This window comes from Phyllostomus discolor, chromosome 4, assembly GCF_004126475.2.
Source record: "Phyllostomus discolor isolate MPI-MPIP mPhyDis1 chromosome 4, mPhyDis1.pri.v3, whole genome shotgun sequence".
Classification (NCBI taxonomy): domain Eukaryota; kingdom Metazoa; phylum Chordata; class Mammalia; order Chiroptera; family Phyllostomidae; genus Phyllostomus; species Phyllostomus discolor.
In genome coordinates this window covers 198,908,085-198,979,631 of record NC_040906.2, presented here as the reverse complement: position 1 = coordinate 198,979,631, position 71,547 = coordinate 198,908,085, and the positions used below count along the sequence as shown (strand labels likewise).

Sequence of the window (71,547 nt, the reverse complement as noted above, 5' to 3'; positions counted from 1 at the left end):
CTCCTGCCATCTCATGCTTCGGGCACAGCCACTTCAGAACATGCATGGAGACAAAACTCTGAATCCCTTCTTACACCCTGCAGTGTTCACACACAGTCACAAAAACTCAAATATAAATACAGCTTGACCTGCTCCAAAGCCGAACTTAAATCCAGGGCCCAGCTTTATTTTTTTTCCAATTTTGATTGCAATATGTTGTAACTGTACGTAGCTAGAATGGTTAGCTGTTCACTAACCCTAGTTAGGTGTGGGCTTGAATGTCAGCCTTTGGTACGTGGGCGGCGGAAGTGAAATGTCTCACTTCCAGAGTTGGCTCCTAGAAACCTCCACTCTGTGAGCTTCCTCCGTCCTTATCTTCTGCTTAGACTCCGGTCCCAGCATGACCTCAGAAGCCACCCACTGAAGGCGGGAGAGCTTCTGTCCATCCGCCTGGGTCCCTGAGTGTCTGCAGGGAGCTGGTAACCCCGTCACTTCCCACACACGCGTCCCGGCCCATTGGACCGCGTACAAGTACATTCCATTCTGTGAAGCCACTGAGCTTTAGGTATATCTCTGTGGCAATAGCTAGAATAACCTCAGTTATACAATGCACCATTTTTAAAACAACAGGGAAAAAAAAAACTGATCCTGCTGAATTTTGTTGGAGAACGCTAAACATTTATGAGTGGAGATATATTATGAATTTATTTTCATTTTTAGAAGCTAAACATAAAACATCTGAGGGGAGTTTTTTTCTGACTGAGTCAGATCTGGGTCCCCGGCACCACACCCCAGCCCCGTGCTGTGGGGCCAGCACAGCTTCCGTCTGTGGGAAAAACTAAGACTCTTCATTCGTGGAGTAAGTTTTTGAGTCTATGGTTCTTCACAGAATAAACCCCCTCCTTTTCTTGCTCTGTGTAACAATAGCTCAGTGAAATTTTACAGGGAAGTAAACACAGGAAACAGATCATCTTGGTGCTGCTCTGGTTAAAGTGGGGGGTTGCAAATGTGGCTCCCACCCCAAACTGTTCCTGGCACCCCTGGAAACACCTTAACAAAATCCTGGGGTGGGGGGGCTCTTAGGAGCACAGCTTGAAAGCTGTAATTTACATGAATTCAATCACATAGATACAGCCACACTAAACATCCTCAGTTTCCCTTGTTTGAATCTTCAACCTATGTAGCCTTAGGTAATGAACTCCATTTTCCTTTAAACTATTTTTTTTACATTTTTCTCCCTTCTATTTTCTCTGTCATCAGTCTAGCTCAGACCCATAGGACACGCCGCTTTGCCTCAGTTTCTCCCCGCTCTCCCAATCCATTCTGCACACATTCTCTTAAGAGTCTATTCTCCATCCTACAACACGAGTGGCCTTTACAGGTTACAAATCCGAGCAGGGCACGCTCTTGAAACCCTCCAATGGCTGCCCATCACAACGGGAATAAAAACTCAAAGTCTTTGAATGGGTGTCGAGACCCCACATGCCCCGGCCAGGCTCCCCACTGCTCTGTCGATGCCTCCTTGTACTTCCTGAGACACAGCCAGCACGTGCCCACCCCGGGGCCCCTTACACCCCCATTTCCCTACAGCTGGCCCTCTCGCGTCCCAGATGGCTGCATGGCTAACCTTGCGTGCTTCATTCGGGTCTGCGATGGAATCTGACCTGCTTATGTGGCTTGCTCTGGCCACTCCGTCTCAGCCAGCCTCTTCTCCTCCCACCCCCTGACCCTCCTCCCCAGGACCCCTCGCTTCCAGACATGAGATCATCCCCACACTGGTTTGTTTCCCCCCACTGGACTGTGAGCTCCTGGAGGGTGGATTTTCACTTTGCTCATGACTATTTCTCCAGCACCAAAAACAGTACCTAGCATGTACTTGCTGCTCAGTAAATAACTGTATCAATGAATAAATTCACAAATTTCCCGAAGAATCTGTAGAACCTGATTATGATTCTTTCTGGCTCAAAAACATTCAGGTTCCAACATTATGAAACCAGAGCTTCTTTTTACAGCCTTATTTCCTGGCTCAGAGTCTCCTGAAATATGGATGCACACAGCAACATGGAAGAATCTCAGAGGCATGCTGAGTGAAAGAAGCCAGTCTCAAAAGATGAGTATTGTACGATTCCATTGCCATGACATTTTGGAAAGGACAAAGCTATGAGGAGAGAGAACAGATCTGTGGTGCCAGGAGTTGCGGGCGGGGGACACCCAAAGAGACAGCACGAGGGAGCTTTGGGGGCCTGATAGCACCATCCCATAGTCTAAATTGTGGCGGTGGTGACACAAATCTATGCGTGTGTCCAAATTCACAGAACTGCATCCCAAAAGAAAAACGTCAAATTTACTATAATTTAAAACTTAAAATGAAAAACCAACATGTGAAAAATGTTAACTCCAAGAGACCCTAAGCCCCAGAAAAATTCAGTGTTTGCTCTTCCCCACACCTTGCTCTGACTTTTCTGCCCTCCCCCTCCGTCTCCAGTAGCCTCTCCTGTCACTTCTCTTGTTTTGTCTCCTTTCTAAAAATTTCTGTTGGATTCTCCCCGTTACAGGTCTTCTGCAACGGAACTGACAAATTGAACTTTAAACCAGACTTTCCCCAGAAACATGACTCCCCCCCTCAGAAAGTGGCTCCCTGCCACCTGTGGCAGTGGTCTCCTTGCCTTCCTCCTTGTACACCTTTGCTCAGGTGGAGTCTTTCTCAGAAGCCCAATATGCAGAAGACTGTTTGGAAGATGCCCCGGGTTCACCTCGCTGAGTGTAAGTGGGGTGCTAGAGCCCCACTAAAGCACCTCCCTGGAGTCCCCGAGAGCTCAGAGAAGCACAGGCTGAGAACCAGGAGCCAACGGGGCGAAGTCTAACCTTTCAGTGATATTTCTGATCTCTGAGAGATCTTACTATTTTTCCTAAAGAATTTATGGGACCACAGAAAGGGCAGAAGACTTGGGGACTTTTGGGTTCAGGCTCCTACCCAGCTACTTACTAGCTGTGTGGACCTTGTGGAACCTCTGTCGCCCCACAGGTCAAGTTACAATAAAAATAACCAATCTCAAACGGTAAGAGTGCCTTCTTTTTTACATCTGCATAGTATTCCATTGCATAATGTATCACAGCTTTTTTTATCCACCTATCTACTCATGTCTCCAGACCTTGGCTATTGTAAATAATACTGCTGTGAACATAGGGGTACAGAACTCGTGTCCCTTGCATCAGCTTGGATGGACCTGGCGATTATTACACTAAGTGTAATAAACCAGGCACAGAAAGACAAATACCATGTAATCTCACTTATATGTGGAATCTAATGAACAAAATAAGCTGATGGACAAAATAGAACCAGAGGCATGGAAACATGGAACAGACTGACAGATCTCAGAGGGAAGGGGTGGGAGGGAACCAGCTGAAAGAAGGTGAAGGGATTAGCCAAAGAACATGTGTGTACAGCCCGTGGACACAGGCAACAGTGTGGTGATGGCCAAGGGAAAGTGGAGCAGGGGACGGGTGGAAGTGGGCAAAGGGGGGGTGAACAGAGACATCTATAATAAAACATAAATAAATAATCTGTCTCATGGTGCTCTTACGGTGACATAGTATATGAATTCCTTTGAAATGTATAAAGTGCCTGCAAAATGTATGATAGAGTATTATTATTATGAAAGGCACTGTAGGTGGTGGCAAAACTCTATGGCTTTGGGCCCTTTCAACCTTGTTCAAATACAGCTTCTGCCACTTGCTGCCAACTGACAAGTTTCTTACTCTCCAAGAGTCTGTTATCTCATGTGTAAAATGGAGCACATGTAACATCATATCCAGACCTGGAAATCTCCAGAGAAACAAGAGGGCTTCCATAAGCCTCTTTTGAAGAGCAATCATCGGGAAAGGGAGTGGCACCAACATGGGGAAGGATGCTCAAACCAGAGGTGGCTGTGCCAGGAACGACAGAAGGGAAAAAATGACTTTCGTCCAGTGGTTGAACAGTGTCAACTTCAGTTTCCACCCTTAGGGTCCTGTCGCTAAGCCAGGTGCCTCAAAGTAACCCAATATTTCTCCGTCTTGTGAAGAATTTCTATCTACAGTGTCCACAGTCGATAATGACAAACTTTTCAATCAGTTCCTTTTTTAAAATTTATTTTTAGACAGAGGGGAAGGGAGGGAGAAAGAGAGGGAGAGAAATATCGATGTGGGAGAAACATCTGTCAGTTGCTTTCTGTATGCACCCTGACCAGGGAGGGACCAGGCCCACAATCTAGGTATTGTGCCCTGACCGGGGATCGAACCTGGGACCTTTCAATTATTGGGACGATGCCCAACCAACTGAGCCACACCAGCCAGGGCTCAATCACTTCTTTTAACTGAAAATAAATTTTACCCTTCGGTTTTATTTATCAACATATTTAATTCTATCTTCATGATTTGTCTTATAGAAACGATGTAAAATTTCCAAAATAGTGAAGCTTGCAAAAGCACTTGGTCATGTATAACAGGTACCATTGACCTGTCCACTGTGGGGGTGGGGGCCATCACCTTACACATCAGAATCACAAAGGAAATCAGTCTTTCAATGGCTTAAACAGAGACTAATAGAGAGTTAAAAACTAGAGTTTTGGGTGAAGAAAAACATGACATAAACTAGAAAGAAGGAAGTAGAATTCTTCACAAAGGTAAAATGCCAGAAGAGTAAATAGGATTGCCTGTCTTAGTTTGTGGTGAAAAACACAATTAGATCATGACATCACAGACTGAGCTAAAAGCAAGCTTACTGCCTGACATAAAAACACTAAGTGGCAGAATAATTGAACACCTAGCTAAAAATCACAGTTAACTAGTAGCAGCTCCTTGCCCAAGTTACCGACTCTTTGAACAAGAACCTACCTCGACAATGGACAGTAGCTGATGGGTTCTCTCTAAGATCACCATTGTTAGGGTTTCAGCAGTTCAACTCACATTCCATTCAGGGACTGATGGAAAAGGAGATAGAAATACAGAATTAAGGCATATATTACAGATTAACATAAAATTGCACCTCATTTAATTTAAAGTGGTTTATGCTATCAAAGACCGGACAAGAAGTAGAATCATATGTATGAACAGATTTTGGACTCTACTAAGATGGATAAATTTTTTTTAAAGATTTTACTTATTTATTTTTAGACAGAGGGGAAGGGAAGGAGAAAGGGAGGGAGAAAAACATCAGTGTGTGGTTACCTCTCATGCACCCCTTACTGGGGACCTGGCCCGCAACCCAGGCATGTGCCCCAATTGGGAATCTAACCGGCAACCCTTTGGTTCACAGGACAGAGTTCAATCCACTGAGCTACACCAGCCAGGGTGGATAAACAATTTTTGGTTGGAAGAATGAGCCAGTTCACTCTCATCAAATCACTTCCATCTGTTCTGAAGAATAATTTCCCTTCAAAATAACTACCCACTGTTTTGCAGCTTGTTGGTGGCATGAAACAGAAGAGGCATCCCTTCATTGCTGGGTTTGCTGATTTTCAACCCTCTCCATCAAAGTTTTTACAAGCCTTCCTGTTTTAGAGCGGTGTTCAGCCTACTGTAAAATCGCACAAATTCACATGTGCCCAATGACGTGAATATGATACAGAAAAACAATCTATTCTCACCCATCCCCATTCTAAATCATTTCAAAACAGAACATTGATATCTAGCTGTGTTTTACTTCTGAGACTTCAAAACATTATTAACTCATAATATAGCTTATGATCCACATCAGCTGATGGCTCACATTTCCACTGATAGTGTATTTACTCATTTTTAGAATTTGATTACATGGTTAGAAATTATGCTAATGACATAATAATGTCAAATAAAAGTCGTAAATTGAGTTTTGGAGTCCAGCAGATAGAAGTTTACATTTGCTCTGTCATCAACTAATTGAGTGGCCTTGTGTTACTTGAAATCACCGAGATTGGTGCTTTTACATGTTTAATGGAATAAAAAAATCGTTTCCAGAATTGTTATGAGGCCATCATACGACATTATGAGTAAAGTACTTAATACAGTGATCCATAAATGGTACCTATTCTTATTAGAGTGCACCAATCTGTGTTTGATATTCACTGATTGCCAATTACCATAAAGACTTGAGAATGTTTGTGAAAGAAATTTTTGTTGAATCTTACTTCTTGCTTTATATTTTAAACAGCTCTTTCTGATTTCTTATTTTTAGGGTCTTTAAAATATTTTTTTAAAAAGACATTACACTTTTTCATTAAAAAAAAAAAAAAAAAAAGCTCCTGCCCTGGCTGGCGTAGCTCAGTGGATTGAGCACGGGCTGCGAACCAAAGCATCACAGGTTCAATTCCCAGTCAGGGCACATGCCTGGGTTGCAGGCCACAGCCCCCAGCAACCGCATATTTATGTTTCTCTCTCTCTCTCTCTTTCTCTCTCCCTTCCCTCTCTAAAAATAAATAAATAAAATCTTAAAATAAAAAAAAGCTCCTAACAATAAGGCGAAGGATGACTCAAGCCACGTGCATGGGTGAACCCCTTTCCTCCTTCTAAGGACCCTGGAAGGCGCCAGGCCGGACAACAGAGGATCACCAGTAACTGGACTGTGAGATGGGGGAGAAAAGTGCAGTATAATGTGTCTCTTCTTTGCTGCAAGAAAATAAAAAATAAAAGTAAACCTAACATACCTTTCGCCAACTCCGTGAAAAGTGAAGAAAGAAAACTGAAAGGAGAAAAATAAGAGCATGTTCTTAATCTGCTTTTGTGCCATGTATTTCTCCAAATAAAGTGTCTAAATTTTTGATATAGTGATAAGCAGTATTCCAAGATAGCTAAAGCAACTGAAATATAATAGGAAAAGATTCATGCTTTCTGCAGGTGACAAAGGTACTGGTACTGCTAGTATTTGAGTTTCATGGCCCATGTTTGAAATTGAAGGAAATACTAAATTTCAGTTTGATATTCATAAAAACAAAGATGAAATTTTTCCCACCCAAGTGTGCAGACCACCTGTGGATTCTATCTGCTGAATGCCCTGGACACCGGAATTCCTGACTTGGAGACGTACTGAGCTCTATTTGTATCTTCTTGAATACAAGATAGAATTGGAATATTAGCTCCTTTAAATTTTTTGCCATCATGGTAAAAATTAATTTTCTGTACTAAAATTTACAAAATAAGGAAACAAATATAGTATTCCTGTCCTTCACACAAAGGCTAAGCAAACAGAAAGACATCCTTTTCATTTTCTTGTAAGTTTCTAGTGTGACTCTTCTACATTGTTAAAATTCTAATTCTTTTTTTTTACTTGTCCACCAAATTTTAGTTTCACTTTCAAATTCACAGATTTTGAGTGTTTTAGCATACTTCTATGATAAAACACTGGAATACTTTGTTGTGGTACAGGACACATAGAATCTCAGCCGAGAGAGGAATGGGGACACACTTTTATTGTCTTTGACCGGACTGTGACCATAGCGGATGCCAGAATCCTAGCCCCAGTGTAACAACTCTGAAGTGGAAACCACAGCAGTGCGTGCGGGCAACAATGAAAATCAGACCCTGCCGGTTTCTCTGGCTGGAGTCTCCGTCCGAAAGAGTCCAGGAGAAAACCTAGCCACTTCACTATGCTGAAGGATCTCCCCCTTGTGCCTAAACTTTGTATTGAACTCAAGCAGGACTGAAAGTCATCATCGGCATGGTGTATGGCGTGAATGTTTTAAGAAAGGAGAAAAGCAACTTCCCTTCTTCCGTAATTACTCAATATTGAGAGTTTGGGGCTATAAGACTAATGTAAACACTATTCTTCTAGGAGGACCAGAGTAATTGGGTGGCTTCAACAATAAACAGTAACTGAAGACCTGCACATCTTAACGGGTACTAAGTTACCTAAAGATGTTTGTTTCAGCTTAATAATAGCAAAAAGTTTGAACACTCTCCACAGCAGAAGAAAATATGGCCTAGCTATACCATCAAATGTTTCTAGCCATTTGCCCTGGCTGGTGTGGCTCAGCCGGTTGGAGCATCATTCCGTAAACTGAAAGGCTGTGGGTTTGATTCCCAGACAGGGCATGTGCCTGGGTTGCAGGTTCCCAACAAGAAGGAGCTGATCCGTGTTTCTCCCCACCCTCTCCCTTCCTTCCCCTCTCTCTAAAATCAAGAAGCATGTCCTCAGGTAAAGAATGTTAAAAAAAAAAAAAAGTTTGTGGCCATTTTTTAAAAATCACATTTTTTAAAGAATTTTTAACAAATAGAAAATTGATCACAATACTGAAGGAATAAAACAGTATTCAAAATGCAGACATTTCTGGAAAAACTCCCGGCTACATATTTCTTTAATTCATTCAACCAGTACTGACTGACTTAACTGAGCAGGCTTTCTTGCACTCGTTTCCTCCTTCAGGCTTCCGTTTAAGGAGCATCACCTCCGAGTCTGAAAATCACCTCAAATGCTGGAACTCATCACCTGTCAGTCATTCACTGGGCACCTGCTCTGTGCTCAACTCAAATGTAGTGGGGGCGGGGAGGGGGGGGGCAAATACAGGAAGATGTGGTCGGTGGCTGCCCCCCAAAAATGTATGACTAATGGGAATTAATACTTTAGCAGTTTCTTCCATAAAAACTGGTTTTCCCTTCTATTTTCTAAAATATCTGAAATTGGGTGAATACATTCAAGAAACCGAAAGGCGGAAAGGGGACCCACCAAAGCAAAGCAGGGAGGCGGAGAGTGATGTGAGTGGCGGTCTCTAACGGGATGGCCCGGCGTGTACTCACCACAGGCGGCAGAACTGCCCTCCCTGCCTGTGGTTTACAAAGCAAGAGATGAGGTTGAAGGAATATTCAGGTGGCCGCCAGAGGATGCCAGAATGCCGCGCTCAGCAGGGCTCGTTTCCCTAGGGACACCGGGATTGGGGATTGAATGTCGTTCGAGCTGACCAGAAATAACTTCTCCCTTTCCAGTAAAACTATGAGAATGTGACTTAGGTCACACAGTTGACAAGAAACCAGGGATTTATGAGTCCCAGACCACTACTGAGTCCCAGGTCATAACTGCTATCCAAGGAGAGGGAAGGAAAAAAAAAAAAACAAAACAAAACCCAAAACCACTTCTCTCTCTCCAGGAGGAAATAATTAGTAAACTAGAAAAAAAATTATAAAAGTAAAATGACAATAAGAAAAACTAACTAAGCAGACAAAAACTTTAGGAGCTGAAAATATACCTCAGGATTAAACAAAATTTTAAAACAGTATGACCCTGCTTTTTTACTAGATATGTGAAAATTATGTCTCTACATGGGGAAATCTTAGAGATACATGTATCAAAATCTTAACAGGGGTATTTGAAGGTGGTAGAATTCTTTTCCTCTGCTTTACTCATTTTCTACAATTTAGAGACATCACATGTTGCTCACTGTGTCCGACTGGACATTAGCACTTCGTCCAGGCCACGAGACAAGCACGCGAAGAAGTGTTCAGTCTCCCCGATCCCGGCATAAAAGGACGGTGTAGAGTTTTGTGGGGGCAGGAGTGCCAGGACAGGGCTCAGTGGGGTTTGGGGCAGCGTGAGCCTTTAGAAAATGGGTGGAAGAGGCAATTTTAATTAATCTAACTCTGAACTGTTCTCAATCCTCTCTAGAATTTTCAGAAAACTATGGTGATACTGCCTTTTGTGAAGGGTATCTCTTTTACAGAAACGTGACCTTGCATTTGAACATGGGCTCTGACTTCATAAAGGTTTGGAAGCATTATCGCATTTTGTTAAACACAAAATACTGGCTGAAATTATGTTAAAAGCTGAATTGTCCCCTACAAATCTTGTTCATCTGCTGTCCTATCAAAAAGTCGCATAAACTACCATCTCCATTTAATTACTTACCTGCCCTTCATCCACATTTCCATCATACCTGAGATATTAAATCTATGTCTTGACAAAACTGTATTGCATGAAGTTTGTGAGCTGCTGCTTTTGGGAGTTACTTATACTTAACCAAGTACGGTATCAGCAGTTGAAACAACTGCAGATGCTGTTTTCGGCAAGTGCCCAAGATCACTCAGCTCTTCAGGGGCCCCCCCGCACCCCCCCTCCCCAACCTGAGCCTGTTTTCCCCATCATGCTACTCCACACCTACGCCAAACACACACGGGCCAAATTTGCTGGGATGGAAACAAGTGGGACAGCAGGAGAGGACTGTAGGCAGGACCCTGTTCGGTCAAGTGAGTGGACTGAGGGGTCCCTCACTTTAGTGGCTCTTAAGGAGGTTAAGAAGCAGTTCAAAAACAAATGTTTTGCAAGAAAAGAATAAAGATAAAACTTCATCAAAACCTAAAACATCTGCCCGGGCTGGTGTGAGTCTGCAGACTGAGCACCAGCCTGCGAACCCAAAGGTCGCAGGTTTGATTCCCAGTCAGGGCACATGCCTGGGTCGCAGGCCAGGTCCCCTGTTGGGGGCCTGAGAGAGACAACTGAAGCATGTATCTCTCGCACACTGATGTTTCTCTACCTTCCTTCCCATCTTTCTAAAAACAAATAAATGAATAATTAAAAAAAAAAAAAACCCTTCTGTGCTGCAAACGATACCATCAAGAAAGTGAGAAGCCACCCTAGCTGGTGTGGCTCTGTGGACTGAACACTAGCCTGTGAACCAAAGGGTGGCCAGTTCAATTCCCAGTCAGGGCACATGCCTTAGTTGCGAGCCGGGTCCCCAGTATGGAGTGTGCAAGACGTAACCACACATTGATGTTTCTCTCCCTCTTTCTCCAAAAATAAATAAAATCTTAAAAATAAAAAAAGTGAAAAGCCAACCTACAGAATGGGAGGAACCATAGCAAAGGGTATCTGATGACACTTGTATACAGAATATATAAAAACTTGTATAACTCAATAATAAAAAGATAATCTAATTTTAAATTGGCAAATAAATTAAAGGCATTTCTCCAAGACACACAAATGGCCAATAAGCACAAAAAATATGCACATCATGAATCATTAGGGTTACGCAAACCCAAACCAGGAGATACTTCACACCCAGTAACATGGCTAAAATAAACACGGACAATAACAAATGCTGACAGGGTGTGGAGAAATAGCTTTCACACATTGCTGATGGGACGTAAAATGTAGCAAACACTTTTGAGAAGTTTGGCAGTTCCTCAAATCATTAAACACAGTTTTGCATTATGATCTAGTGCTTTCTCTCCTAGATATATTCCCAAGAGAGCTAAAACACTAAGGAAAAAAAATCTTGAATGTTCTTAACAGTATTCGTAAGTGGAAAACCACCGAAATGTCCACCCCTGATAAATATAGTGTATCCACGTGGGGCATACCCATGCAATGGAGTATCAGTCAGCATTGAAAAGGTATGAAGTACGGATACACTTCACCTCCTGAACCTTGAGAAGCCCGTGATACAAGACCAAATGTTTTATTACTCATATATGCAAGGTCCTACCGAGCAAATCCTGAAACAGAAAGCAGATCATTGGTTGCCAAGTGCTGAGAGGGGCACAGAGAGTGACTGTTAATGGGTACACAGCTTCTTTGGGGTGGGGGGGGCAAATGTTCTGAAATCAGATTTCAGTACTGGCTGCACAGCCCTGTGAATACAGTCAAATGCTATACACTTTAATTGGATGAATTATATGTGAATCGTATCTCAAAAAAAGTTGGTTTAAAAAAAAATCAACTGGTCCAACGACAGGAGCCTCCCTACCCCCACTCAGCACTTTTTAAGGCCACCTGACGCTCTTCCACCGTGCCATCTCTCCTGCTCGCTGCAGTGTGCCTCTCGCTCTCTCCCCCGTAGACGGGAGTGGAGTGTTTACCCAGACAACCTATGCTCTTAAACACGGTAAAAGGAGTCCAGTGCTTTGGAAAATGTGTTACACTAGAGCTCACATTGTGGCCTAGTCAATACAAATGTAAAACTGTGTTCTAACTTCTGTCAAGTGTCAACAAATAATTCTAGTATGGGCCCTGACTGCAGTGGCTCAGCTGGTCAGGCATCATTCTGCAAAGCAAAAAGGTCACCAGTTCAATTCCCAGTCAGGACACAGGTCTAGGCTGTGGGTTCGGTCCCCAGCTGGGGATTGTGCAAGAGGCCACTGACCAATGTTTCTCTCTCACACTGATGTTTCTCTCCCTCTTTCTTCTTCCCTTCCCCTCTCTTTAAAAATAAATTTAAAAATTTTTTAAAAATAATTCCAAGACACTCAATGTTTAAGTAACTTAATGTTTACAACAGGAACACACATAGACAAGGAAAGGGTAAATTTTAAATGTGCAGGTTTATATAAACATTTTACCAAAAAAACGTTAAACACTTAAAGGCATACACAACAGCTTCATTTAAGTGATTCAACTTAAAAGCTGCTTTGGCACCTTCTGCAACACACTGAGTTGCTCCTTCATATGAACCTCATCTTAAGTCTTCCCTTCCTGACCTGCTCCCCTTGGAAAAGAAAACCAACGTGACTCTCGGTACAATTCGTTTTATTTTTTTAGTGTGAGAAAACATTCCCAGGTTTTTCCAATTTCACCTGCAAAAGCAACTGAGCTGAAAGACACTGTTTTTAAGATCTGACAGTCACCAATAAATGTGTAAGAATATAAAAAATGAATTGACTCCAAATTCAGTACACAAGTTCTTTCCTCTCTAAAGCATTTTTAAAACTGCAGAACAATCTAAAAATCTGTTCCTTTAAAACACTTGTCTGTTAAAAATAATGTATTTGTTGATTATAGGTATCACAAATAGAATATAAAAGGTAACTGCATTTTCCTTCAAATACCAGTTTTCCCATTCTGTTGTGTTGTGTTTCCTACCATCCATGCCAAAGGTCAATCAAAATCTCAATGCAAGCAAATAACACAGGCTATTGAAATAAAATTTAAGGACAAAATAACAATTAACTTATGAGGTAATTTTTACTTTCATGTGTTCAAATATCACAGTTGTAAGAAACGTCTCTCTCCTAACAAAGTGTATTTAAGATGTGTATTCTCAGAGCCCTTGCTTCTAGGGCCCCAAATAAGTTAAATAAAATTCCATGCTTCCCAGGATATCAAATACCATGCACCATTATAATTTAAGAAGTTAACTTGCTCATTTATATTATGCTTTCTGCCCAATTAAAAGTATGCTCCTGAAAACCACTTGAAAATATGCATTTAACCTGAAATAAGTTACTTAGATTCCAACAAAAATGTAAATGTCTGTAACTAGCTTAATCCATCTATCTCCAAAACGACGTAGGGGGCACAACGTCCAAAGGAAAAGGCATCCAGTGCACGGGACTGAGCGCCAAGAAGCCAAGCTCCCCAGGGCTAACGCAAAGCATCCAAGTGGCTGAGATCACACACCGCTTCTCTGCGGCGGAAAACTGCCTGTCAGACCTTTCTGCACAGCTCCGAGTTCCTAAACCCAGTCAGAGCGGACCATCAAACTGAAAAATTCCGTACTTCCCAGTGGTCAGCCAGTGGGGCTCGGAAACTGTGAGCTGCTCCCCTTGCCCAGGAAGCAGACCAACCTGAGTTTCAGCCTTTAACGTGCGGATGCTGCAGAGCGGGGCAGGATGGAAGCCGTTCAGAGCCTGGTGGAACGGAACTGTGAACTCCCACTTTCTGTCCCCCGTCAGCTTCCTGTAATTCAAATCGCCCTTGAATAAAATTAAGTGTGCCTTCTGCAGTTCGGCGTATAAGTCAGGAGCAACCTGAGGCATCGCACAGAACGCATGAGGCAGCGTCCAGAACATGTGATCGTGATAGACCCACCTGCCCGCTTTCACGTAGCCTTCCCAGTCAACCCCACACCCGGACACCCCCTTATGGCCAGACCGTTTCACTTCCTCGATCAGCCAGTTAAAATCATGTATGGTAGTATCAGACACAAACCACGGGATTGTTTTTCCATAAAAGTGGACCTCGGTGGCCAGTTTAGAAGACAACAAGAAATCGGCTAGTATTAAATCTGTAACAAGTTCAAAGCCAGAATTATCCAGAACAATATCCACTCTAGTAATAGGTACATCTTCTCTCGTTTTCTTGCGACTGCTAAGTAATGACCAAAGTCGTTCCGTGTCATTCACTAAAATAAGAGGTTTCAGGCCTTCCAAAGAATTCATGATGTTGACCTTCTGAGAACTGGTCTCCCCGCCTGACAGAGACAGGTCACACTTGTTTCCCCACAGGGAAATCTGGAAAAGAAAAAGGACAAAACATTTACGTTTCTTCTAGGTGACAAACAAACATGTAGGATGTGGGGGTGGGGAAAAGGTTGCTACAAGTATTCATAAATTCATTTCTATAGAACTCAATGTAAAACGTCCATCAAATCTACTTAGTCTAGTAATGCAGAGACTATGTTTACACGGTATTGCATAAAAAGGTAAAACACCGAAACTTTCATTGGCCAATACTTGGTGAACTTTAAAAAACTGGTTTGAATGATTTTAATGATCCATATCATTTCATCAGAATGAAAGCTTTTGCATCTTGCAGATATGAGAACATGATCAGATGCTGTAAAAATAAGCTGCAAAGTTTACTTTTATAATCCACTGCCAAGAGAAAAATAAAAGTGCCTTTCTTCCCCTTAGCACCTTCTCTTTACCCACCCCCTACCCACGGCCCCTGCAAAACTGCTCAATTTCTTTTAGTAAATCCAATCTCTGGGATTTAGTTCTCTAACTTGTAAAATAAAGAAACTGGACACGGCGATGTTTAGTCTAGAGACCCTTCCAACTCCAGTAATTATTCTACTTTAAATTGAAACGATACTCAAGCTTATTTTGTAGGAAATGGCATATAATCCTATTTTTTTAAGCTATAACTAAAATTACATGTTTAGGAGTATAGGTTCTGAAATCAGCCAGTCCTGGATTCTAATCCCAGTGTTTCCAATTAACAACCAGTGGTACATTACATATGATCTCCAAGGCTCAGGTTATGTAACTGAAGAATGGGATAGCAATAGTAGTTACTTTGTAGAGTTACTATGAGAATGGACATGATGGGTGTGAGTAGTGTACCCAATAGCTGGCATGTGGACGTACTCAATAAATATTAGCCAAAGAAGACTCTACTCTTGTGACTCAAAATAAGAGGAAAATGCATATTCCAACCAAGAATATTATTTTTGAGAGTAAATGAACACATGCACATATACATACTTATTTTTATCTTTATAATTTTCCTTTCAGTGTAAGTCCACGCCTGAGGCAGAAACAACCGACGGTGTGGAAGAGGCCTCCCCAGCTGAGGTCAGGGTCCCCGCCGGCCGCCCGCCTGCGTGCTTCCCTCACACCACTCTCCTGTCTGTAATTAGTTCCCGTCTGTGCCCTTACTTGGCTGACTACAGGCCCTCCAGACTACGAGTTCTGTGACAGCAGGGACTGGTCTGTCTTCCTCACCATCACATGCCTGGCATCGAGAAGTGCAGGACAGCGTGGACACCAAGATGTTCGTGTGGACAGAGGTAGAGTTCTACGGCTTTTTTTAAAGACGGATCCGTATTCCCGCAAACTGGAACCCCGAGCTCCGTGCAGGAAGTCGGCCTGCTGGGCAGGCGACACGAGCGCTGATGGGGAGCGACTCTGGCCTCCCCTCCTGGGCACAGGGTGGCCGGAGCAGGTGACGGAAAACAGACTGGTGCTCCTCCTCACGATGTAACTCACGGACAAAGAACGTATTCAAAGACCACGAAAGAATGGGCCACTATGGGTGAAGAGCAACACGCTGCTTTTCTTTTTTTTTTAATTCTAAGCTAAGCACAGAGAACAGTTCCGAGGGGAAAGGATTACTAGGTTTGTTAGCAATGCCCCAACCAACACCCTTTCTTCCAAACTCAGAATAAGCCTCCCTCTTCATCACTCAGCTTCCGCTGCTCGCCCTGCACGTGCCACCAGGACTTCGGCACGTCCCGCAGCCTGTCCCGCAGCCTGTCAGCGCGTTCTGAAGCCTCCCCTTCCGAAGGGGACCCCGAGCCTTGTGACATGTAACACTTCTTATGCTACGGTCCCGGCCCTGTCACCCCTCCTGCGGGTCACTTTAGTAACTCGGCTTCTACCCTGAGCCGCTTCAGTCTGTTCTCGGAAGCAGCCCTTGAAACAAGCCATTTAATGTTACTCCTCTGATCCAAACTCTCCAGTAGCTCTCCCCTTCACATTAGGAATCCAACCCAAGTCTTTCCCTTGGCTTACTCGGCGTTCTGAGGCCCTTCCAGCCCCTCCCCTCTGACCGCTCTCATTTCCTACAGGGTCCCCTCCAGCTCTCACACACCGGCAGGCTCCCCACTCCAGCCCTCAGGGGGAGTGCTCCCCCCCCCCACACGCCCCCGGGGGCCTTCTCCTTCACCTGTTTCAGGTCTTTCCCCGAGTCACCGTCCGAGCACGCCCCTCCCTGGCAGCCCTCTTTACTCCTGCCCCTTCCCCTGCTTTATTGCTCTTTATGACATTTTCTAACATCCTTTTCTGGAAACGTTTCTCACTTTTCCTAGGAAGTGAGGGCTGGGGTATTACTGTGTAGAACTAGACATTTTCAAACAGTGCTGCTCCTAGTAACATAAATTTAAGGACTTTTGGAATGAGAATTAAAACTAAACTTAAGACAAAGGAAGAAATGTAGTAACACCACGTTAAGTAGCGCACTGTTTCTACCCGACGATGATGAGAGCACATTCTGCGTCCCACGCTGTGCAGCACTCACAGGGGTGAACCCAGTTTCCCACGCCAAGTTCCAAGGCGCACAGCACCACCCTCACTTAAGAGGATGAGGAAGTTAACTCAGAGACACTGAGTAACCTGCCTCAGGTCCAACCGCAAACAAGAGCTTTGCAAAGCCAGCATTCAAGCCCAAGGCGAGCTGGGCTGACCAAATGACTAAAGTTTTCTCTCAAGAATGACAGAAGCTACGAAGCCACTAAAATCACCTCCAATTGGGGTAGAAGAGATTTCAAAACCCATTTTCAAGAGATTATATGGATTTTCCATCTCTTAAATAATACTACTAAAATGACAAATGATCAATTATGACTAATATGACAATATATATACATGCTTTGTTGTTAAATGTGTACCAGTCTCTTCTTTAACTATTTGTATAAATGAATATACTCAGGAGATTAATTATCACATTTACCTGAAGAAGTTTAAAAAACTCATTTTTCAGCTGATTTTCACCTAGGTCTTCAATAGTTTTCTTTAACTCTTGCAGGTGAATACATAAAGCCATGATAGGTTCCTGTGACTCAAAGAAGTTTTGCTCTTTTGATTCTCTGAACACATCAAAGTCATCGATTGGTGGACTAAAGTAAAAGAAAAACATAAGTGAAACATTTATGTAACCATACCTTTCTTCCCCACCCATTTGAGTAACTGCGATTCTTTAAAGGAAAGAAAATATCAGCATTTGGTCTCAAAAATTACTGGTAATAGGCACTAGATATAACATAGATCAAGTTACGTTACACAACAATAATCAAAGTACACAAAATCCCCCCAACTCATTTTAATTGTCAAAAGTTCCCTAATCAAATATTTTACTAGAAGTATTTAAATAACTAATGACTATATTCATAATTATTCAGCTTTGACTGGTGTGGCTCAGTGGACTGAGCACCAGCCTACAAACTGAAAGGTCTCCAGTTCGATTCCCAGTCCGGGCACATGCCTGGGTTTCGGGCCAGGTCCCAAGATGAGGGCACGTGGGAGGCATCTCTCCACATCAGTGTTTCTCTCCTTCTCTTTCTCTCTCCCTTCCCCACTCTCTAAAAGTAAATAAATAACATCTTAAAATAATTATTTACCCGGTAGGGTTTCTAAGGCAAAAGGAGAAAGAGAAAATTTCAAGACAATTCCTTTACTTTAACAAACATTTTTGGGGGTGCTCAATGTGGCAGGTCCCAAGTAACATACGGACATAAACAGAATATTTGAACGTAACGTAGTAATCAGTCAAACAGAAGCATTATGGGACAATACTTAAGATAAATGAGATAATACAACATAAATTTTATTATGACCAATTTTGATCATTTATGTGTAGGTGTTTCATTTACTTTTTTCCCCGACAACGTTTACTCCCAAGCTGAGTCTGACCAATGGTGATGTGCGTGCCATGGCTACATCTTCATGCTGTCCAACGAGAGTTCAAATAATATTCATACCAGCCCAAGAAAAACATAACTAGGGAACCATAAATGCTGACAGAATAGCCTTTTCAGAATCAACTATGAACGACATTCAGATTATGTGAACCCCTAAATTAGCTAGTCTACCCAGGGGTCACGCACATTAGGGGAAGAACAGTGCGGCTGAGTCGCGGGACCGCCGAAGAAACCACCACCTACCAGAACGCCCACATGCAAACGACCGCCGCCTCCTTCCAGCCAGTCCCCGGGGGGGCACCCTCATCCCAGGATGCTGCCATTGCTCAACGCACCTCTGGAACTCCTCCTCTGGAATCTTCCTCAGAACCCGTGGCACGTTATTAAACGTCCTGCCAGTGACAGCGTGTCTTCATCCTTTGGAGTTCTTTTCTTTTTGGAAACAGCCAAAAGTCACTCAGAGCAATTTCAGTAGAAGTGTGTTAATCAAATAGAGTAAAAAACATTTTTGGTCAAAAATGAGGAGTAACTAAAAAAAATGAGACTAACATCCTTTTTGAGGATTGTGCACTGGCTCTGAAAAAGTTCCAAAGAATTAGAAGGCGATTTTAGCAATGGCAGCATTGCTGAAATAAGTCAGTCTCTCAAGGCGACTTAAAAGGCTAGAAATGACTTGGATGCACAGGGTCACGTGTTGGGGGCAGCGAACGAGGGCTTGCAGAGCCGATCTGGCCCACCACCTGTTCTGCATGACCCACAAGCTAAGGATGGTTTCACATTTTTGAACGGTTGGAAACAGCCAAAAGAATATTCCATGACACACGAAATCAAAACCTCAGTGTCCGTGAATGAAGTTTAACTGGAACCCAGCCACACTCACCCATCTCTGCGACACGGGGGGCTGCCGCTGCACTGCAGTGACACAGCTGAGTAGCCGTGGTCACAACAAAGACCACGGGGCCCTACAGCCGAAAATGTATACTGTCTGAAATGTATATATACTACACCGAAAAGTTTGCCAAACTGTGCTCTAGGGGTTTACTAACAAATCATTCATTCAAGTCACACCTCCTATTAAGAATAAGCTTTATTTCTTGTTATTTAAGAAAGTGAACTCACTTAAACTATACACGATTTCCGATGTTTAAATGTTTGCTATTTTAGAATCTATGAAGCTGCGTATGTGCATACACTATGACCCAGTGGTTCACTCCTAGGTACGTACTCAGCAGAAATAAGCACGCACAGATGTTCGCCAAAACACGCGTTTGAGTGTTCGCAGCAGCATTCTTCCTAAGAACCCCGAACTGGGCACCACTCAAATACCCATCAACAAGAGAACAGGTAAACAGTGTGGTGTGTTCACACACTGCAACACGATGTAGCTATGAAAACGAATGATTTACAGTTATATGCAAATAATGGATCAATAGATGCATCTCATCAACGTCATGCAGAGGGAGAGAAACCAGATACAAAACTACACTCCATGTAATTTCATTTAAACGAAATTAAAAAACAGGCCAAACACACACAGGTCAGGACAGTGGCTGGTTATCCCTGAGCAGCTGTGATGGGATCCTGCAAAAGTTTGAAAAACCTAAAACTTCTTTTGGTCGCTTGGGAGCTGTCAGGACAGGAATTCCTCCTGCAAGAGCCCTGACGAAGCGGACACCTGGAAACGACTCGCGGGCCTCGCGGGCCGGTGCTGCTGTGGGCCGGCTCCCCCTTTCACTGCCCTGTGACCTGAGCGCTCTCTGGGGCACGGCCACACAAACCCGCACCCTCAGGTACCTGCCAGGGGACTGGCGTAGGAGAGGGGGCTACATCCCCTGCCGACTGGTATTCTCATCCCTGGAACTCGGAGCTAATTCTGCCTCTGCCCCTTTTAAGAAGCTCTGTTTGTCCAGCAGACGTCGGCCCAGGCTGTGCGGACTCTGACATGTGCCAAGAAAACCGGATGCCCAGGCCCCACCACCGAAAAACTAAATCATCCGTTATTTCTTTTAATATAGCGACTTCAAATTCTGCATATATAAAAAAATTCTCCCCAACTGGGTTACATGCAGATGGGTTTGTGAACTTCTGCTCTAGATTTTTTTTATTCTCTGACCTGATCCACCTCTAAAATAAAACTCAGAAACGACATTCATCTTGTTCTTCCAACTTCCACACTCCACTAAACCAAACTCCATCACCCAGTCTTTCAACCCCTCAGCATCTTTGGCTAATACGGGTAAGTTTGCAAATCATAAAACACACACCCAGAATTTCAGACTAACCCTTGTTCCTGACATACATGCAAATGTGCCGCTTGGGAAAACATCTGACGAGGGCTCTCATCACATGTACACAGACGGAGCTCAATACTGGCTCTGCCACCTATTAGTCAGGTAACCCTGCACAAGCTGTTCGCCTCTCTGGGCCTCAGACTCCTCACCTGTAAGATGGAAACCATAACACCACCTACGCTTCACTGAGCCGCAAAGTAACTGGAACGTAGGTGGGACTCAACGTGCGACACCCCTACTATCAGCTACAGTCTTCTGCCTGGCTGCTTCTGTGTGCCAGGGACTAGGCTAGACTTTTAACACGTAGTATGTTTTGCTTTTAGAACTGAAGTCCTAAAACATACTTATTCAGCAAAATCAATAAATTATATTTATAGAGATTATGACAGAAAAAGCTAATGAACAGACTCAAATTTATGCATGTTTCCTAAAATTATTTTTTAATTTTACTTTTAGTGCTGGTTTGACTGACTGCTTTAAATCATCCTATGCTATATTCAGACAGACACCAAAAGATTCCTCTCATGCTGCAAATCTGTATTTTTTAACCTGTGAGCTAAAAGAACAATCCACGTTACCTTTTCTTCTGCTCTATTAAATCAGTTCATCAGAATTTTTTAGGAAAAATAAATTGATATACACAAGTGTATAAAAAGTTATTTAGAATGTTTGTTTAACCTTTAGTCTTTTTCTAATCTAGTCATTAAAAAACAAAAGAAAGAAAAGAAAAAAAGGCCCTGTCCAGGCAGCTCAGGTGGTTAGAGGGTCGTCCCAGTTCGTCAAGGTCATGGGTTCCACCCCCAGTGAGGGATCACACAAGGATTAACCAATGAATGCACAGTAAGAGTAAAAAAAACTAGTGCTTCTCTCTCCCCTTTCCTCTTTGCAAAATCAATTTAAAAATAAATACATAACTAAAACAGGGCTCGAGATTAAGGCAGTGCTAAAACAACAGACTGATTCACTGCTCTGTTGATTCCTTTATCCCAAACTGACATGTTATCTATTTTTTAAACAAAACACGCTTACTTTGTCCCGTCTTAATTTTTAAATAAGTAATTATTTCCAATTAACATTTTTTCCTTAACAGGTACAATTTATTTCACTCTAGAAGAAAAGTATCTTCATAAAAATTTCCAACTCGTTCCGGCCCAGCGGTGACATCTGCAGAGTGTCCAGCAATGCAGTTAATACCTGCTGACCTGAATGCAGGTTTGCACTGGTTTCTATTTTTAAACTTACCGCTTTATCACCTCAAAAAGAGAATAAACTATCTAAACAATTACTCGATGATTATCTACTTACCTCTGGATAACTGCTTCATGAATTCTACGATACAGGTAGCATTCCACAAATAGCCACGGTGAGTGGAACCACCTTGGTTTTCCATCACTTTCATTTAAAAGACTCTGTTGATATTCTAGGTACTGATTCCATATGTCAGTATCAGCAAACTTCTCAACCAAGGGGGTAATTGGCTTATCTGTTTGTAATTCATTCCGCAATTTAGAAAGAAGAGAAATAGCTTTCTTTTCCGCTTCCATGCCTTTCTGCAGAAATATGGAAGAAACATTTATATATTTAAAAATATATACATAATCTATATACAAGTAATTAAATTGTATATATAAATGCTTTACATATAATATATAAATGATTCCCTTAAAGTAACACATTTTTATGGACTTATACTTAAGAAGGAAAAAATACTATATCACCCAATTACATGTTATGTCTTCACAAACTAGTATAAACACTTACATTTAGAATCTTTTATAAGTTTTTATTTACTTTTAGAGGGGGGAAGGGAGGGAGGAAGAGGAGAGAAACATGGAGAGGCTGGGTGCCTCTCCTGTGCACCTCCATGGGTGACCCAACCACAACCCGGGTGTGTGCCCTGACCAGGAAGTAAACCAACAAGCTTCTGCTTTGAGAAAAGAGGCCCAACCAACTGAGCCACACAGGTCAGGGTTAAATTTAGAATTCTTAAGCTGAAAATCAAAGTACACACCCAGATATACAACATTATCCTTCTTATCTATTGTTTTTTTTTTTAAGTTTCATCTTATGAACAAGAATCCTTTCATTATCTACAAGTGAGATGACCATTATCACAGAGGGGGAACTGCTTACTATGTTTCTGTTAAAAGATTTAAGAAAATAATTAAAATTCAAATAATTTCATACCTCTCCATGTTTCTCAAAAATTTCACTTTTATGTCGATGCAATGTATCAATAGCCTTGGTTAAGATCTGTGGTATTCGGTCTTTAATTGTAAGATATGCAAATGATCTAGAAGAGAGAGTCACAAACATAATTAATATATTACTTAGTAGCATTAATACTAGAAGATGGGTCATCTTTCAGTTTCTGAATCACCCTATTTAAATTAAAATTCCTGTCCATGCAACCAATATAAGGAAAACCAACAATGTCTGGACACTACATTAAGACACAGGAAAATCTTAAAAGTTCTCTGGTATGTCATCAAAGCTGAGCAGTTTGTGACTCTAATCTGATTCTCCCCTGGAGTTTACTAAATCATTCTTACCTTTCCCATTCTATTCCCTTTATTTTCCCTAGTCAGAAAGTAGTTTTAACAATGTGACTAGGACAGAAAAAGAATCACCCTAAAAATCAAATAGGTTCTCTCCTCCAATGTCAATTACTAAGTGACATATTGCCTACTTAGAAAAATGAATGAGACGAGGATGTAAAATGGCCTAAAGACTCTACTGTGCTAGAAAAACATAAAGAAAGATGGGTTTGAACCTGCTTATTTTCTCTTAGACAATTTTAATTTTCAAAGGCTTTTCCTGCCGCCTTCTCTACCTGCACAATTATTCCTTCCACCCTGTTTTGTCCCTAAACAAAATCAAGGCATGTTACCACCTCACATTCCCAACCAAAAAAATAGTATCAAAGAAAGTTAGAAATAAGGAAAAACTTGAGTATACTTGCATAGAAAAAAAATTAACAATAGTCCTGATTTTAGACATACAAAAACCAAGATTTACAGATTATCATTTTAAATGTAATTAGTTTTTAAAGAAAATACATGACAAAGAAAACACAGGTCTCAGTAAGTGGTGAAATTCTGTGCAGACTTTTTAAATAGAGCACAAAACTTAGCTGATCATTTCACTTCTACTTTCAGATCATCAGAGGCAAAGTAAAAACAAAGTTGACAGTAATTTTGAAAATACCCCTGCAGAATCACCTATTCTAATTTTAACTTGGGATCATCACACATACAAAAAACTCAAATATCTTACTGAAGTTTTTGAAAAATATTGGGTTACACTCTTCAGTTTTTCAAGGTTTCCTCAAATGATAGCTATAAAATTATATATAGTAAAAAAAAAAATCACAAAATACTGATTTTGTGGCACTTGAGTAACCTAAACAGTGATTAGGTTTTAACAGGTGTAATTACTACTGTGACCAGAATTTAACCTTTAAAATCACCACTAATTCCTTGGAAGAAGAGTAGGAATATTAAATGAACTGACACTCCAGTTTTCCAAGGCAGTTGATACAAAAAGAAGTGACAGTTCTTGGAAGACTGTACTTAACTGTTAACTGGAAACTGCGTATTGCTGTTTTTCCAGCTACTAAATTTCCTCAGAGGCCTGAAGGCTGGGGCAACAAGGTCCCAGATCAGAACTTTACCATGAGTCCAAAAGAGCCTGGGGCTCAAACTTGAAGCAAACACACACCCCCTGTGTTTGCACAACCTGAGTGCCCGCTTAAATTTTGGGCCACTAGTACCTCTCAGGCCTCAATCTTCTCCTGGTCAAGTCACTTTGTTGTAAGAATTCTTGTGTTTCGCAGTATTTTGGAGTAGGGACGTATGTCAAATATAAATTTGGCCATTCAATTTATACAAATGGATATTTTTTACGGTGATCCACACGATGTCTAAAAAGTAATCTGCACGTTTTATAGTGGGATTATGAATTAATCTGATAGGCAACAGAAGAAACACATTTCTCCATAGATCAGAGATTCCTAATTTTTGCAGAGACTTTTAACACCCCTCCCCCCAAACTGCGTTTATTGCAACATTGAAGCCACGCTCTCTGCAATACCCAGAAAGGAGGGCAGAAGAGGCATAATAAACTCTCACGGGAATCAAGCGGGAGTTAAAAAAAAAAAAAAAAAAGGAACAAACCATTTTAAAAACAAGTGAACTGCCCAATACAAATTAATATAAACCTATTAAATGTTTAAATGATCACTGCAGGGAGAGGTGGGGTAACTGGAGGATTTCAGCCCGAGCTCGAAGTCCGTGTCGGTGTTAAGAAAAGAGGCCACGAAAGCACCCCGAGAAAGATGCTGCAACGCCGATCCGAGTCTCGAGCCCGGCGAGCGGCCACAACCAGGAGACTCAAGCCTCCGGCCTGCCTCGCGCCCGCCTCCGCGCGAGTCCCCGCCGCAGCCCCCGGGGAAGCGGAGCCCAACGGCAGAACTGAACTCGCAGCCGGGGGCGAGCGGGCGGCGTTCCGCCCGCCGCAGCTTCCCCGCGAGGCCGGGCTTTACACGAAAGTGGGGACGAGGTAAAGGGGCCGAGGGGCTGAGCGAAGAAGAAAGCGACACAAACCCTACGTCCTGTCCGGAGAGAGACGCCGGCAGCCCCGCCATCATCACCTTCCCGGTTCCCCGCGCCAACGCTCGGATCTCCCCCGCCGCAGGACAAGAGGCGGTGCGGCCGCGGGGGAGGAGCTGAGGCAGGCGGGCTCCAGTGCTCAAAAAAAAAAAAATGCTTTTGAACAAAGAAACTTTATTTGGTGCCCCAGGGACAGACAAACAATGACCGGCTGGAGGCCTGGGAGATCTTCCGGGGACGAAGGCGGGGAAAGCGAAGGGCAGCAGGAGAAGCGGAATAAGGAAGCAGGGCGGAAGGCGGAAGCAAGCAGGAACCGGTAGGTCCCAGACACTAGGGAGCGGAAAAGGTCAAGCCGGCGCGGGTCACGTTGTCTGGCAGTCACGTGGACAGGGCGGCTCGCGCACTGCTGAGCCCACAATCCTATGCGCCTGCGCAGTGCCGGGCGCTGGGAGAGGCCTCAGTACTGGAGGAGTGTGGCTTGGGGCAAGGTGAGGCTGCAGCCAGGCGGCGGAAGTTTGCCCCTTTGGCGCGTCCCTCTTCTCTTCCGGCGGCGAGGTTAGTGCACTGCCTTACCCTAGACATTTGTGTGGCCCTGCACGGTGGTCCCCCGCCTTTGCTCCTGCCCGACCTGAACCTCTCGCGTCGCACGTTTCACCGGAACCTCTGTGGTCCCCTAACAGTGATCTTTGGTCGATTTAGCTGGGAGTTAAAAGCACTCAATCCACAAACAATTACGAAACGTCTTTGAGCCAGTGTATAGCGGTAACTGCAAAGGTAATACAACTTTTGAGTTTAAAGAATTGGAAGATATGTTCCCGAAGATTAGTGCCACTTAGCCATTGAATCATAGCCCAGATGATAGTGTCTTCTTAAGTAGAAAATGTGCCCATGAACTGAGTAGCTGCTTTGTACTTCATACCCAAAAAAATACGACCTACAGTGTGCTGGGCACTATGGTCACGGGAGACAGAGTATGAACCAAAGACAAAGCTCAATTCTCAGAAACTGAAAAGGGAGAGAAACTGCTCTGTCCCTCCCGCTTCTATTTTTCCTCCTAGCATCGTCACTGTTTAATATGTATTGTGCCGATTTACCATTGGTCTGTCACCCCAGTGTGATGTAAGGTTCAAAAGGTAGGGATTTCTGTCTATTTTCCTGTATTTTCAACGAGTAGGACAGTGTCTACCACATGATAGGAACTCAGTTCACATTTGTTGCATGAATTAACAAATTAAAAATACTAGGCATGCAAGTGATGTTAAATGCAATGGAGAAATATACAGGGGTGGAAGGTAGAGAGTGGTGCTGATTGCGCTTTAAATGCACTGGTTGGGGAAGACTTCCTGGGTAGGAGGTTTGAGCCAAGGCTCACAGATACCTGGGAAAAGAGCTTAAGGAACAATAAATGCAAAGATCCAGGGGGCAGAGTGACTGGAGCAAAATGAGCAAGGGAAAGAGCTGTAGGAGATTAGTTAGAGTGGGATAAAGAACCAGAGAATGCAGGGCCACACAAGCTATTTTAAGATCTTTGGCTTTTATTTCAACTGAAACATGAGACCATTGTCAAATTTCATACAAAGGAAAGATGTGACCTGACTTACACGTTTTCAAAGGATCACTTCTGGTTGCTGTGTTGAGAAGAAATCTGTAAGAGGCCAAGACCAGAAGCGGGAACATAAGATAGGGGGCTATTACAATAATCTTTGGGAAAGACAGCAACTTGGACCAGGGTGGGAGCAGTGTTGATGGTGAGAACTAGTTGGAATAAAGCCAGTGGAGTTTGCTGATAGATTGGGTGTGGAGAATGAACGGAAGAGTCAAGGTGGACTCCAGGTCTTTGGCCTTAGCAAAGATAAGGATGTGATTGCTATTTCATGAATGGCGGAGACTGTGGGAAGAATAGGATTTGTAGGAAGATTTCAGAAGCTGACTTTTGAGCATGTTACATTTTTTATGTGAAGGAGAATAGAGATGAGTATTTGGTATCCATGTGTAGGATGGTATAGAAGACCATGAGACCAGGTGAGATCATCAAGATCTGAGAATAAAGAAGTGGCCCAAATAACGAGCCTTGGCTCATTCCATTTTTGAGGGGTTGAGAAACCAGCAAGAGACCAAAGGTGCAGCCATTGTGGTGGGTGAGTTGTCAGTGTGGTCTCCTAGAAGCCAAGAGAAGAAGGTTCTTCAGGTGGGTGGAGGGATCAACTGTATCAGATGTTGCTGATAAGGCAGGTAAAACAGACAGAGAAGCGAGCATTGGACTTAGGGATATGGAGGCTATTGGTGGCCTTGACAAGTGGGTTTTGGTGAAGTGGTAGGAATGAAAGCCTGATTGGAGTGGGTTTGAGAGAAATCAGGAGTTGAGGAGTTGGAGACAGCAAATAAAACTCCTCTAAAAGGAAGGGAGTGCAGAGAAAAGGTATAGTATGTGGAAGGGAAGATGGAGTCAGCGGACCGTGGTTTTTAGAAGATGGAAGAAATTAAAGCTTAGCTGCATGCTAATAGGAATGTGCCAGTGGAGAGGAGAAAATAAATGGCATGGAAGAAAAGGGAGGAAGAGCTTACTCATTCCTTCTGTAGGCACGGGAGGATGAGATTCAGTGTGCAGCTTGAGGACCTGGCTCTAGATGGAACAGCAGAAGGGATGACAAAGTCTATGGGCACAGAAGCAATAGGTGGGCAGGTGACTGACAGCAGAGAGCTTGTGGAAGTTCTTTTTGTCGACCAGAAAGGAAGCAAGGTCATTACTGAGAGTGAAAAAGGAAGAGGAGGCCTTGAAGGTGTGAGGAGAGAGCGGAGAGTAGATGTGGGAGGGACACGTGGTTAAGATGTTGAGCAGTATGAAAGGCCCACCTGAAGTGAGTGGTCACGATTTCAAAGTAAGCCCGGAGGGCGTGCACGGTTGGTCAGTTGATTGACTGGTTGTCTCCAGCCGTGCTCAGCTGCAGGAGTCCAGGCACAAATTAGGTGAATGATAGTTCAGACTGAGGTTATGTCACATGGGTTAGTGGCAGAGAGAGGGGTGCAAGGGATTTAAGGTGCGGGTGGGGGAGAGATTATAGTGATAGACCATGAAACATAAACTGGGTGTGGAAGAAGTGAAGTGAAGGTTGAGGGACGGTGAGAAAGTAGTTGGATCATCAAATTGCAGGTCCTGTTTGGGTTGAAGGATTGCTGGAATTGGGTGATGGAGGCAGTGAACGTGAAAGAACGGAAGTGGTGTTTGGAGGGTAGCATGTTTGAAATTGAGAGTGTGAGGTTGTGGTTATTGGTATTGACAAGGTCTAGAGCAGCCTGTCCTATACAAGTGCAGTGCAAGCCTCATACGGAACAAGTGTTCTAGAAGCTTTGAAAGTAAAAATAAATGGATGACATTAATTTTAATTCATTTTATGCATCCCAATATATCTAAAAATATTATTTCAACAAATAACACAAAAATCATTGAGATAGTTTACTTTTTGTATTAAGTACAGGGTGGGGCAAAAGTAGGTTTACAGTTGTTCATATGGAAAATAACACAATAATTAATAAATAATACAAGAATAGTCTCTTTTTCACATACTCACAACTATAAACCTACTTTTGCCCCACCCTGTATAAAATACAACGTACAGGAGAAATTTTTTCTGATTTTACTGAGCCACATTTCAAGTGCTCAATAGCCACTTGCGCCTAGTGGCTACTGTACAGCTCAGAGCGTATGAGCCTGAGATGTGTTCTAGTTTTTAACAAAGTCTGAGCCTTTTTGTGTGTTGGGCGCCTTAAATGCGACACCTCTGTTTTTCTCAGCAGAGAGACAGAAAACACACTTCTTGCTTGTCCTGGGGCTTTTACTTTTTTTTGTCTTGGTGCTTCATGTAACCTCCACATGAAGGTAGACTTTAGAGTTTGGAGGTAAGAATTTCCTAGAAGAGAATAGAAGAATCCAGGTCTGTGTATACAATTTTTTTTATAAGTATATTCATCAAAATCCAATGGTTCACCTGGCAGGGAATAGTACTAATTGAAGGTGAACTATAATATCACACTGGACTAGACTAAGATACAGAATTCCAGCTTGTCGGCATATTTTGAAAGCAACAGGTTCTACCTCCTGAGTATCACTGGTGACTCATCCTTGTCCTCTTCCTTCTAACGGAAGGTGGTGCAGGGCAGTGGTGACAAGTGTTGTGTTTGGATTTGGGAAAGCCGGTATTTTAATCACATCTCTGCCACTTGCTGACTGTGACCAGCAGTCTCTCTAAGCCCCAGTGCCCTCACCTGTGAAGTGCCTTCTAGGGTAATTGTGAGGTGCACTAGAGCACTTGGTGGGTAGGAAGGTCTCAGCGAGTGATGTCTTCAGCCTCTCCCTAACCCTCTTCTACGTCATTACCAAAGGTACGTTTCCCAAGACGTACCTTTGACCGTGGGAGTCTCGCATTTGAGCGCTCTGGCATCCCCACCCTGCAGAAACTCTTTAGGATCCTTTGTGATCTGGCCACTGGCTCCTCTTCAGTCCTGATCTCTCAGGCCTCCCCTGAAATGGGCACTTGATGGCCAGGTAAACGGAACTGCGTGCCTGGGTGTTTGCTTTGCCCTCTGCCCTGTTGAGACCCAGTTCAAATGTCACTTCTGAATTTGTCCTGCCGCCTCTTACCCCAGACACTCCCTTCCCTGGGTCGCACAGTAACCTGTGTTATATTTTCCTCTGTTTTAGGGCTTATCACATTAGTCTCTCTGTTTCCCCTGCTGGACTGTGAATTCAGAGATCGTTGATTCATACCCGAATCCCCCGTACCTAATGTGTTATTTTTTGAAGAATTGTGAATTGCCTACCACAGGCTTAAAGAGCAAATTATTTTATACTGTGAATAAGGGGGGAAATCAGTTACATATACAGTCTGTTTCCTTTTTCTGGAGTGCATGTGTGTCTGCCTGTCTGACGTCTGATACCCCAACTGCCATGCCCACCTCCAGCCTGGAAAGCTCCTTGCCCTTCAAGCCGCAGCGTAAATCTTCCCGGGAGCCTTAACTGGCTCTTGTAGAACTGGGCAGGTGTCTTTGGCATTTCCCCAGTACCTCATATGTAGGCCTTTGGCAGGGCCTAGGGCCTTCCCCACTAAGTTACAATCAGCAGTTGAAAGTTCCTGTCTCCTCCCAGAGACCACGGACACCACGATGGCAGGACCCCGGTCCTTGCCTGGAAGCACGCCTGGCCCTTGTGCATTGCTGTCTCACTGTGAAGGTGGCATACGTTCTGCATAAAGGAACTTCTAAGTAGAGATTTTTAAAAATAGATATGCTGATGAAGTAAATGAGTTCTCGTCACTCTGTGTTTCCTTTATCCAGGTCCTTGTCACGTCAGTAGCTTTGTAATCTTGTCATCGTCCCAAAAGAAGGTCAAAGGAAAAGTGGCAGAAATACTCAGATTTGTATTTTAACCTTGGTGGGGTTTTTGAGTTTTGCGTTTTGTTTTTTGCTAGACTTAGGTTAGGATGTATCTGTTTTGCAGATTTTTTTTTTTTTTACAGAAATATGCCTGTTACCTAGGACAATAGGTGTTTATTTGTATTGCTGACATTGTTACAGGTGTTCCCCTTCCGGCCCCCTTCGTTATGTATCTTTTTGAAACTCTATTTAAACTTGACCTTTGAATTCTTGTTCTTTAGCTTGGGATGCAGTCATGTCAGCCAGACTTCTCCGGGCCCTGGCCGGGTCTCGCTGTGTCTTATCAAAAGCCCGCCAGTGCCAAAGAGCCATCCATCGCACGGGAAAACCGCTCAAGGGATCTGAGAGTGCGGCACGTGGCACCTTGACGAGAAGCCGAAACCTGGATCTGTTCTTTCCCGACACAGCCGCCGCCGGTGGTCGGACCGAGTCCCAGATTCTGGAAAGGAACCGGAACATACCAGGCACAAACATGTTCTCTGCACTAAACACTGCACGCTGCCAGGAGGGGCGAGCGCACCTTCCGTCCGGGAAGTCGGGTGCCCACTGGAAGGCGACTCACAGACCAGCTCTGTTAGGTCGCCAGTGGTTTAGAAGAATACTAGAGAGGCATTACTCCTCTGCATCCACGGAAACAGTTGTTTCTAAACAAGACTTTCCGCAAATCAAGAGACCACTGAAAGCATCGAGGACCAGGCAGCCGTCCAGGACCAACCTTCCTGTTCTGTCCCTGAACGAGGTAAAAACGTGCGGCGGGGGCCCTTCGGTTCCGTAGTGACCATCCACTCCTAAGCGACAGGTCGCACGCAGCCCCACCACAAGTGTGAGGGAGCTAGCAACCAGCTCCACAGCGCTTTCTTCCACATCTCGAGGCCACATAGTGAAACTTGGTCTGTCCAAAGGGAATCAAAATCTTAAAGAATTTGTGATACTTATAAAGACAGAATATAGGCAATTAAATGTGAAAATATAGTTTATAGAAGCGTTCGTTATTGGCCCAAGGAAACTTTGAAAAGGAAGGCTAGTATTAAATCCAGTCTAGGAGTGGTACTATAAAAAAAGCACCCACTTGAAAAAAAAATCAAGCTGTAGGAATTCTTTATTGAATTGATGATAATTTTTTTCATAGCTGTGCAGACAGGTAAACCTTTATTAGTCCATGGCGACAGCATGGGAAGAGAGATGAAATGGCGTGTCACGGCTGAATCCAAAGACATGGACGGTTTTTTGTTTTTTTTTTTAAGATTTTATTTATGTATTTTTAGAGAGAGGGGAAGGGAGAGAAAAAGAGGGAGAGAAATGTCAATGTGTGGTTGCCTCTTGCATGCCCCCAACTGGGCACCAGGCCTTCAACCCAGGTATGTGCCCTGACTGGGAATCAAACCGGCGACCCGTTGGTTCTCAGGCCCATGCTCAATCCACTGAGCCACACCAGCCAGGGCAGCAGGGGAAGGTTTTTGCTTTTTTACTCTTTGAAGGTTGAAGGAGGTATTTTCATTCACTTTTACAAAGTATATGGGAATTTGTCAGCTATAATCATATTTCCCCTCTAAGTGATAAATATTTAGGGTCAGGGTCAAGCCCTTTGTTAACTTTCTTATCTTGCATTATACCTAGAACTGTGCCTTATACTTAGTGTTTATTAAGTTGGAAAGGATGGGAAAGAAGCAAAGGGATTTTTATGTCTGTGCACCTCAACATGTAAAATAGGAATGTAGAGCCCTGGCTGGTGTGGCTCAGCGGATTGAGTGCCAGCCTGCGAAGCACAGGGTCGCTGGTTCAATTCAGAATCAGGGCACATGCCTGGGTTGCGGACTAGGTCCCCAGAAGGGGGCGCATGAGAGGCAACCACACAGTGATGTTTTCCTTCCTCCCCCTCTAAAGATAAATAAATAAAATCTTTTTAAAAAATTAAAAATAGTAATGTAGAATATTTAAAACTTGATCAGGCCTGCTCCATCTGTCAGAAAACAGGTAGCACGTGTGCGTCTGTCTGAAAATCTCAATTCTGAGTAGGCCCTAAGCATGTTTAATCTTGTTGTATTTTTTTACTTCCTTTGAAAAAGATGTGCACACCATCATTAGTTATCTTCAGGCTATGAAGTTAGGCACCGATGAATGATTTTTTATTTTGGATTCTAGGTTTATTTAAATTTGTGCATGGTTTCTCTGAACCCAGGATATAAAGGAGAGGTGAGGTGTGTATGCACTGCTCTCACCATTTCTTCCTCCTAGCTCCTGATTTTTTTATTGTATTGTTTAGATTTGTGATAGTCCGGGAAATTCATTATCTAAGTGACTGAGATGAAATTACACGTAAAAACCTGAATTCATAGCACATACAGAAAGAGGAAGATCAATTCCCTGCCCTCTTTTGTTGTATCTAGCAGCACAGCGCAGAACCAAGTTGCTTACAAAGATGCCGATGAGGACAAAGATGTCACCCTTTTTTGTGGTTGTCAGTTGTAAACTATCAAAAAGGCATTATTTCCCTGGGCTGTTCTTACACTTGGAAGCAATCTTCCTCAATTCCATTTTTATTTTTCTTTTAAGTTTTTTTTTATGCTTCCAGGAAAGGATTTGAAGTAGATTTTCAAAATTTAATACAGTTTCAAATGAGATCATAAAAGCATTACATTTACAATAGAGCAAACTGTTGACATGAACAGAGAAATATGTGTTATCGAGCACCTGGTATGAATAACTCATTCCGTTGAACGTGGAGTTCTGAGAAGCCCAATGATTAAAGAAAGGAGGAAGTCCTCCTGGGTTATGTATTTCTTGTTGCCTGGTGGGGCGGGGGGAGAAGGAAAACATAAAAATGTCTTACAAGAAATAACTTCCTCCATCACAAAATTTAAGGAGTCATTTATATCCTGGGTCCTTTATATAAGAGAGATTATGTAACATAATAGATGTGACTTCAGTTGGAGTTTTGCAAAAAAACAGAAAAAAATATGATGTCTCTCTAAAAGCCCAGGAAAATATTAGACAAACTTACATTTCCGAAAGCCTTTCTGAAGTGATCTGAAATAATACAATATTGGAACATTCCTTTCTGGTGCTCTTTCTTCGCATAGGTGAACACAGTCTTGAGGTGTGACTAGGTGTGACTCTCTCCCTGGGGCTGAAGACTACCCCCAATGGAGGGCCACTCCGTCTCTGTGAGGGCGGCACGGGGCTGGCGAATCCTTTGTGACACGGTAGCCCTTTCTGCCCCCTGGATTGCCTCTGGACTGAGACAGGGAGGGACCGTCCTTTGGACCAGAAAGGGGGCGTGGCTTGTCTCGTTCCCCACGAGTGCTCCTGAGCCGGCCCCCTTTCCTCTGCCACACAGCACGCACTCAGAAGTGGCGGGGTGAGGTCGGGCACCCTCTCTGTCAGATGCAGCTCCACCTGGTCCTGTTGGCAGAGATCACAGCCCACTGAGAGATTCAAACCCCCTTGCACTGGCTCATAACTCATCCCAGCGATGCCCTTGCGGCCGGGCACGCCCTGTCCCTCGGGAGTAGAATGCCGGAGCGTGCAGAGCACTGCTCTGAGCCGCCCAAGCCCAGCATGAGCGGGGACTGCTGGGACCCCCAAGGTGGGTTTCCCCATGAACCCCCAGTGTGTGGTAAATTTAACCAGTGCGTTGTGGATTTTTTATTAATGCAACAGAAAAGAAAGTACGGGAATGCCTTACAAACGGTTAAGGCAAAAAACATTGGGGAAGCTTTTTGTCAGTTCTTGGTGTGTATGCATATATGCATATGTGCACTGTGTATGCGAAGTGATTTCTCACCGTAAGTTGCAGTCAGAAAGCTTAAAACTAAAGCATTGCACCAGTAACATAAAACGTATCTATGTTAATGACATTCACCTACAATGTGTATGTAACAGGAAAAGCATGCACTTCTCCCATTGTAACATACAAGCAACATTGCTGTAATGCAGTAACGTTCTTCAGTCATAGAATGTGAGAAAAATGAACTTTCCTCTTTGTGAGAAGGCTTCCTTCAGCATGTGTGGTGCTGTAAAACAAGAATCATACATAGATTTCTAGCCCCATCTGCTGGAACATGCTTTCGCTGACCAGGGGGTGCGGGGGCGGGGGGGAACACACACTGAAAACGCTGTGGTTTTCTTGGCTTTGGGTTGTTTTGTTTTAACATTTTAAAATAGAAAGGCCTAAATTCAGTTCTAAAGTCCAGTGACTATTTTTGGCTGCTTTGGCACATTTATTTAAGAATAAATTGTTGACCCCATTTTAAAACTTTAAATTTGTGCTATGTGTGTATATGCATAAAGTGCTCAATAGGTAGTAATTTACTATAAAAAGTTAAGAAAGACATGTATGAAAATGAAAATCTCATAAAGTTGCAACACCTTTAACTAATAGGGGGAAAATGCAAAAACAAGACCCTCCATTGTCCTCTTTTCCTTTGCTAAATGGATTTAAATACAGTCTTGAAATTTAAAAGCAAAAGAAATAAAACTATAAAATAGATATGTCTTCCAAGTCTAACTGAAAAGCTCTGTGAGTCCTTTGTTAATCGAAGAAGCCATAACTTACACAGAGACTCGGGATGCGGAAAGCAGTGTGGTAGGCCACACACGCCATGTGACATTGGCCAGAACTTTGAGCCAGACTAAATAGGACATGGTGAGAGAAGAAAATGTGACAATCTTGAGAAAATCTGCAAAGAAGATCTTTGGAACGGCTAGGCGAAAAACAGATTGTGTTTTAAAACTTATTTATAATCTGACTGTTTGGAGCTCAGAATACATTTTCTCATGGAAATGACGATGAAATGCTTTGCCTTGCCCCATTTTCGAGAGTGCACAATAGCATAAATTTTCAGCACAGATGGGCCTGGTCAGTGTCAAGGGCGGGGGCGGCGGGGTGAAGCAGGTGAGACAGTAGGGAGTGGGCAGAACCGTGTGGGCTGGAGAACCCAGGCCCCTTCCTCAACCCTGGTCTGTTTTCCCCTTGATCGAAAGATGGCGGAGACCTGGGTTTTGTGTGAAATTGTTCTTTATTGTTGATAGTTAATTCACATCTTAAAAGCACTATGTGAGTCACCTCAAGGTGGGTAGCCCTCTGGCAGCAAGCTTACAGTTCCGATTCTAGAGACAGTCAGGCTCTGCCATTTCAGTTGTTGGGAAAAGATCCCCCAATGATGGCTCCTGACCTCCTTCCTTGCCCGCTGCCTTCTCTGTCTCCTGCTCTTCCCACTGCAGCCCGAACAAACAAAGCGTGTCGGCTTTGTCAGTCACCGAGGTCATTCTCACGTCCAGCCTCGTGCACTGTGCTTCTGCTTAGCAAGCCTCAGGAAGTTTGGCCTTCAAGAGGAGGCCCGGCCTACTGTGGCCGTCCTTACCTGGTCTGACGCCTCTTAAGAGGATTCCTTTCTGTCAGCAGCTTAATCTCATTTCCTGTCAGCTCTTTTTAACTTGATGGACCCTTAGAAGAACAAATAGTACCAGCAGTTCTAAACCCTAAGTGCATAACTAAGGGACCCTGAGGCTCCAGTAAGTATGCTTTGCTGTGTGGGTCCATATGATCGTTTTTTACCCTCCTGTGTGACCGTGGGTATCGGCTTTGCTGGAAAAAGAGGGCAATACGTCGATTCATGCTCACCGTGAACAGCAGCTTCAGCTTTGTGTGGCTTTTAATTGTTTAACTGAATTAAAATCATTTTGCTTATGAGTAGATATTTGATCACTTTTAGGTTTTTCAGTTTGTGAGTATCCTCAGGTCCTCTGTGAATACCTGTGCTACTTTTGGAACTGCACATTTGAACTATGTAACAGATTGAAGAAAAGGCAAAGGAGGGTTAGGCCATTTCTTGAGAAAGGGCCCAGAGTTAAGTTTCAAAAGTGGAAGGAAACAAGGACTTACTATACTACTCTCCTTGAATTTCATACCAGGAATGGACCAGACAGGGAAGGGATTCAGGAGCGGAGATGAGTGAATCCCAGGAGTAAATTTTGATTTAGTGACTCACAAATCTCTTTTGACCAGTGATGGGCCAAAGCCCCCGTAAATATCAAAAGAATAGAACCAGTAACGCTCTGATCAACAGATATGAAACACAAAATTATGAACTTGTGAATATTCAGGTGTATGTTCCTTAACAGACTTTTTAACCCCCGTAAACGTTGATGGTTTAATAACTATAATCTAAGAAATGTTAAACACCGTGCCAGTCACAGCTCAAAGCCATTGTCATCAATCAGTTCGTTTAAACTTACAGCAACCCTTTGAAGTGGGCATTATTGTTATTCTGATATTCTTAAACCAATCCGTGCATGAACTTTTTTTAGTGCCTGTGCCAACAGCTTTTGAATTTTATTGACCACATCCAAAGTGAGAAATATATTTTATGTTACATGCCCCTGGTGACCATATATACATACTTACACATATCTAAGTGACAGAAAAAAGTCATAAAATAAAATTTATCATTACTATGAATGATATACTCTAGTATTTTTTTTTTAAGCTCGTTTAGGCCACTAAACTGACGCAGGACTCAGTGATGGGTTATGACTTACAGTTTGACACAAACACCGCACTGGGACGTATTCCTAAACCGTGAATGTTCACACATGCACACAGACGAGACTCAGTGCAGGAACTGAAGCGCTAACGAGACCTGGATGCAGTCTCAGATCAACACGCTTTTTGTTTAATATCAGCCAGTAAAAGTTTGGTAATTCCTTTGTAGGTTTAGAGTAATCTCTGCTTTTACGGTACAAGGGCAACAACAAGCTATTAGGTGACCTTAAATAATAATGTTGCTTTGGAAAATCAGGGGTGGAGAAACTTTTTTTTTTTAAAGATTATTTATTTATTTTTTAGAGAGGGAAGGGGGAGAGAGAGCAAGAGAGAGAGAGAAAGAGAGAGAGAGAAACATCTATGTGCAGTTGCTGGGGGTCATGGCCTGCAACCCAGGCATATGCCCTGACTGGGAATCGAACCTGCGACACTTTGGTTCGCAGCCCGCGCTCAATCCACTAAGCCACGCCAGCCAGGGCGAGACTTTTTAAACAACATTTCATCCAGGCACCTATATAATGCTTTCATCCACTATATCTTTTGCTCAGTCGGTGCTTGAAACACTAGCAGGTGGGGAGCAGCTTTCCTTCCAGCATAACCTATTTGGTCTTTTTGGCCAGCAGGAGCAGATTCTTTTATAGGTTCAGCTGCAGTCTATCTCCCTGATGCTACTTTCTTCTCATCCTTAATATACCTCTTCTATGAGCCTTTGAAATGTCTGAAAAAATACTAGCTTTGCCAAACGGAGCCCTGTGAGGTGACGGCAACCGTTGCAGACACTTCAGCCACTCGCTAACCTGTGTCATGCTAATCTCGCCGAAACAGGACCTGATGCACTGCACGGCGTTTGCAACTGCGGACGAGTATCACCTCGGCACTCTTTCTCAAGACCTGACCTCTCACGGATACGTTGAAGTGACGAGCTTGCCTAGAGGTACATCTTCTTGAACCTGGGGCCAAGTATGTTAAAGTGCATTCGAAAATAATTTCCCTATGATACTGTTTGAAATATGCATTTGCTTACATTTCATTTTCTATTTAAGGGATTGCATGATAAAAGTGGTGTTGAGCTTCTTTGTACAAATGATGTACAAAGATACAAAATTTAAAAAAAATTACAAAGAACTTAGTTCTCAGATTGAAATCAGTAAGATCCATTAAGCTGCATAGCATCACTAGTACATACTCGGGATGGTCAAAGGCTGTGACACTTGGTTTCTGGTCTCATTAAAAAGTTGTCTTAGTGTTACTGAAGAACCAAAAAGTTGATAGAAATGTTGGGGAGAGCCTTTTAAGAAAAATTTACGAGTACAATCCAGTACTTTAAGAAGATTAATTAAAAGATAAACACACTATTAAAATGAACTTAACTGAGATTAGAATAGCATCAGGAAGGATTCTTGAGAAAATAGCCTATATTATATTAAAAAATAAGTAACTCGGAACACTTTGGAAATCATGAAGTTACCTCAAAGTAGCAAAAGCAGTAGGTTGAAAGCCTTCCTGCTACAGAGAAAATTCTTAAAAGCCATTGACCCCAGAAGAAATCATTGAAATGTCATGATGCCTTTTCAGCCTTGATGATCTGAACAGACTCTTTGCTCTATTTGATGGCGAAAACAGACAAAATTGACTTAGAAAAACAGAGCTGTGTCTGGGGCCCCTAAGATAGAAAACTGTCCTTGGCAGTTGGGCAGGGTGGCCTGCGCACTGCACAGGTGGGGGCTTTGTGGACCATTCTCACTGCTGAGTCTTCCATTTCCATTTATGGTGCTCTTGCCTACATAGGTGAACGTTACCTTCTGTAGGACTTAGGGAAGTTTGAGTTCCACCAGAAAAGGTAGTTTAGGATTTAGTCTTAATCTGCATCCCCCAGCCTCTACCAAGAATTCTGACATTTTGAGGATCCTAATCTTAGGTTAAGAAATTATATATACTTTTTCATAAACAGAAGAAAGTACAACCATAGAGCATCCAGACAAAGAGATCAAAAAAACTACGCCACTGAATTCCACAGAATTCCTACCATAGAGGTTCACCCTACAAAGACAGCTAGCAAAGTGGAACATCAGAAAGTGCAGAAACAAAAAGAGTCACCTAAAATGGGAAGACAGCAAAATCCCTGCAATCAAAAGGAAGGGAAGACTCCCCACTAAAAGAGCTAAGTGGAAAGCAGGTAAGCAAACTATCAGATATAGAATTCAAAATAATGGTTATAAGGATGCCCAAGGAACTGAGTGAGAACTACAACAGTATGAAAAAGAAAATAGAAACTCTAAACAAAAACCAGGAAGAAATGAAAAACATAATTTCTGAAATAAAAAAAATATAGTAAAAGGAGTTACAAGCAGGCTGGATGTAACAGAAGACCGAATTAGTGAGCTGGAAGACAAAGTAGAAAGAAACACCCACGTAGAACACCTGTATGAAAATAGACTCAAAAAATATTAACATAGCTTAAGGGAACTCCACGATAACATGAAACGCAACAACATTCGAATCATAGGAATACGGGAAGGAGAAGCAAAGAAACAAGGGATAGAAACTCGGTTTGAAAAAATAGTGACAGAAAACTTTCCAAGCCTAGAGAGGGGAAAAAAAATGCAGTTCAGGAAGCACAGAGGGTCCCAGTGAAGATGAACCCAAAGAAGCCTACTCCAAGGCATACCATAATTAAAATGCCAAGTTTTAAAAACAAAGAGAATCTTAAAGGCAGCAAGGGAGAAACCAGAAGTAACATACAAACGAGCTCCCATAAGGCTAGCATAGCTGATTTCTCAACAGCAGCATTCAAGTCCAGGAGAGAATGGCAACAGATATTCCAAGTAATGAAAAACAAAGGCCTGCAACCGAGACTGTTCTACCCAGCGAGGCTCCCCATTGAAATGGAAGGCGAAGTAAGGAGCTTCCTGGACAAAAGGTGGCTGAAAAAATATACCTCCATCAAACCAGCTCTCTAAGATGTGCTAAAGGGACTACTATAAGAAGAAGAAGGGAAAGAGTGAGAGAGAGAGGAACGCAGGTAAAAAGGGGGGGAAATGAATAAATACTTATCAGTAATAACCTTAGAAGTTAATGGATTAAATGCTCCAATCAAAAAAACATAGGGTAGCTGAATAAATAAGAAAACATGACCCACACATAATCTGCCTACAAGAGACCAACCTCAGAACAAAAGACCTATACAGACCGAAAGTGAAGTGTTGGAAAAAAATATTCCAAGCACATGGACAGGGAAAAAAAGCTGGGGTAGCAACACTCATCTCAGACAAAACAGACTTCAAAACCAGGGCCGTAGAGAGAAACCCAGAGGGCACTTTGTAATACTCAAGAAAAGAATCCATCAAGAAGACATAAACATTATAAACATTCATGCACCCATCATAGGAGGATCCAAGTCTATACGGAAAATCATGGAGGACTTCAAGGAAGATATAGACTACAACACACTTATACTAAGGGATTTTAACACCACACTGTCAAAACTGGATAGATCTTCCAAACAAGGAGGAAGGATATCCTCCAAGGATATCGTGGAACTGAATGACGCATTAGATCAAATGGACTTAACAGATACATAGAGAGAGATCCTTCCATCCCAAAGAAGCAAAGTACACATTCTTTTCAAATGCACATGGAACATTTTCAAAGATAGACCCCATGATAGTACACAAAACAAACCTCAACAAATTCAAGAAAACTGAAGTCATGTCAAGCATTTTCTCTGACCACAAGGGACTGACGCTAGAAATCAACCTCAAGGGAAAAACTCAAAAACATTCAAACTCATGGAGATCGAATAGCTTGCTATGAAACAATGAATGAGTCAATAATGAGATCAAGGAAGAAATCAAAAAGTCTCTGAAAACTAATGAAAATGAACACACAACAGTCCAAAACTTATGGGACACAGCAAAGGCCGCCCTGAGAGGGAAGTTCATAGCAATACAGGCCTGCCTAAAAAAGATAAGAAACATTTCAAATAAACAACCTAATCCTACAACCACAAGAACTGGAGGAACAAGAACAAACAAAGCCCAGAGTGAGTAGAAGGAAAGAAATAACCAAGATCAGAGCAGAATTAAATGACATAGAGACTAAAACAACAATCCAAAGGATGAGTGAATTCAGGAGCTGATTCTTTGAAAAGATAAATAAAATTGACAAGCCTTTAAGCAGATTTATCAAGGAAAAAAGAGGACCCAAATAAACAAAATCAGGAATTAAAGAGGAGAAATTACAACCAATAACACAGCGATACAAAGGATTGTAAGAAATTACTATGAACAACTGTATGCCAAGAGATTTGAAAACCAGGGTGAAACGGACATATATCTAGAAAAATAAAACCTCCCAAAACTGAACAAAGAAGAAGCAGAAAGTCTGAACAGACTAATAATAGCTGATAAAATCGAAGCAGTAATCAAAAAACTCCCAGCACACAAAAGCCTTAGACCAGATGGTTTCACAGGAGAATTTTACAAATTCTCCTTTACAAAACATTTAAGGAAGAGCTAACCGTTATCCTTCTCAGACTATTAAAAAAAAATCCAAGAACAGGGAAGACTCCCAAACTCTTTTTATGAAGTCAGCATCACCCTAATTCCAAAACCAGATAAAGACACAACAAAGAAGGAGAAGCTATTGACCAATATCACTGCTGAACATAGATGCCAAAATCCTCAACAAAATATTGGCAAACTGTATCCAGCAGTACATTAAAAAGACCGTACACCATGATCAAATGGGATTCACCCCAGGGATGCAAGGATTGTACAGCATTTGCGAATCAATAAATGTAATATATCACATAAACAAAAGACAAAAATCACATGATCTATATCAATAAATGCAGAGAAAGCACTTGATAATAAGGTGCAGCACCCATTTATGATAAAAACATTCAGCAAAGTGGAATAGAAGGAGCATACCTCAACATGATAAAGGCCATGTATGAGAAACCAACAGCCAGCATCATACTCAATGGGCAAAAACTAAAAGCTTTCCCACTAAGATCAGGAACAAGACAAGGATGTCTGCTTTCACCACTTCTATTCAATATAGTATTGAAAGTCCTAGCCACAGCATTCAGACAAGAAAAAAGAAATAAAAGGCCTCCAAATTGGAAAGGAAGAAGTAAAACTATCACTGTTTACAGATAATATGATGGTGTACATAGAAAATCCTGTAGACTCCACCCAAAAACTTGTTTGACCGAATTTGCAAAACAGCAGGGTTCAAACTCAATATTCAGAAATCAAATGCATTTTTATATACCAGCAATGAAAGATCAGAATCAGAAATCAAGAAAAAAATCCCATTTTCTATAGAAACAAGAAAAATAAAGTACCTAGGAATATGAACCTTACCGAGGAGGTGAAAGACCTGGACTCAGAAAACTACATAACACTGAGAAAGAAATTAAGGAAGACACAAATAAATGGAACCATGTACCGTTTCATGGATTGGAAGAATCAACATTATCAAAATGTCCATATTACACAAAGCAATTTATAGATTCAATGCAATCCCTATTAAAATACCAATGACATATTTCACAGATATAGAACAAACATTTCAAAAATTTATATGGAACTGTAAACGATCCCAAATAGCCACAGCAATTCTGTGAAAGAAGAACACAGTAGGAAGGATCACAGTACCTGATAGCAAACTATATTACAAGGCCACTATAATCAGAACAGTATGATACTGGCATAAGAACAGACACATAGACTAATGGAACAGAATAGAAACCCCAGAAAAAAAAACAGAGACCCCAGAAATAAACCCAAGTCTTTGTGGTCAATTAATATTCAGCAAGGGGGCAGAGGCATAAAATGGAATAAAAATAGCCTCTTCAGGAAATGGTGTTGGGACATCTGGACGGCTACATGAAAAAAAATGAAACTTGACCACCAACTTATACCATACACAAAAATAAATTCAAGGTGGATAAAAGACAAGTCATGGCACCATAAAAGTCCTAGAGGAGAACATAGGAAAATCTCAGATATTCCACTCAGCAATATTTTCACCAATATGTCCCCTAGAGCAAGAGACATAAAGGAAATAATAAACAAATAGGATCTCATCAAAATAAAGAGCCTCTGCATGTCTAAAGAAAACGGCATTAAAATGAGGAGGGAACCAACCATATGGGAAAACATATTTGCAGATGATACCTCAGACAAGGGTTTGATCTCCAAGATATATAAAGAACTCACATGACTCCACTCCAGGAAGACAAACAACCCAATTAAAAAATGAGCAAAGGACTTGAACAAACACTTCAGAAGGACATACAGAGGGCCCAGAGACATATGAAAAGATGCTCAATATCACTGGCCATCAGAGAGATGCAAATTAAAACCACAGTGAAATACCACTTCACACCAGACAGAATGGCCATCATAAACAGATCGAACAAGTGTTGGAGAGGGTGTGGAGAAAAGGGAAGCTAGAGCGATGCTGGTGGGAATGCTGACTCGTGCAGCCACTGTGGAGAACAATATGGAATTTCCTCAGAAAAGTAAAAATGGAACTGCTTTTTAACCCAACAATACCACCATCGGGGTTATACCCTAAAGATCCTGAAACACCAATTCCAAAGAACCTATGCACCCCAATGTTCATAGCAGCACAATTCACAATAGCCAAGTGCTGGAAGCAGCGTAAGTGCCCATCGGTGAATGAGTGGATCAAAAAACTAGGGTACATTTACACAATGGAATTCTATGCAGCAGAAAGAAAGAAGGAGCTCCTATCCTTCGAGACAATATGGATGGATCTGCAGAGCATTGTGCTAAGTGAAACAAGCCAAGTGGTGAAAGAGAACTATCATATTATCTCACCTATAAGTGGAACTTAATCAACAAAACAAACTAGCAAGCAAGCAAAATACAACCAGAGACATTGAAATAAAGAATAATCTGACAGTAACCAGAGAGGAGGAGGAAGAAGGATCATAGAGGATAATGGGGAGGGGGCCATCAAGGCACATGTGTGAAGGACACATGGACAAAGCCAAAGGAGGGGTGGGTTCAAGGGTGGGAGGCGGGAATGGGCAGGGTAGGGGGACATGGTGGGGTGAAAATGGAGACAGTTTTACTTGAACAACAATAAAGAAATTATACTTTTTATATATTAACATCAGTATATTGATAAATTAATATACTTATAATTTATATTATAGAATATATACTCACAACAAATATTTACTACTATAAAAGTAGCTTCTTATTGAATATATATTACTATGTATTCAATAATATTTAAGTGTTAACAGATGGCTACAGTAGTAATTCTCATAATTAACTTTGAAGTGGTCAGTAGCTTTGTTTCTGTATATTTTCTGTTACGCACAATTTGCAGTTAATTTAAAATTCAGCAAGATTAGTAGTTTGAGAATTATAAGTAAAATGGTAAAGTATGAGACTATATTAATGGTTCTTTATATTTTATCTTAAATTAATTTTGCAGAAAGAAGTTTACTACCGCTTGAGCCTTGGTTATATTGAAACTAAGACTTGAATAATCACTAACTGCTGGTAATTACTGAATCAAAATGGGTCCAAATGAGCAGTTTCAAATAGCACAATAAGAGTACCACAGGTTTTTTAATGTTTCGTAAAGGTAATTTTGTGTGGCTTTTTCGTGCTCATACGTTAAATACATTCAGAAACCTTGGGAGAAAGGTGGACAGTGTGTTATGGAGTACCTCATGGTATGTGAAGAAATGATCATGAGTTCCTGATTAAAAGTTTATAGGTACCTCTTAAAGCTTGGGTCACCTCGTGACATAGTGTTTCAGTGAGGATTTTTTTTTTTTTTAAATCACAGATGCAGCAAATATTTTAGTGATGGGTGTGGAAAATTCTGCAAAAGAAGGTGATTCTGGAACAATGTTCTTCTTCAGGTAAGACAAGGGAAAAAAACCCACTGGGAGGTGGGCCCTAGTCAGGTAATGTGGTCCCTAAAGGTGCAGGCACCCCTTTGCTCCCAGCAGTAACTGGGTTCAAAATGTGTGATTTAAATTTAGCCTTTGATTCTTATTATATTTGGGAGGGTTTGTCAGTTTAGGAATCTTCTGGTGAATCTGCTTGTAAAATAATTTTTAAAACCAGTAAAAAAAATCTTCCCCTGGCTTGTTTCAATTTATAAATCTGGATTTGCATTTGCCAAGTATAGGTAAAGCATTCTATTTCCTGTTCATCTTCTGTGCCTCTTCCTCATAAGACTCAGGATGCCCGCCCTGCTCTCTTTTCTTTTCTTTCTTTCCTTTCCTCTCTGCCTGGAGCTCCTTAGCTCACGCTTTTGCCTGTCCAGAGACTTCCACTGCAGCCCCGACTCACATACACTTCTTTCATTTCAAGGTTGTTTCAGTGTCAGATACTCGAGAGTAGCTGAGGGGAAGGATAGTAAGAATAGAAATCACTTAGAACAATTTTATACTATCCTTACAACCCGTCAGAAAAGCCTGAGGGAACGAGGGGTCAGAGGAATTAAGGCAGTTACCCACAGTTGGGTGACTGATTAGTGGCAGACCAGAACCAAATGGAACATCCGAAAGGGTCCAAACGTTGGTAAAGTTTTTGTGGTCTCTGTCCTTGTGGCGGATGATGACTGGAAGCTGTCAGTTTGTGTTGGTGTGTGTGTGTGTGTGTGTGTGTGTGTGTGTTGGGTGCCCTTTCTTTTGATGCTGCTTTAGAGAGTTTAACATGTAGTCCAGGTAGAAGAGTGGCCCCTTTGCCTCGAGTGAGGAATTTGAATTCTGACGTCCTCTAGGTCAGTGCCGTGCATTAGAAATATCATAGGAGCCACAGATCCAGCCTCGTCTGTAACACATTTTCTGATGGCCGCATTTTTTTAATTAAAAAAAGGTGAATTTAATTTTGAACAACACTAATAATATACATATAATGCCTGAAGTTAAATTTAATGGTATATTTTATTTAACTCAACATATGTAAAATATAATCATTTATTTCAACATGGAATTAGTCAATAATTAATGAAAGTTTCCTTTTTATTTTTCCTAAGAACATGACAGGGTAATTTTAATTTTTCGATTACAGTTTACACTCGATATTACTTTGTATTTGTTCCGTGTGTATGAAATGTTACGTTCTCCTTTTTGAGCTAAGACTTTGAAACCCGGTGTGTGGCGTACGCTACAGCACCTCTCTGTTGGAACCAGGCACACGCCAAGTGCTCGGTGGCCACCCGGAGCTCCTGTGCTCCCTGATGCAGAGCCCAGCTCTGGGCAGAGGGCGCGCGGCTCCCCAGGCCTCCCGTCTGCCTAGCAGTGACTCAGAATCGGAACCCTGCCCGTGGCTGGACACCTCTCGGGTCCACATCCCGAGACTATATGCTGGCCTACTGCAGCGACTTACCGCCTGGTCTCCTGCCTGTCTTCTCACCCACCACCAGTCTGTCTGTCCGTTACAGGCGAGATGATTTCTCAGTAGATCATTCTGATCGCTGTACTCTCCAGCTTAAATGTCTATGGAATTTGACCCAGCTCCTTATCCAAACACAAAGTTCCCTGAGGGGTTGTCTCCTCCCTGCCTCTACCCTGAGAGCCCACTGCTTGCCCGCATCCACAGCCATTCAGACTGTCGGCTGTTTATTCCGACACGCTGCCCTGTGCCTCCCACCCTCTGCCTGAGCCCACGGCGTGCGCCCTGCCAGGCTGCCTCCGCTCGTGCTCTCCTCTGGCTCCTCTGCTGGGCCTTTGAGAATTGTGTCCCTCCGATATACATCAAGTATGTATGCTGCATAACCCTGTTAGAACACTGATCACATGCTATTGGTATTGCTGGTCTAGGTATCAGTCATTTCTAGATGGGCAGATCCTTGAGGGTGGGAACTAGACCAACTCATCTCCATATCCCACATGCTAATCGTTGACCTTTACATACACCAAGTGCCTTGCTTAAGAAATGTCTGAAGATGGATAATAGGGCAAGCTTATTTTTACCTTCTTTTCATTACCACGTTTCCTTCCTCCAGGGCAATAACGCAGAGCCATAACTTCCTTTTTTATTTACTACCTAAACAGCTCAGCATGTCAAACTTCAGAAACCAAACACCACTTGGTTTAATTCCAGCCAGGATGGACGCATAGGTCAATACATTGTGTCTCCACACACAATCAGAAGGACAACAACAAATTTAAAAACAAAAAACAACCAGAACTGCCAGAAAATCGAACTGTATGGAAGTCTGACAACCAAGGAGTTAAAGAAGAAACATTTATCTAGAGGATGGATAGGCAGGAGGGGTGGAGAGGGGCAGCCCTGGCAGAGAGGACTCACGGCAAGGCTACAGCTGGAAGACCGGGGAGGGTGAGGCAGTGGCTGGCGCAGCGGGCGATCCCACGTTTGTGTGCAGATAAACCAGTAGGAACAATGTGGGAGCACAACAGACTACGTAACCCAGGGTTCCAGCAGGGGGAAATAAATCCTCAGACCTCTGAATGAAAACACCTGTGGGGGTTAAGGTGGCGAGAGAAACTCCCAGCCTCACAGGAGGGTTTGTGGGAGAGACCCAAAGGGTCCTAGAATGGACACAAACCCACCCACCCAGGAATCAGCACCAGAAGGACCCATTTTGCTTGTGGATAGCGGTGGAGGGGCCTGGAAGCCAGCAGAGAGCTGACAAGCAGCACTGTTCCCTCTAGGACCCCTCCCCCACATACAGCTTCACAACGCAGTGACATGGGTTGCCCTGCCCTGGTGAACACCTAAGGCTCTACCTCTTACTACATAACAGGTGCACCTAGACAAAAAAAAAAAATGGCCCAAATGAAAGAGCAGATCAAAGTTCCAGAAAAAAATACAACTAAGTGGTGAAGAGAGAGCCAGCCTATCAGATGCACAGTTCAAAACACCGGTAATCAGGATGCTTGCAGAAATGGTTGAGTATGGTCACAAAACAGAGGAAAAAGTGTAGGCTATGAAAAATGGAATAAAGGAAAATGTACAGGGAACCAACAATGATAGGAAGGAAATCAGGACTCAGATCATCAATTTGGAACAAAAGAAAGAAACATTCAACCAGAAAAGAATGAAGAAATGAGAATTCAAAAAAATTAGGAGAGGCTAAGGAACCTCCAGGACAACTTTAAACATTTCAACATCCGAATCATGGAGGTTCCAGAAGAAGAGGAAGAGCAAGAAATGGAAAACTTAAAAAAATATGAGGGAGATTCCTCATATTGCCAAGGAAATAGACTTCCAGGAAGTCCAGGAAGCTTACAGAGTCCCAAAGAAGTTGGACCCAAGGAAGCACACACCAAGGCACATTATCATTACATTATCCAAGATGAAAGATAAGAGAATCTTAAAAGCAGCAAGAGAAAAGGAGACAGTTACCTACAAAGGAGTTCCCATAAGACTACCAGCTGATTTCTCAAAAGAAATCTTACAGGCAAGAAGGGGCTGGAAAGAAGTATTCAAAGTCATGAAAGGCAAGGACCCACATCCAAAATTACTCTATCCAGCAAAGCTATCATTTAGAATGGGAGGGCAGACAAAGTGCTTCCCAGATAAGGTCAAGCTAAAGGAGTTCATCATCACCCAGCCCTTATTATATGAAATGTTAAAGGGAATTACCTAAGAAAAAGAAGATGATCAAGAATATGAACAGTAAAACTACAGCAAACTCACAACTATCAACAACTGAACCTAAGAAAACAGAGCAAACTGAGCAAACAACTAGCACAGGAACAGAATCACAGAAATGGAGACCACACAGAGGATTATCAGCAGGGGAGTGGGCGGAGGAGAGTGGGGGGAAAGGTACAGAGAATAAGTAGCCTAGATGGTAGGTACAAAATAGACGGGGAGGTTACGAATAGCGTGGGAAATGTAGAAGCCAAAGAACTTATATGTACGACCCATGGACATGAACTGAGATGGGGATGCTGGTGGGAGGTGGGGTACAGAGTGGAGGGGAATAAAGGGGGAAAATGGGACCACTCTGATAGCATAATCAATAAAATATTTTTAAGAACCACTTGGTTTACAGGCCTTCCGTTTCACCAGAGTGAGCACTGGATGCAGGGGGCCTCCTGCGGCATCCTTGTGCAGTAGTTGTGCCGCAAGCAGCAAGCGCCGTGTGGATGGGCAGCCTTGCTCCTTGGGTGCCCGTGGCCACCTCAGGCTTTCATTTATCTCAGTCTCTTTATTCCAGACTGTTAAAGTTGTGGCCCTTCATTCTTCTCTGATAACCGAGTCTAGAGGAGAGCTAAAACAAGTCTCATTTGAAGCAGGTATGAAATAGTCGGGATACATCAAGTTAAATGAGGGGGGACCCCAAAAGACCCAGGATTTATTTGTAAAAAGTTTTGTATTCTTACTTGTTTGAACTTGAGTCACCTTCAGAGTACTCTCCATCTGATGCAATACACCTATCAACATTTTTCCACTGCTCAAACCAATTTTTGAACTTGTTGATTTTGATGCCTTTTAGTGTTTCTGCCTTCCCCCCCCCCCCCCCACTTTTTCCACATCGGCGAAACATTTCTCTTTGAGGACTCTTTTCATCCAGGGGAACAAAATAAAGTTGCTTGTGGCGAGATCAGGGAATAGGGAGGGTGGGCCATCGGGGTCATGCCGTTTCTTGGTCAAAAACTGCTAAACACTGAGGGCTGTGTGGGCTGGTGCACTTGTAAATCACTCATCATGAAATGGGCAAATACAATGAAATCCTCTACAAAAAAAAATCACTGAAGCCTCTCACAACAACGCCAGCTAGTATACTTATGAGAATGGGATCCTAAAACAATCACATAGTTGGGGGGGAGCCTGGAGTCCAAGGGCCCCGCCCTCCAGAAGATAATTACAGTTTTTTGGGAGGTGTCTTCCCTCTTACAGTATTACAATAATAGTTATTCTGAAAACTAGGAGAGAATTTTTGAGGGGTGTTTATTAAGAGTTCAAAGAGTAGTTATGTTTTGGCAAATCCATCTAGGAACCATATAAGTCAAGTCAGTAATAAGTCATATGTTTTTTAATGCATTCTGGATACATTCAACAAGTCACCTCTAAGCATGGCTTTATATGTACAGTGCTAAAGAATGTATTCTACTTTTAACTTCGCTGATTCTTTTATTCTTTTAAATCAGGGAAGGAGCTGCTGTGTTCTGGAATGTGAAGGACAAAACTGTAAGTATAAATTGTAAAAGTATAAAAACACACTTTTCCAAAATAAATTGTTAATTAGCCCTTGACAGTCTGAGCCATTGGAACATAAATTAACAGAGAATCCACATTTTATTTTCTCTGTATTAGATGATATTTATCCTAGCAATTTTATCTTCCAAAATATATATTTTGGCTTATACATTTCCTACTTTCTCCACTCTCCGAGCATACACTACTTTTTGGAGAATCAGAACAACTGTAGCTATACTGGAGACAGAGGGAAAGTACTTTGTACATGATACTCTATGTGATAATCTGTAAAATTAATAACATACACAGCGTTCACGGGAAACTAGCTGGTCTGAGTCTGATTCTAAATCAGTTTTCTAGAGCTTTTTATCACTCACAGGAAATAATTTCCTCATTATCCTGATTGGGATACTGAAGAGTCAGGATTCTGAAGACATTTTTGTAATACAACCTTTTTTAGAGGCAGTCGGATCATGCACATTAAAGCTTTACTATATTTAACTCAGCAATTTCACATCTAGAAAATTACCCAGAGGAGATCATTGCAGTTATGCATGATGGATGATGTATAGGGAGATCCATCTACAAGTTGTTTACAGTAGCAAAACTGAGATATAACCAAAATACATAATAGTAAGAAGTTCATTAAATACTACAAATTTAGCTAATTTGACTACAACTGCAGTAAATGCAGAATATTATGATAGCTCTTAAAAATCTTGTGGAAAAATATCCCTAGGGAATGGTGGAGACTGTTTACAATACAGTTACAGTAAAAGAGCAGGTTACAAATATTCCCATATAATAGCAGAGCTAGTTAAAAAACATACACAATCCCCATTTTACTAAGAGCAAACACACAGACACACACACACACAGGAGGGTGGCTGGAGGGGTTCCTGAAGCAAAGGGAAATATAAATGACCGAGAAGTGTAGGAAAAGACGGTACAAATTGGCTACTTGAAGTGATGTAAAAGGCGACAGTACCCCATGTTTCTAAAGAACGCTCTCATAAATGTTTGGATTCTAAAACTGGAAAAACTGTGGAGGAGCAGTTGAGCAGTATTTACCAAAATTGTAGTGTGCATGTCTTTTGATCTAGCAGTTCCTAAAGAAATATATCCACAAGCCTCGGAAGCTACACGCGTAAGGTTGCACACTGCAGCCTTGTCCGAGTGGAGAGTAGCACCCATCCCCCGCGGGGGGACACTTAGGATGGTTAAGGACATTTCAGTTTCTGCATCAAAGAGCCAGCCTGGAAAATGTGCATATGGTCTCTGACCATACCCCCCGGAACGCGCCCGATCTCGTCTGAGAATGCGCATATGCACACTGTGATCCCACTTCCTATAAAAAGCAAAGTAAATGTGCATGTGCACACACACGGGAAAATGTCTGGAAGGCTGTGCACCAGATTTAACGGCGTGGGCGTTAGGCCTTTAGGAGAGCAGCGAGCGACTGTCACTTTGTGCACCCACCTCTGTGTTGTTCAACTTCAAGGATACACACCCTAAATTTACTGGTGGTTTTCTGTTGGCTGTGGGATGATGATCATTTTTCTTTTCTTTCTGCTCATTTGCGGTTTCCAAATGCAAAGACAAATGAGTGTATCTCCGTGATGAGTTGAATATCACAATGAATTTGCCTGTTCCATAAAAACTAAACAACAGAAGACATGTCATCAAATGTAATGAAAATATTATAAGCATTAACACTATGTAATTTCTGGTTGATTTTCCTTTTCTAGATGAGCCATGTGTTGCAGATTCTAGAAAAACATGAAAGCCAGCCCTATGAAATTGCATTGGTGCACTGGGAAAACGAAGAGCTCAACTACATAAAAACAGAGTAAGCAGTTTACAAAAAAGCACTTGAAACAACAAGGGAAAAGTAGTAGAGGAGATAAACAATTTATGAATTTGGAGACAAATTTTAAGGAAAAAGTTATTGTTAACAAATGTAAAGCCTAAAAATACACGGGTGGGCAAAGGGAGGTTTACGGTCGTTCACGTGGAAAGCAACGCAGTCATCAGTGAGTAGTAATGCAAGAATGAGCCCTTGTATTCCACGCAGTCACAACAGTGAACCTGCTTTGCTCTCCCCTGTATATTAACAATTAGTGGGTAGATATTACTTTTTTACTTTCTCAGGCTACCCATAAATTAAAACAAGTCGGTAGTATAACCCCACAATGGTAACTTGCATAAGCAGCCTAAACCAGTAAAATAGTATGCCTTCATGAAAATTGAACCCCTCCACTTATTCTGGTAGTTTTCTCTTTAAGTAAACCCATTTTCCCTGTTGCCATACTTTCGGTATAATGGGAAATGTACCGAGGGGGTGATTGAGCGAAGAGAACCACCTGAGGAAACGGGGTCCTGGCATACATTCCCAGGTGAGGTGCAGGGGTGGGCGACACCCTAGCGGCTGCCTGTCTCGGCGGCGAGGGGGAGGAAACGGAGAGAGAGCTGTCAGGACGGAAAGAGAAGGCAGCAGGGACCAGGTCGAGAGGGCTTTTTCCTCCTGGAGTTGCTGGTCTAGTGGAATAGGGGGGAGAGGACTCGTGTTAGGAACGGAAGTGATGAGAGCAGAGCTTTAGGACCATCGGGAAGAGGCCGGATGGGAGAAGAGCTAAGGAATAGTGGCCAGTGGAGCTCAACCGCGTGCCCTGGGCCAGCACACTGTCCCTGGTGCTTGTCACCACATCATGTCACTGACCGAAACCCTGACGCTGCAGTTACCACCTCTGCCCCCAGCGGCTGCCGCCCCACTCGCCACTGGGGCCTGGGCTGAGCTCCTTCGTGAAGGGTCTTGTCAGCCCTGCTGTCTTTCCCGTCTGTTTCCCTCCACCTGACGTCTTCCGAGCAGATTCTGTCTGTCCAGCCCTCTTTGCCCATCTCTCTCTGTCCAACATCTTTTGGGAAGATTCACCCTGTAGTTCTCTGATGTTTAAAAAATTCTAAATTCCCTCCACTTCCCCCTCTCCCCAGTCCCTTCCAGAGTTCGCTACACGTACACCTTAGTTTCTCAGCTTCCCGTCTTCCTCCCCAGCCGCACATCAGTGTGATTGTAGATGACACAGTGCGTATACTGTCAGTCAGCATTCTTTCGATTAACAATCTGTTGTGATTATTTTCCCTTTCCAGTAAATACCCTTCCAGAGTATGCTTTATAATTTTTGTTGTGTGGGATACTATAAATGAACCATTCTCCTGTTGAACATTTAGTTTCTTTCCTAATTTTTTACTGTTAAACACTGGACTGGAAAGTTTTTGTATACAATCTTTCTTTGCATCTTTTGTTTCCGTAGAATAAATTTCAAGAAGTGGAATTACTTGGGTCAAAGGGTATAAGAACATTTATAAGGCTCTTGATACAGATTACCAAAATGACCTATAGAAAGATTGTAAGGCGACTTCTTCAAAGGAAAAAAAAAATAAAGTGCTTTTTAAGATTTAGAACATTCTTTTCATTTCCCTTTCCACAGGGGGCAGTCTAAACTTCACCACGGGGAAATCAGGTTGAATTCAGAGCTAGATTTAGATGACGCCATTCTAGAGAAATTTGCCTTCTCGAATGCTCTTTGCCTTTCAGGTAAGTTAACACTACTTATTAAACAAAGGATTACAGAGTTTTCATTTCATCAAGGGAAGTTCAAGTATTCAGTAAAGATTTAGGCATGTTTTCACAGAATATTCAGCAAAGCTTTAGCATTCCTTTTACTTTTTTCCCCTCCAAGAGAAGAATGATACAGAGTATAAAAACAGGTATCTGTTCTAAAGCTACTCTTAATTGTATTGATAAAGCTTACCCTCTCCAAAAATATTTTTATATTGTTGTTATTACTGCGTTTCTTTTCCTCTCCTCCTGTCTACATGACGACCGCTGCCAGGTGGTCTCCAGTGCAGGCCGAGAACACCACGCCCGGTGACATTGGCACGGGCCTCGGTGTAGAAAAACACACTCCAGTTTCTCACAGAAGCGCGAGAGAGTCCTCATGGCTCTGGGGCGTTCTTGAAAGATCCACGCACCTGAATAAATCTGTAGAAGTTCCCTAAGATTTTCATTTTCACCCGTCTGCGCTAGGCTGCTGCTGGAGCCCAGCCCTACCAGGCTGGGGGCCTGGACACCTCTGAGCTATGCTCGGAGCCCCTGTGGGAGTGAGGGAAAGCGGAAGGTCCGATGCTGCCTTGTCCACAGAGCCCCTCCTCGTCCCAGGGTGTGCCCCACACTCTCTGGTTCCCGAGCCACAGCATTAGAAAGTCAGGAACTCCACCTAATGGAGCTCTGGTCTGCCAGCGGGGCTTGGAAATCTACTTCGTTTCTTCCATCATTTTCCACTACAGTGCTGTCCTTTAAGATAACTAACTATTCTTGAACTCTAGTTTCAAATTTTTAGCACATTTGCATCTTAAAATATTGTGGAAGTGGCAGGGAAAGTACTGTGCAGTTCTGCATTTTGGAAAACCGTGAATGTGACGATAAAGAAATAATCCATTGTGAAATTTCTCCCCAGTGAAACTGGCTATTTGGGAGGCATCACTGGATAAGTTTGTGGAGTCCATTCAGTCAATTCCAGAGGTAATTGTACCAGTCTTATGTTCGTTTTTAAGGACTGATTTCAATTTGGGGAAAAAAACAAATTTCCCACTCTAATAATATATTTTGGAGTACAATGAAATAATAATAATAAACACTAAGCTGTATTTCATTTAAGAAAAAGAACCCCCAATTACATATAAAATGATCAGTAAAGAAACTTCATATTTGTTTTTACTTTTCAAGCATAAAATTCAAATTACTTTCTTCTAGTGGTGCAGTATTTTTATGCAACGGAATTAAAAAATATCAAAAGTGTTTCCTCTCTCAGGAAGGAGATTGATCACTTTTCTTGATTAAAAAAGGTCTTTTGCTAAATTATGAGGAAAATAGTAGCATAAAAATACATATAAAGTTATATATCAAAATTTGAAAATACATTAAAAGTCACATTTACTATAATGAATTTTGTGCTACGGTGAACGAATAAGCTAATTGTACCTGGGATAAGATGCCCAGCATTTTCAGTAGGAGATTAGGAGCACACATCATAGAAAATGCAGGTGGGAAGGGAAATGAGAAAAGGAAATACAAAATTTCCACCTGATAAGATTGATTATTTAGTTAGTTATTGTCTCGGAGTGAGATGCCTGGGAGACAGTTACCAGTCGTAGCAGTTACGTTGGATTGAAACTACGCCGTGTCAGAGTTTGCTTCGCGGCCCTGTTGCTCAGTGCAGATGCCTATATGTACGTGTGTCTTCTTTTTTCCCTCCCACATAGGCTTTAAAAGCTGGGAGGAAAGTGAAACTGTCTCACGAAGAAGTTATGCAGAAAATGGGTGAACTCTTCGCCCTAAGGTAAAATGTTCCCAGTAAATAAAATATTTCCTATATTTCATGATCTCAAGGAGACACTCCCGTAGTTCCGTAGGAAAGAGCCAACACTGGCACCTTGGTGGGCCTTGCAGCTGTTTTCAGTTCATTCTTTGTAAGCGTGGGGAACTCTTGCCCGTGAATAGCAGTTGGGCTGTGTTAGGGCTCCGCTGGAGGAAGTTCTACGTGTGCGAAAGACAGGAGAGTTAAACCGCATTACACCTACACGAGAGAGTGTAGTGGATGTTCTCTGAAGGTAGGAAGATACACTCTAGCGTTTGGATAATGGGAACTCTCAGTAAAAATATACCACTGCGTCCTAATGCTAAACAGAACTAATGGCTACAGAAAAGTTAGGTCCCCTATTCACTGTCGGAGACGCCATAAGATGCCACAGGAGAGGAGTAACAGTGCCAGTTAAAACTGTGATACGGGGCTTTTTATCACAGAATCTACATTTTGCACTTGATGAAATAGGGTTTTTTTGGATGTAGATTCTATCACATTCTCTCTTGGGCATACATACATTGTTGAAGGCACTGACAATTAAGTCACAACTGCCACCTCTAAGATAACATCAATTATAACAATGCCTCCCAGTTTCAGAGATCTGAAAATGGGGAGAACTGTGACTTAAAGTTGATGAAATGGTAATGCATCATCTTGAGTAGGTGTGTGAAAAAGTTTCCATTTATCATTCTCATGATTTTCCCAGGGTCCGTGGAAGGAAAGTCTTGAATCTTGTTCAGTGGTTCGTCCCCTCCATTGTCGGGGGGGTGAACTGCTGGAGTTCAGTGTGAGTAGCCGATCTGAGTTGTTTTCCAGGGTCTCCTCAGATGCTTGGCCTAGACAGCAGTGGTCCCGAGTTTCATCATCCACGCATTCCTCATAGCTCAGGGGCCCTAACTCAGGGCACCAAGAAAGTAACCCCACTCCCCAGGAGCACCCACTGCTGATCCAAAGCCTTGAGCTCTCTGAGCAGTGGGGTAGAGTCTCTCCTCTTCTCTTAGTAACCCAGCAGAATTCGATATAGCCAGTTACCGAAACTCAGGAGCGAGGCCAAAATACGCTTAGGTTGTGAGTAAGTTTCACAGAGTCCTGCTGTCCTTATCCTAAGTTTTCTTCTCTTTACAATGAGATTCCTTCTGTGTTATTAAAAGGAGTATGGCAAATCTGCGAACAATGACAAGTTTTCATAAAATTTGTGGTTTTAAAAAATAAATCACAAATTGTATATGGTATAATCGCCTTTGTGTAGGCCAACAAAACTAAGTGTTCGTGTTTATCTTGACGTGTATATACCACATACATGTGCACGCACATACACATATGCACAGAAAAAGACCTGAAAGAACACGGGAACGTGTTGACAAGGCCTAAGGGATTTGAGCTGTGTATTCCGATAAGAGGCCCTACTGCTGTTTGCTGAATTCTTTAGGTTTTTTTCCTTTTTTATAGTGAGCAGCTATTTATATGTTACTACTACAACTTAAGTTTCACTTAAAGTAAGCTTAGACCTGTTATGTAAAAACAGATAGAAATGAGAGAGAGAGTGTGTGTGCACGCACGCACACAAGCACGTGTGCAAGCCCTGGAGGGATACAGGTAAACTAACATCGGTTACCTGTGGGGGCAGGAGAAGGGAAAGATGGGGGTAAGAATGGGAGCAAGACCGGTCAAGTCTTACTGTTTACTTTTTAAGCCATGTGATTACCTACCCACACACACAAAAAGTGTGTATATTATAAAATTTTTTAATGAAAAAGAAAATTTTAGAAATAAAAAACATCTCATTTTGTTTTAAAATTACTTCATAAATAATACTAATAATAAAGATTAGTTTGGTTGCAAATTTAAAAATTCTTTTTTAAGTTTTTTATTTATGTTTTTAAAAGTATTATAAGGTCAGCAGTTACCTTAAAGCACCATTAAAATAAAAAAAAATAGACCACGATTTTTCAAGACAGAAAATACAATTTATGATTTTCCTTTTTTTTAAGACACCGTATAAACTTGAGTTCGGACTTCTTGATCACGCCTGATTTCTACTGGGACAGAGAAAACCTAGAACAGCTTTATGATAAAACCTGCCAGTTCCTAAGCATTGCTCGTAGAGTTAAGGTATGTATTTTTCACTTTTATAGAAAAAGATTATTACTGCCTATAATGCCTAAAAACATTATTGCCTATAATCTGCATAACTGTGTAAAGACAAATTTTAAATTAAGAAATTGTATTTCACTGTTCTTGGAGAATTATCTTGACTTCTACTCACTCAGACCTCTAGATTTCCCCTTTCCACTCTTGTTCTGTGTAAAATTGTCAACTGTCCTGTGGAAAAGGCTGTTCGGACACTTGCTCTACAGAGCAGGGCAGGCTGGCGAGGGTGGGGAGGCCCCGCGGCCCACGAAGGAGTGTTCCTCAGCTTCGAGCGGGTGTTCACGGGGTCTGGAGTCGTAATGGAGACGGCGAGAGCAGACCTGCATTGCAGAAAGAAGCCCCCGAGCAAATCAAGTGCAGGGGGTCAGGGAAGCCCAGGGAGAGGGAGGAGGAAGGACGACTGAAACTTGCCTGTGGGTGGCGGGCAGAAAGAGGGCAAAACAGAGAGATTTGCCTGTGGGGCCGGGAGGACGTGAGGAGCTGAAGTGAAGACCTTGAGATGAGATCAGAGTTACAGAGGACGTCCAGTTAGAGCTGTGTCTCAGGCGTGCAGCGGCGCGGGGGCAAAGTGGAGGAGAGACGCCTGGGTCCGGGCCACGATGGGAGTGGTGGGCGCGGCCGTGATGGAGGGGAACCGCACAGGGAGAGCAGAGAGAAAACTAAGTGGACATTAGTACTGTGTGCGTGCAGAGCTTTACTGCAGTTTATCACGTTTATCGCGTGTAGATCCGTGTAACCTCGCTATCAAGATACAGAGCCGTTACCACGGAGGTCTCCCTGGTGCTGCCCCTGGACTGCCATGCCTCCCCCCACCCCCACCATCTCTGGGCCAGATGCGACCCTCAGTTCCTCGCCACATAGGCTTCTCCATAGAGCAGGTCACAGCTTGGCAGCTTGCTTGCTTGCTTCCTCGGGGAGCGGGGCCGGGGGAAGTTGAGGAAGAGAGAGAGGACACACCGGAAAGACGGAGTCACAGTCTTTTGTAAGCTAATCACAGCAGTGACATGCTGTCGCTCTGGTAGAAAGGAGTCACTGGCCTGGCCCACCGTCCAGGGTGGGGGTCGCACAAGAGTGTGAACCAGGAGGCCGAGGTCTTTGGGTGGCACGCTAGAAGTCTGCCTACTGCACACTTGAGGTTTTGAAAAAGGTGGAGAAAATTTTAAAAGCCTACTTTTTGTTTTGCTTTTTTTTGGTTTTGAGAGTGTTTATTAAAGCAAGGGACAGTGACACGAGGGAGGGCTTAGAACAGAAGAAGCGACAGGAGAGAGACAAGGCGCAGTTGTTCTGGCTCACTGTGGAGTCCGAGCAAGGGGCCTCAGAGACAGGGTCAGGGGGAGTTTCCAGGACTAGCTGCCCCTGCCCGTTGCTCCCCTGGTTGCAGGTCCCGTAGGGTCCCTCGGCGTTTAGGAGATGCAGCGCCTGGGGGAAGAAGGGCGTGGGCGTGCTCCTGGGAGGGAGAGCCTACCGTATTTTGCCATGTATAATGCGCTCCCGTGCATAACGTGCACCCACATACGCCGGGTTATTATGCCCGCGGTCTGCAATCATTATGCCCATGTGTGATGTGCATCCTCATTTCCCCCTCAAAAATTTGGTCCAAAAAGGTGCGCACTGTACACGGCAGAATACGGGTACTTTGCAATGACTGTGCCACACATCACCCTCACACGGCCGTCACGCGCATGACTCCTCGCTTCGGGCCACCCAACGCCCTGCCGCCACTGCTGGTCTCACTTGTTCCTAATTGTCAGGGAGTCCACTGCCACTGCCACTTGGCCTGGACGAAGCTGATTTGACCTGGGAGGTGGCCTTTTTCATCTCTCTCTCCTTGCTGTTCATGATGGAATTATTGACGGCAAGTCTGCAACAAGTGAGGACACCCTCCTTGAGTGAGAATACCGTGACAGCCAAAAGGTCGGGTGGGTCACAGCTAAGATGAAGCCCACACCTAAGGTCATCAGTGGGAACGGAGGGTCTTGTACGCCCCTGCCCCTGTGCTGGTAGCAAGCTGAGTGCGCTGCCTTCGGGCCCCGGGCCCCTTTGAGATTGAGCCCACCGTCAAGGGGGTGACTTCTGCCCCTGGGTTACATACTAGCTGCCAGAGCCGCCTGCTCACCCAGCCCCCGGCCCCTGAGACCTGCAGAGAGGGCCCTGTGCGAGGCCAGCCAGCCAGCCCTGGCACCAGCCCTGTGGGGGCTCTGTCTGTAGCCCCCAGATTGAAAATCGCCTGTGAAAAGAAGTAAAACTGAATTCATTCACAGACAGTATGACCCTGTGTGTAGAATACCCTCAGGATTCTACAAAGAAGCCACTGAAACTAATAAGGGAATTTATCAAAGTGGTAAGATGCTAGGTGAATATATAAAAAATTGCTGTTTTTCTTTATATATCAATGAACAATTGGAAATGAACTTTTAAAATACCCCTTACAATAATACCGAAAACTTGAATTACTTAGGAATATTTTTTAATGTAAATAAGACTCATACCTGAAAACTAGAAAACATGCCTGAGAAACTAAATAAATGAAGATGTATACTGTGTGTATAGAATAGGAGACTCGGTGTTATTAAGATGTTTGATCTCCCGGAGTTGACCTGTAGATTCAACTCAATCCCAATCAGGATCTCAGCAGGGTTGTGTATTCTATTTTAGAACAAACAAGCCAATTTTAAAATGGAAATGCAAGGGGCCTAGACTAGTCAAAGCAATTTAGAGGACACAGTTGGAGGAATTTCCTTATCTGATTTTAAGATTTGCAGTAAATCAAGCTACAGTAATCAAGACAGTTGAATATTGGTGTAGGAAGTCTATAGATTAATGGAACAGAATAGAGAATCCAGAAACAGACTTGCACACACATGGGCAATTGATTTTTGACAAAAACGAGGGGAACTATTTAACAAATGGTGCTAGCACAATAGCCATATATATAAAAAATTTAATCCTGTCCTTCACACCATTTTAAAGTGAATCTGAAACCTAATGTAAAAGCTAAAATTATAAAACTCAGGAAGAAAATGTAAGAAAATCCTCATTCCTTAACACCAGCATTCCCTGGAAATCCACTTTAATTTTTCTTTACGAGCTAAAATCCAAAATTCATTTAACTTATCTTTATAAATTACATACAGTCCTACTATATCCTTATTGGATTCTGCATTAGGAACTGGGACAAGGCAGCTAAAAATAGAAGTAGTAGTGCATTCGGGGCAGACAGAGGGGGCTTGTGTGAAGTTGGAGCTACACGCGTGGGATTCTCCCTCCTTCCCTAAAACAGCAGTGGACTTGACCCTTACCCCTAATCATGTGATGGCCACACCCAAGACGGGGTGGGGGGTGGTTCGGCTTGTGGGCCTATCCGGTAAGGCATGTGGGTCAGGACCTCGAGTAGGTGATGGCCTGCTAGAGCGTGGTGGACATAGGGCGTTCGAAGTACATTTCACTTTATGTAACACTTGGACTTTGGTTTCTGTAAACTTAGCATATAACACTAAAAATTTTGCTCATGAAAATTCCTCTGGCCGCTGACAAATTTCATGGAACGCTCCTCGCGTCTCATTCAATTTGTGATCCCAGCATCAGAGGACAGTGTCCTGCTCTCTGCTGTTGTCATCCGCGTGGCTTGACGCAGTCGCAACAAGGCAGCCTCTTCATCTCATTCCCCAGTCTCTCTGTGAGACGCCTCTGTGGTGTTACATCTGCCGCAAGTTGTGAAACGTACCTAACACCTCCCAAATTATGTTTCTCAGGTATATGCATACTCCATATGTATACTCCATGTTACATGGAGTACATTCTTAGCATCCTAAAGGGGATCAACACTAGTTGGATTACATGAAGATTAATTAGGAAATCAAAGAATTTACCCTGCCTTACTGTGTTCAAAACAATCCCAGCACTATAGATAACACACACACAAAATAAGAACCGGTCCTGACCTTCAGCAAGCATTCGAGTCTTACAAGAAGACTTACAGAACAAAGAGAGGATGGATGGTGGTAGTGCAAGGAGAAGGTCGTTCCTTGTTCTGTTTTTTTATTCTTTCCTAGAGGAAGGATGCTTGAGCCCACGCCACGACCAGCCTTCCTCGTTTGCATGACTTCTGCTCCCACCTTTTCCTGATCATTTTCCAACACGCATCTCTCGCCTCTCTCTCTCCTCTACTTGGCCGGTGCCTCCTCCACTGGCCTCCTGAGTCTCACAGGTGTTCCACCTTGTCCTGTCTCTCGGCGCCCTTTTTGGGATTAAGTGCATGTGTCACTTGCCACTGGAGTGTAGGCTGAGATGAGAGACCCTGGTTATTGTCTTCCCTGTTCAAGTCCCCGTTCTCGGCAAAGGCCTTACATGGAGTATATGCTCAAGAAACATATGTAGCATTAATCAGCAATTAAGGTTCCAAAGTGGAACTCCTTGTCTGCTCCCAGAAAACATCGAACCTCCTCTGTCCTCAGTCTGGGCTAACGGCAGGACCACCCACCCAGCCTCACCCACCCCATCAGTCTCGCAGAGGCTTGAAACGCATGACTTCCTCTTCCTGCCGCACCCTCCACACCCAGCCAGCCAGTCCAGTCTTGTCTTGTCTTCCAAGTGTCATTCATTCATTTACAAATACTTATTGAAGGTCTGTGACCAGGGGTGTCCAACCTTTGGGCGTCTCTGGCCCATGCTGGAGGAAGAGTTGTCTTGGGCCACACATTACATACATTGTGACATGTAATCACAAAAAAATCTGTGTTTTAAGTAAATTTACGATTTTGTGTTGGGCCACATTCCCAGCCAGCGTGAGCTGCGTGCAGCCCGCGGGCCGGACTCCCCTGGTCTGCATGATAGATCCTGGGCTCCGGAAGCAGGGAGGGATACCGTACATTCTGACCTCTGCCTTCAGGTCCCCCAGCTATTAACGTGTACCCCACTGCTGTCACCCCTCTTCTCACCTGGGCTGTTCTGGCACCTTCTTCACCGTCTCCCAGCCTCCAGACTGGACGTGTTAGCCAGAAGGCAGAGACGTGCTTGTCTTACTATGCAGTCTCTTCTGCCCAGCACAGTATAGTGAGTATCAAAGACTCTAAGACTAAACCAAGTTTGCCCCATCACCAGAAGTATCTCAAGTTCGTGTTATAGCTTGGTGTATTAGTTTTCTATCGGTGCTGTAACCCATCACCACAAACTGGCTCCACGCCACACATGTAACCATTCTGGAGGTCAGAATGGACACAGAATGTCAGCAAAGGTCGCAGTTTCGGCATGTGTTAGTGATTCCCTTCTGGAGGCTCTGCATAGCATGTTCCCTCGCCTTTCCAGCTCCTGGAAGCCACGTACCTTCCCTGGCTCATAGCTCCTCCTCCCATCTAGCAAAGATGAGTTGAGTCCACTTCACATTGTTACTCTGAACGCCTCTGGCTGCCATTTCCACCAAGGACCTGTGACTGCACTGGGCCCACCCAGGTGATCTAGGGTTATCTCCTGAAGACCGGTGGTTAGCAACCCTAATTCCTAGACAGTGTTGATTCTCCTTTCCCAGGGATTAGGATGTCGGTGTCTTTGGGGGGACGTTCTCCAGCCTACCACTTGCACTCTGCAGCGCCTCCCGCAGTTTGGTGCCGACTCACCTGGTTTAGCCTTTCAAGCACTGCCTTCCGAGTTGCCCACTCTCCTGCGCTACCTGTCTGCTGTTTCCTTGGCTGGAGATGCTCTCCCCTCAGCGCCCCACCTTTTCTTCCTGGCACCTATTTAGAACCCACCTCCCACCTCCGTGACATGTCTGTTTTCTCCTGCTCGCTCACCTGTGTGTGCGTGTTAACATGCGCAACGCTGGCTAAATGATGAAATAGGCAGCGTGCATTTATGGCAACTCTTCCTGCTCGAACATGACAGAAAAACAATTTGGATGGTCTTTCTCATCTTTCACCACCTACTGGCTCACGTGCCAGGACTGGGATGGAGTGTGGGAACGGGGTGTGTACTGCACAGACCCGAACAGACCACTGGGACTGCTGCTCCCTGTGTGTCTCTGCTGCTCCCTGTGCGTCTCTGTGCCAGTTTGGCCTCCTCCTCTCCTTCTGAGCAGCATCCCCTATTAGGTGGGGACAAAGGGGTGTGTGTGGGGAGAGGGAATAGTGACACTCACATTTCACTCTGGCAGCTTCGAAGATTTGGGACGTGTGTCCGAGTCTGCGTCTCATACTGCCTTCCAGCTTTTCAGGGAGAGGTCGGGGAGGGTGCCAGGGGGGTGTTGATACCGTGATCGGCAGCATCCTTTGGTTGGAAAGAGTGGCTCCCTAGCGGGGAGGGCAGAGGGACGGGTGCTGGGCACAGCACAACCACGCGGCAGAACTGAGCGCTGTAGGAGCACAGAGGGGAAGCGGCAGGAGGTTGGAGGTTCCACAAAGACGGAAGGGGGTGCCACCCACCGTCTGAAGTGTGACTGGACTGAACGGTCAGTTCTGGATCGTGGAGGAGGCAGTAGTAGTGGTTTAAAGATTTGAGCTGGGGAGAGTGACATGATCCAACCTGTTTTGAGAACTCTGATGCCACTTAAAAGAAAAAATGGATACATTCCTCCCAGCCCCAAAAAGGCAGACCGTTTTTAGGAGGTAATCAGTTCGTGGACAGTCCGGCAGGCAGTAGTAGTGAGACGTAAGCAGGGGACAGATTGAAGCCTCTGAGCCCAGGGTAACTGGAGAGAGGGGATTCAAGGTGTTCTGTCCCGAGTGAGAAGAGGGTGTGACCTCATTTGAGACAGGGAACCCAAGAGGGGTAGACTTAAAAATGTTTGAGAAATGCTAAATTCTGAGGTGCTGGCAGAAAACCCACAAGATGTTTTTATAGGCAGTTAAAAATTCAGAGAAATCAGCATTAAGCATTTACATTATCAGAAAGTTTGTCTTCCCCAAAATGTGCGATACATACACTTACTTGTACAGATTAACCTAGGGACACGTGGACCCTGAAATAAGAGGTTTCCTGTCGAGAAAGGCTGGGTTTGGTTTCCGAGCGTCTTGACTGGTCCTCCTTGTACGTGCGTCTCCGCCTCCACAGGTCAGGCAGCGCTTCGTGTGGGCAACATCCCTGTTCCACGTGCTGCTGGTTTTCTACTGGGGGCAGTGGTAGTCTCCTTACAAAATAAGTATGTCTAAGTGTGGTCTTCTGGAATTTAAATGACAGCACAGTTGTCGCACACGGCCATGGTAATAGTGATGGCAGGATGGAAGTGACTGGGGTTTAGGAAGTGTCTACACAAACCGAAGTGTGAAAGGTCACGTAAGCAGCGTACAGAGCCAGCGGACATGGACAAGATCAGGGCTTTGGGAAATGCCACCCAAAGGCAAGGGGAGGCAGAGAAGACTCGGAAGAAGAGTGGCGGTCACAGGTGGTTCTTGGTTCTTAGGGAGGGACAGCTAAGGAAGCGTCCACTTCAGAGCGCTGTCAAATGCTTGGGCTAATTGAGGTTGAACACCTAACCAAGAGGTTGTTGGACTTACTACTAGGAGACATTTGGAAGTTTCGGGGGGAGTTGTGGTAATACATATAACTCAGAAGGGCTAAGGAGTAAGTCGGGAAATTAAGTTGAGGAAGAAAATGCTGGTTCGTTAGTCGAAGGTGAAAGAAAACAGAAGAGGGCTGGATCAGCAGTTGGAAGACAGAAGCAAGCCTAAAGCTGAGCAGCACGTCTGTGGACCAAGGTGGAGCAGCCAGTAGGATGCGGAAGAGGAAGTGGGGGAATAAAAAGGAAGTCTTTGTCCTAAACGTTTATACACGTGAGAAACTAGTGTGACCATGAAGTCTGGAAACACGGGCAGATATCACTTATGCTACCAGTGTGGTTCCACGCGTCCCGTCATTAGTGAGGCTGTAAATGAGTGAACGTGGTGCACTAGCACATTTCGGTGAAACCCCACACATGCATCTCTCGTCTCCGATTTCCACTGACCAAACCTGCACCCTCAGCATACCCCGTAAGTAATCAAGGGGAATCAAACTACTTTTAAAACTTTGTTTCCAGACTGCACAATTTCCAAAAGAAAGCAAGCTGCAGAGAGATTAAAGAGGCATAACTTGCCAGTGGTCACATTCAAGTCTTACAGGTTGTGTTCCATGAACCCCCTCCATCCGCAGGCAGAACCTCTGCAGTTCAGCGCTAAAAGCAGCGCCATCTAGTGGTGAGCGTGCAGCAGGTCGTGTTAGTGTTTTGGGGGGGCGTTGCCTATGAGATTTTTTAGGTTTAGTACAAGGTAATCTTTTTGTCACCTCAGGGCCATGCTGAAAAGAATCAGGTTTCAAGGTTGCCTTTCTTAACTGCTAAAAATCCAAAGGCAGTCATCATAAGCCAGGACTCAGAGGCTTTATACTTAGATCTTCCATCAAAATCGTACAAGCTTCGGCGTGGAAGTGTTTCTTGCAGCTCAACCTGTGCATCCATTACAGAGTGTCCCTAGACGGATGCAGGACACAGGGAACACGGGCAGGCGCCTCTGGGCGAGGACTGAGGAGCAGGAATTAAAGGGATGAATTCTCACTATAAACCTATTTCAAACCTTTGGAATTTTTAAGTACGTGACCATGTTACTTATTTGCTTATGTACAGGATACTTTGTATTTTCTTATTTTTCTGTTTACCACTTTTCTAACGCAGGTCATGAATGAAAAACTTCAGCACTGCATGGAGCTAACAGATATAATGCGGAACCACCTGGCGGAGAAGAGGGCACTCCGCCTGGAGTGGATGATCGTCATCCTCATCACCATAGAGGTATCTTTTTCATGAAAATAATGAAGTTGACATAGAAAATGCCAGGGAGAAAGAGTATGACTGTATTCCAGTTACTAAGTCTATTGGGAAGGGAGTTAGGTTTCACATGATTGCACTAATATTTTGTAAATGCACTGACTTTTTGAAAAGTTCCACATTTTTAAAGATGACATTTAAAGTTCTGGCTATAAACTTATGATGGACAGCCCAACAGCAGTACCTTTGTCTCTGGTCTGCACTCGCCATATGAGAAGCACACATATGTACTCTCCCGTCAGAATTCACTAATCGTACCCGTGATTTACCATGAAATTAATAATTCTCATTTTTTATCACCCAAAGGTAATGTTTGAGCTGGCTCGAGTATTTTTCTAACCAAGTGATGACCAAAGGAAAAGTATCATTGCAAGACATATTCAAGTTCTACAATCAAAAATAAATGTTCACTGTTGGGGAAAATCTATTTAATAGGTATTTAATTTTTTTAAATCAAGTCGTTAAAATCTTTTTCAGCTTCTTAAATGTATTGCTGCTTTAATAAAAATGAAGAATCTAGTGTTTGAAAGGAAAATGTTTTATTTAAAGACCTTTGGATAAACTTAGCATCTAGGAACTCTGGGTGAAGAAACTTATTACAGCATAAGGCTTAGATTTTAGACACTGCTCATCTCTCCCCAGGGAATCCTAATCATGGCCCCAGCTAAGCAGACCTCAGGAATGTTAAAATAAACATATAGAGTAAAACAGGCAATTTGTTGATAGAATTTCATAAACCAATTTTAGATGGCAAAATTTGAGGGTGAATGTTCCCTGGCACTTTGTGTGTTTTACTAATAATTTCCATCCCCTCTCTATGAAGTTAGTCAGAATATTCTTCCCACAGAAGCATATATTTTTTTGTTTCACACATACTTTAGGGAATTTAAAAAATACCAAGTACAAAGAATTTAATATTTATATGCTTACCATCTTTAATTTTTTTAAAAAAGCAAAGCCTTCATCATTTATTTTTATGCATAACTGCCCCACCACAGTGAATTTAAAGTTCTATTTTTCTCATACATATTGATGAGAAAAGGATTATTATTCTGTTCAAAATTGGGACACTGTCATTTTGCCACTTGTTTAGCTGCTATGCAGAATCCACCAAGAAAAGTCACATTCAGCACCCCACAAGAATTCTCCCCAGGTAGGAGTCTTCCATCTAAGGTACCTATACCCCGCGAGCACCTAAGGCTTTCCAAGGAGCATGTGGGCATAGACCTCAAGAACTGCTTTCTAGACCCTCAAGTTCTGTATGAGCACCTCCATGGACGTGCTGCGCTGCGCACACGCTTGTGATCAGCTATCAAGCCTGTCCTCCTTTCCCCTCTTCCCTTCTCACGTTGTACAGAAGGCATCTCCCTGCCGCTGGAACCTGAGTTTGGCCCACTGTATTTAAAAACCTTCGAGTATATTTAACCTTTGGGAAGCCAAACAGGAGGACAATTTGAAATACTGGTCAACAAAGCATCCTTTAATAATGTTATCCCCTACCTAATAAGAGGGGAATTTAAATAAATAAGTAGTTTGACTCCAAGTACCAACGTGTACAATTTATGGGTCAACTGTGTATTAATCATAACAATTTTAATACAAGAAAGTATGAACATTTGGTGCCTTCTGGTCTCGACATATGAAAATTATATACAAATATGTTGCAAAGAAATAAGTACCTCAAGTCCTACTTGTTAGGACTATGTTTTGTGGTATAAATTTAACCAAATTTATCCAAAATTTAAGCAAATTTTAAAGGAGGAAAAGGAGCAATATTAAATTTGAATCATTTACATATGTTTAACTGGATCATGGTGGACATAACTAATTATGGTATTACATTCCATTAGCTACATTAGATGCAATAGCTTTATTCTTAAATATCAATGTTTATGATACATCAGAAATTACATGTTTTTCAACTATATAAATTTAGATTAGAAAATGATAAAAGCTTCAATGTAAATTATAGAAGAGTTGTGAAATTTTTTGCAATAACACAAGAAAAAAGTATTTTTAAGGTCATAACTTTTCTAAGAACAAAATGACCAAGAATATTGAGAGCCTAAAGAGTTTCAGTACACTCACCAGTGGCTCTGGAAGCATTCCTCAAAGTATACCAAATTTCTATCACTCATGAGAGTACAGTGTTAAGACCAACCTGGATTTTGAATTCTTGTTCCTACCAGCACATAACTAACCATATCACCTTGGGCAAATCACTGAACCTCTCTAGGCCTCATATGTACAATGAGTTTAATAATAGCACTACCTCAATTCAAAATCCATACAGGATGAGATCAAATGGGGGGTGCATCAAACCCCCAGGGTCCCCCTTTGAATCCACAGAGAAATATGAGAGAGAAAGATAGAGCAAGGGACATAAAGGAAAGAAGAAACAAATGGGACCTCATCAAAATAAAAAGTTTCTGCACAGCTAAAGAAAACAGTATTAAAATAAAGAGAACCAACTGTATGGGAAAACATATTTGCCAATGATACCTCAGACAAGGGTTTAATCTCCAAAATATAAAAGAATTTACACGACTCCACTCTAAGAAGACAAGGAACCCAATTAAAAAATGGGAAAAGGACTTGAACAGACACTTCTCCAAGGAGCACATACAGAGGATCCAAAGACACATGAAACGATGCTCAATATCGCTAGCTATCAGAGAGATGCAGATTAAAACCACAATGAGATACCACTTCGCACCAGTCAGAATGGCCATCATAAACAAAGCAACAGACAACAAGTGTTGGAGAGGTTGTGGAGAAAAGGGGTCCCTAGTGCACTGTTGGTGGGACTGCAGACTGGTACAACCACTATGGAAAACAGTATGGAACTTCCTCAGAAAACTAAAAATGGAGCTGCCTTTTGACCCAGCAATTCCACTGCTGGGCTCTATCTTAAGAATCCTGAAACACCAATCCAAAAGAACCTATGCATCCCAATGTTCATAGCAGCACAATTTACAATAGCTAGATGCTGGAAGCAACCAAGATGCCCATCAGTAAATGAATGGATCAAAAAACTATGGTACATTTACACAATGGAATTCTATGCAGCAGAGAGAAAGAAGAAGCTCATACCCTTTAACAACAGCGTGGATGGAGCTGGAAAGCATTATGCTAAGTGAAATAAGCCAGGTGGTGAAAGACAAATACCATATGATCTAGCCTTTAACAGGAACCTAAAAAACTGTACTTGAACAATGATTAAAATAAAATAAAAAGATAGATGTTAGTGAATGCCTCTGAATGGATGGAGTGGTTCATTTAAACATAAAGCAGTATTTCCACTGCCTCAAAGGCTTTTTAAACTACACATTTTGCATTTACCTACCAGTTGCCAGCAGTCATTCTGGGGTGCCTTCTCAGACAGCTGCAGCATTCAGAGGCAGAGAGGTTTCTACATATAGAATCAACATATTGTTTCTAGTTTTACCATTTTTTGACAAAATAATTGTATTCACCAATTTTTAATTAATGTCCTGCCTTTCTTTACTACTTATAGCACTTTTTCCAAAAGTGTGGTCCTCAGACCAAGTGCTTGATCAAGTAGCTGGGTGTCCATGATTACTGATTCCTGTGTTTTACAGTCATTTAAAACCGGAGGCTACAGTTACAAATCTGTTTTTTACAACACTCCAAGAGATTCCTCAACTTACAAAAATCTGAGGACCACTAACTTACAGCCTCCTGTTTATGTAATCCTAAGGGACTCATTAGCACCCCCTCGTTCCACTGAACGTACTAAGTACCAAATCTCAGGGTCTCAATTCTCTCCCTGACCCGACTGCATTCTCTCATCGCCCTGCTCTCGAAAGCTGTGCGACTTCTGTGCTGGGAGGCACGGAGAGTGACAAGAGGAATGTTTTTGAATACCTCCAGTCCCAATCTCTTTACTATCACCTTTCCCCAGTTTCCAAATCGGCTATCTGAAGGAAGATTTAAGGTCACTATTCCAAAATTCCCTTTTCTCAAGAGGGTTAACATGATTTTTCTACATTCTCACTCCTGCACAATTTGAAACAAAACGTGTTTAAATGTTCCTGTAAAAAGAAAATGTTTCGACATCCCCTAGACTTAAAATAGGCTGGAAAGCATGCAGGATGTAAAACCTCCTCACAGAGACAGTCATTTCTCCACGCATTTATGACGTGTTACTTCTTGCCTCCAAGACACAGTGGTCACCACAGAAAGGGCCCCTGCTTTCATGAGGCCTACATGCTAATGAAGGCAGCAGGGAAACACGTGACTGACTGATCTGATTAAAGGCACAGACTCTCTGTGTAGAGGCAGAGGAGTGGTATGAGAAGTCAGGAAAGGGGAACACAATAGTTAAAGAACTTGAAGTTCACTTGAGGTTTAGCTTTAACTACCTGAATGAAACAACTCAAAACAGAAGAAACTCTTGGTAGTATAAACTTGACTTCTAATTTGTTTCTGGAAAAGACATGGAAATTTGCATACCATAACAGAATAATTTTTTTAAAACTATTGCTAATATAAAAATATGGACTGCCCTGAACCATGCGGCTCAGTTGGTTGGGTAGGTCATCAGTTCAACTCCCGGTCAGGGTACATGCCTGGGATGTGGGCTTGGTGCCCCCCCCACCCTACTCCTGGGTACACTAGAGGTGACCAAGTAGTGCTCCTCTCCCACATGGGTTTCTAGCCACCTTCTCCCTCCTCCCCTCCCCCACCCCCACTAAAAATAAATAAATCCTTTTTTAAAAAATACAGACTACAGGGCTTCTTGAACTCATTGCTGGATGTGATTCCAGTCAAATCTACACCACTTACAATTAGGCCTTAAATTCACAGTGCTGATCCTAATCTGCCCCAGGTTTTGAGTTCTGCTTACCTTAGAGATTCTGACTCGAAGCACCTTGCCGGCAAGATCCTTTGGAATACTTGTCCAATGCTGATTAATGAAATCCTCGAACTTCCTTTATGTGGTACTCTCAGACCTGGGTTTCCTGGCACTGAGGGAGGGTTCCTGGAGCAGCCAGACTTTCAATGCTAAACAGGGAAAGGCCTGGGGAAAGCAACCAGCTAGCTAGCCTC

At 42.9% G+C, this 71,547-nt stretch overlaps 2 protein-coding genes across 7 annotated transcripts; one reads left to right on the top strand and one right to left on the bottom strand.

Annotated features, from left to right (window-relative positions):
• Positions 1-12,428: 12,428 nt before the first annotated feature.
• ARMT1 (acidic residue methyltransferase 1) lies at positions 12,429-25,121 on the bottom strand. Of its 4 annotated transcripts, none has more exons than XM_028510838.2 (5): positions 24,952-25,121; positions 22,535-22,640; positions 21,653-21,897; positions 17,090-17,255; positions 12,429-14,148 (listed from the first exon to the last, which is right to left on the bottom strand). In XM_028510838.2, exons 1-5 carry the CDS (start codon positions 24,993-24,995, stop codon positions 13,381-13,383), a joined length of 1,329 nt encoding a protein of 442 aa, XP_028366639.1. In that variant the 5' UTR covers positions 24,996-25,121; the 3' UTR covers positions 12,429-13,380. The 4 variants fall into 4 exon arrangements, with proteins under 4 accessions (XP_028366639.1, XP_035880793.1, XP_035880792.1 ...); XM_036024900.1 differs by having other exon boundaries at positions 24,999-25,105; XM_036024899.1 differs by having other exon boundaries at positions 24,957-25,064.
• On the top strand, positions 24,829-68,020 carry RMND1 (required for meiotic nuclear division 1 homolog). 3 transcript variants are annotated; one of them, XM_028510837.2, is made up of 12 exons: positions 24,829-25,273; positions 30,609-31,126; positions 37,757-37,865; positions 44,774-44,849; positions 50,064-50,103; positions 51,861-51,961; positions 53,601-53,707; positions 54,630-54,694; positions 55,435-55,511; positions 57,527-57,647; positions 66,322-66,438; positions 66,781-68,020. In XM_028510837.2, exons 2-12 carry the CDS (start codon positions 30,623-30,625, stop codon positions 66,811-66,813), a joined length of 1,350 nt encoding a protein of 449 aa, XP_028366638.1. In that variant the 5' UTR covers positions 24,829-25,273; positions 30,609-30,622; the 3' UTR covers positions 66,814-68,020. The 3 variants fall into 3 exon arrangements, with proteins under 3 accessions (XP_028366638.1, XP_028366637.1, XP_035880791.1); XM_028510836.2 differs by lacking the exon at positions 24,829-25,273 and adding an exon at positions 25,389-25,512 and having other exon boundaries at positions 66,781-67,361; XM_036024898.1 differs by lacking the exon at positions 24,829-25,273 and adding an exon at positions 25,573-25,731.
• Positions 68,021-71,547: the final 3,527 nt, after the last annotated feature.

What these genes read in the sequence shown, in the direction of transcription:
- ARMT1 (XM_028510838.2), bottom strand. Translation starts at nt 24,995, where the DNA reads ATGATGGCGGGGCTGCCGGCGTCTCTCTCCGGACAGGACGTAGG. An exon ending in CTCTCCGGACAGGACGTAGG is followed by an intron (nt 22,641 to 24,951) that starts GTTTGTGTCGCT and finishes TCTCTCTTCTAG; the next exon opens with ATCATTTGCATATCTTACAA. An exon ending in AGTTTTTTAAACTTCTTCAG is followed by an intron (nt 14,149 to 17,089) that starts GTAAATGTGATA and finishes TTTCTTTTCCAG; the next exon opens with ATTTCCCTGTGGGGAAACAA.
- RMND1 (XM_028510837.2), top strand. Translation starts at nt 30,623, where the DNA reads ATGTCAGCCAGACTTCTCCGGGCCCTGGCCGGGTCTCGCTGTGTCTTA. An exon ending in AGTGACGAGCTTGCCTAGAG is followed by an intron (nt 37,866 to 44,773) that starts GTACATCTTCTT and finishes TTTAAATCACAG; the next exon opens with ATGCAGCAAATATTTTAGTG. An exon ending in GGAACAATGTTCTTCTTCAG is followed by an intron (nt 44,850 to 50,063) that starts GTAAGACAAGGG and finishes CTTTTAAATCAG; the next exon opens with GGAAGGAGCTGCTGTGTTCT.